The sequence below is a fragment of the Bufo gargarizans genome, chromosome 5 (assembly GCF_014858855.1).
Source record: "Bufo gargarizans isolate SCDJY-AF-19 chromosome 5, ASM1485885v1, whole genome shotgun sequence".
Lineage (NCBI taxonomy): Eukaryota > Metazoa > Chordata > Amphibia > Anura > Bufonidae > Bufo > Bufo gargarizans.
In genome coordinates, this window is record NC_058084.1 from 24,442,595 (window position 1) to 24,514,683 (window position 72,089).

The window sequence follows — 72,089 nt, forward strand, 5'->3', positions numbered from 1 at the left end:
CCAATCTCTTACAGGGGGCTGTGATCCGCACAATTAACCCCTCAGGTGCCGCCCTCCCTCCCTCTACTGTATTAATTTCATTGGTGGACAGTGCGGCCCCCCCGGCCCCCCTCCTTCCCTCTATTGTATTCATTTCATTGGTGGCCAGTGCGGCCTCCCCTCTCCCCCCCTTTCCCCCCGATTATTGGTGGCAGCGGAGAGTTCCGATCGGAGTCCCAGTTTATTCACTGGGGCTCTGATCGGTAACCATGGCAACCAGGACGCTACTGCAGTCCTGGTTGCCATGGTTACTTAGCAATATTAGAAGCATCATACTTACCTGCGAGCTGCGATGTCTGTGACCTGCCGGGAGCTCCTCCTACTGGTAAGTGACAGATCATTAGGCAATGCACCGCACAGACCTGTCACTTACCAGTAGGAGGAGCTCCCGGCCGGTCACAGACAGCGCAGCAGGTAAGTATGATGCTTCTATTATTGCTAAGTAACCATGGCAACCAGGACTGCAGTAGCATCCTGGTTGCCATGGTTACCGATCGGAGCCCCAGCGATTAAACTGGGACTCTGATCGGAACTCTCTGCTGCCACCCATGATGGGGGGGAGGGGGGCCGCACACTGGCCACCAATGATATAAATACAATAGAGGGAGGGAGGGGGGCCGCACACTGGCCACCAATGATATAAATACAATAGAGGGAGGGAGGGGGGCCGCACACTGGCCATCAATGAAATTAATACAATAGAGGGAGGGAGGGGGGCCGCACTGGCCAACAATGAAATTAAAACTGGGGAGGGGGGTCTGCCCCCTGCTGCCTGGCAGCCCCTGATCTGCCTGGCAGCCCCTGAGGGGTTAATTGTGCGGATCACAGCCCACTGTAAGAGATCGGGTGCTGCCAGGCAGCAGGGGGCAGTCATGTACACAGTTCGTAGTATATTCTAACTTGAAGCGTCCCCATCACTATGGGAACGCCTCTGTGTTAGAATATACTGTCGGATCTGAGTGATGGGGACGCTTCAAGTTAAAATATACAATCGGATTGGAGAAAACTCCGATCCGATGGCATAATAGGGACTCCTGACTTTACATTGAAAGTCAATGGGGGACGGATCCGTTTGCAATTGCACCATATTGTGTCAACGTCAAACGGATCCGTCCCCATTGACTTGCATTGTAAGTCAGGACGGATCCGTTTGGCTCCGCACGGCCAGGCGGACACCAAAACGACTTTTTCCTTCATGTCCGTGGATCCTCCAAAAATCAAGGAAGACCCACGGAAGAAAAAACGGACACGGATCACGGAACTACGGAACCCGTTTTTGCGGACCGCAAAAAAAACGTCCGTGTCAATGAGGCCTAAGACTGTGATATTTATTCGTAAGCTCCTTGACCCCCTCCTGATTTCCTGCTCTGTGTTCACTGCCCTTACCACCACCACTGTGGAAATAAATGCCATGAATAATACCACCAACACAACTATGCATGAGGTACCTGCCTCCTCCTGAACCTCATCCTCATGGTAGTCCAAACGCTGACTGATCTCACACAAGTCATCAACAGGGAGCCTCAGTTGCTTAATTATTTGCCTTACAACGTGGTGGGGGATTTGTTGCCTCTTAGCAAAAAAAAGAGGCCCCACTAGGAGGGGGCAGTGAAAGCAGAGAGGATGCAACTGAAATTCTTCTGTGGGGCTGCCAGAAGGAGGAGCAGGAGGAATGCTGTGATCCCTGGCTCCAAGGCACAGTGTCAGACTCAGAAATCACCTCCATGTCATCCTGCTGTGACTGAGAGGAGGGGTGAGGCATCCAGTGCACAGTCTCATCCTCTTTGTCCTAATAATGTTGCACCTTTTGGAAAAGCTTTGGAGAACTGCGGCCTGCTACTCCTACTATCTTGATGGCTGGTAGTGGTTACTACCCACATTCTGGCTCTGGGAGAACAAGGTCTGGGTCTTTTGTTTTAATCTCTTCCATATTCCAGACATGTTACCGTGAGGCTTGATGAAAACTTTCTTAAATGAAAAGTTACAAATCTGGTATACAGGTATTGTTTTTCTTGCAGGTGGCTGGTTTTGTAGCACAGAACAGCAAGAACGAGGTTCTGCAGCAGCTGTATTATTAAGCACTGTGCCCAAGCCCCTTACTTCCTCAAAGCTTTCCCTGATCAACGACTCTCAATCATTTCTTTCTATATTGTCCCTACACTGTCCCTGTTACTCTAGAAGAGCTGCTTGCTTGTCCTCTGTACACTGCATAGACTCATCCACATCTGATCATTCTGCACAGGCCTCTCCCTACCTCCTGCCACCTCTGATGATTGATGATGCTGTTTTTTTGCCTCTGAACTAATCAGGGCAACCCCCCCACCCCCCCCCCCCCACACTTCCTCCCAGGGTCATGTGGGCATCCTTCTTCTTGAGGTTTTGCCTGCCAACATGCGTAGTAAAATGACGATGCACACCCTTTTACACACCCGCTTCGTCTGAAGCAAAGCTGAAAAACTTTGGGTTTGTTTGACGGGGTAATTTCTATAAAATTCATAACAAATCTAGTTCTTTATTAATTGATTCACTCGCCCTTAATATAAATGTATTAATGGTACAATTTTTTTGCACTCAACCCTTTTATTCTCCCAAGATATAGCCAGAATTGTATGCCAGCAGCTTTCTTCTCTCTCCCCATTTAAAATACTGTACCTACAATACTCTCATCGAACCAAGCATGCATGGACAGTCAAAAGCATCCGGTCACCTTGATTAGGAGCAGTAAACATGTGTTTTGTTTTTTTCACACCACAATATACTGTACAGAACAGCTGGGTGAAGTCTCTCTTGGACACAGTCAGGGTGGAGGTTGTAGTCCTATGTCCTAACAAAGATGATGAGGATTCCGGTCACAATGTTGTCTGTACCAACCTATTCTGGACAAATGTAGGAGAGCATTGAGTCCACCATGTTCTTGATTATGATTTCCTTAGGGTGAAGGTCTTTGGGCAGGTAATGGCAGGAGGTCATCTGCCAGGCATCTAATAATGCGACTGGAAGTCCTGAGAAGACGGCCCTCATTAGGGTGTCCAGCTGGAAGGACAGCCAGTCACTGGCGATTTCATATCGGAAGCCGGTGTTCCCTGATTTGATAATGACCTTGGTCTGGGGGCTTCGCTTCAATAACCGGACAACAGCATTACGGATATTTCTTATCCTCTGCAGATAAAATGTTACTGGGAATGAGACAAAGTGCGCGTTGCAGTTTATGACAATCACCAGGCCATCGTCCCCCCCTCCAATGTTATCCAGCTCATTGGCGATGTAGGCCAGTTTCTGCTCACTGGTGTGAATCATGCTGAGAGGCATCTGGTGTACCCGCCATTTTAGTAGATAGCCATGCTCAGCATCAGTGGCCAGCAGGGATCCAAGGGCATAGCTGACATTAGGGCTCGCCTTCTGTAGAGCTGCAAAGACAAAACACATTGTTTTATTAGCAGAGGTGACATCATCATTCATTACACAGTTAACATTTAAAAAAGTTGTCCTCTAAACACAACATGCAGTATCTACTTTGCACAGAGCCATCAAGTACAAACGTCCGCAGGGGCTGACAGTGGGCCGATGCCCAGGGGCTGTCCCAAGCTCCCCTCACGGCTGCCAGCTTGGTACAAAATAATTTGATGCTCTCAGCATTAATAAATGCATCAGGTACTTACAGTATGTACCTGGCCAGCTGCTGCAGGTGCAGTGCGTTCAACGTATCGCCTTTCTCAGAATAACTGCGCCAAGCCCTCGAGGAGCCAAAGCAGAGGATAACAGTGGTAGTGCCCCTGATGAGATGTTGCTGTTTTATGGTGTACTCCATCAGGATGTCCTTGTCATCATTGAAGAATCAGGTCAGCAGTGAATGTATAACTGTCTATCATTACCTAGTGCAAAATATAACTTGTGGCACATACAGCAGTACTTAGTACAAAGCACAGATTTTGGCACCAGATGAGGAGGTATGGTGGCTCGTTGTGTAGCGATTGATTGGCACTAGTATGCACTTGTGGATATAGGGGTTCCACTGTAATAATGGCTTGATGTTTGTCTTGTCTGGTGGTTGCTTAGGTACGTGATGATGTACCAGTGTCTGTAAAGCTGTAATTACACTGATCATTCTGCTGTCTTCTCACACTGATGGTTGCGTTCTGAATTCTGATGGTCTCTCTGGAGAGATCATCTCACAGGAGAACTGGATATGGTTCCTAAATATCCCTCTAGGAACCCTGCCATGTGCTTCTTCACTCCTTGCTGTCTGACCTGGAACTCCCCCTCCTGGTATGAATCAGGACTAGCCCACTCCTACCAAGAGGGGAGGAATGGAATGGTAAGTTCCATTCCTGTTACCAACCATTCCCAACCATTCCTGCTCTTGCTAGAATGAAGTCATAAACATATGTAGTGCCCTGGAGCAGTGATACTTGTAAGTCTGGACATTTGTGGACATTTGTCTGTTTCCTCTACGCAAAGTCATCTATTCCTTACTTCATTTCACTTTAAAGGGTTAATGTTTGTTGTGATATATATCCTGCTCAGTTGCACTGTATTTGCACAGTACTGTTAATGAAAGCTCAGAGACTTTTGGGACTTTCTAGATAATAATTAAAAGCTGGTAACTATAGTAATTAAAGAAGACCATGTTTTGGATGGAAAAAACAGACTTGTTTACTACCAAATCCAGACAGACTGAACTTTTGAATGCCAGGTGCTGCTATGTTATTACGCCTAAAAACCTGTTTTGGTCTGGAAAAACTGCTGTGTCATTGCCATTGAGTATCATTGAAGCTCTAATGTAAGTTTGTGAGAGACCAGAATTGTAACATTGTATTTGTTTTGGGTTGTGTTTCTCCACTCCACCCTTCCCACCAAAAGGTTCAAGTTCAGCTAGAAACTGTATATAAGGAGAGCAGTCAGAGCCCCTAGTGTGCTGCAGTTAGGGAACAGTGCTTAGAAAAGGAGACTCTGCCACACAATTGAGAAAACACTGAGATGGGGATACTCTGCCACAGATCCTGGGTGACCAGTCTCTGACCAGGTTATCAGCCTTCTAACAGAGAGAGGGACAACTAGCTGAGGACTTCACTCAGCATCAAACCCTTCTTCTGCCCAGGATGAGACTGGAAAAGCTACCCCTATGCCTTGCCTGTATTTTTTTGCTAGTCCTGACTGGCTCTAGCCCTTCTCCAACAATATCCTTGTCGGTACCATACTTTTTGGTACAACATGGTTACTGAAATATGGAGGAGAGCCTGCAGGCCTCAAAGACTTTAGAGATCAAATGAGTGCCATTTACAAGATGATTTCCCTCAATGATGAACAGAACGTCGCTATGTTTGGTCAATTGGAGGGAGCAGCCCTCAGGGAGGTTAAGTCATGGCCTAATTCTGAGAAGCGTACTGCTGACCAAAATTTAGACAGACTTGCCAGCATGTTTGACAGGCACACATTATCAAAGTTAAAAATGCATTTCTTTATCCACAAACAAAAGGTGGGTGAAAACCTTCAAGATGTTCCTCCAGGAAGCTCTGTGTGCCATCAGGCACATACTGTAGGTTCACATGAGGTACTTGACCCCATCCACACAAAAAAAAAAAAACAGTTTGTAGAGGGTGCCAGACTAGATACTGTAAATACCCAGCTGAGAGTTCTTGCATTACACCCTGATATGTTGTTCCTTGACTTCAACCCCTTCAGCCATTTTTCACCTTCCTGACAGAGCCATTTTTTGCATATCTGATATGTGTCACTTTGTGTGGTAATAACTTGGGAATGCTTTTACTTATCCAAGCCATTCTGAGTTTGGTTTCTTGTAACACAATGTACTTTATATTAAAGGTAAATTTGAAAGTCAATATATTTTACCTTTATTTATAAAACAAATATCCTTATTAGTGTAATATTTGGAAGAATCCACTATTTTGTAAATTTGAATTTCTCTGCTTTTAAGACAGATAGTGATATAACCTCATGAAGTAGTAATTAACATTCCCCATATGTCTACTTTAAATTATTCAATTTACCAAACAAACCTCAATATTTGTTACCTTGATTCTGCAGTTTACAGAAACACCCCATGTGTGGTTGTAAACTGATCTATGGGCACACGTCAAGGCTCAGAAGGGAAGGAGCGCCAAATGGTTTTTGAAGGGCAGATTTTTCTGGAATGGTTTTTGGACACCATGTTAAATTTGAAGGCACACTAGGGTGCCGATACAGTAGAATCCCCCAAAATGTTACCCCATTTTCGAAACGATACTGTCACGGTCTTTGTTGTGCGCCATGACAAATTAGCCGTACATGCTGGTTGCCAGGAGCAACGCGTTGTTGTCGCAGCATGTATGGGCTTTGCTCCACTTCTCCTGGAGTCAGTTGTACTCTGGCCTTTGTTGGTGTTGGAGCTTTGCTCCTTTGGCCACTGAAGAAGGGGTCGTAGCTCACTCCGAAACGCGTATGGTAATTAATCCCATGAAATAAAGTACAGAACCGGAGGATTAAAAGCGCTTAAAGAAAAGAAAGAGGAGAGGGATCGGTGAATTTTCGTCTTTAAAAGTAAAGAAAAGTCGGATACCTGCTTTTCTGGAGAGTATTTCCTGGTGAGGTTTAACCCTGCGAGATGCCAACTAAAAGCGCTGAAAGAATACACTACCAGCTGATCTCCAATACAGCACAGTTGTATACGATCACCGAGGATCCCGAATCCTTTATAAGTCCTGTGGAAATCAAATCACAATACATCGCAGCCTGTAAAGAACTCCATCACACGTGGGACGCCACCAGTGATGCAATAAAAACCAGCACTACTCCATCTAAAACAGTGAGTAAAACAGCTCCGGCTTATTCTTGCAAACAGGCAGTGACATTGTAGCGATATTATATGTGAAGTGGCGATCAAGCCGCAAAGATACAAGTGACTATTTAAAAGACTGTATCTGAATATCAGATCCACCTTCACTATCGAAGTATCATCTATTGGGATATTGATTGGGTTAATTAACCCTTTGGAGAGACACTACTGTACCATATAAAAGACCCTGAAGCTCTGGTTTAAATTCAGAGAACTACTGTAATCCATTATAATTTACTACTGTATTTAAGTGTTTTAATAATTTTATTAATTTTAGAGTGTTAAATTTTAGCATGTTTAATTAACCCATAGAGCAATTCAGCTAATATAGTGCTATAATCATTTTTTTTATAGTTGTAATTTTTTTCCAATCAGAACTTCAGATGAGAAAAAAATTACAACTATTAGACAAAGAAGATTATAGCACCATATTAGCTAAATTGCTCCATATTCATTTTTGTTTTCGAATATTCATTATATTGCTATAACTTTGTTTTTTCAAATATTCGTAATATTCTAAAACATGAATATATAGCAATATAGCGAATATTCGAAAAAAACAACGAATATAGAGCAATTTAGCTAATATAGTGCTATAATCTTCTTTGTCTAATAGTTGTAATTTTTTTCTCATCTGAAGTTCAGATTGGAAAAAAATTACAACTATAAAAAAAAAGATTATAGCACTATATTAGCTAAATTGCTCTATATTTGTTTTTTTCGAATATTCGCTATATTGCTATATATTCTTGTTTTAGAATATTACAAATATTTATATACAAATATTATAGCAATATAGCGAATATTCGAAAAAAATAGTTGTAAGTAGAAAAATTTGCAATAAAAATGTGAATCCAAAAATTCGAATTACAGAAATTTGCATATTACACAATCATTACCTTGCCGATTTTTCGAGTAAAAAAAATCGTAGAATATAACGAATATTCAAATTTGTGAATATTCGATGAATATTCTATAAAATATTCGCAAAATATCGCAAATTCGAATATGACCCCTGCCGCTCATCACTAGTTGTTACATGTCTGGTCTGTTGGTGTCTGTAGTCAAGCATGTTTTCTAGATATGTTCCCTGTGTGTTGTGCTTCCGGCAGGAGGTCTCAGGGTTCCTCGGAGGGGGAACCACAAGTCAGTGTGCAGCTATGTTGGGGGACGCCATGCATCCTGTCTGCATGGGGCTCTGGTTGTCCATGTTGCTGTGGCAGGTAAGGGTGTGTTGTTTCGGGACTCTTACCTTCCATTTCTGTAGCTGTGCACTGCCTGTCCCTTTCCTTGCAGGTTGGCCGGTGTACTGACCACTTTGATCTCACTGGCTTTTAATAGAATTTAGAGACACGTGGGTGTGAAAATGAACATTTAAATTTCTTCCAATAAAATGTTGCATAAGATTAGCATTTTTTTATTTTTACAAGGGGTAACAGGAGAAAACCACCACAAATTATGTTTAGCATGTTCTTCTGATGCCCAATATATGGTTGTGAATTGCTGTTTGGGTACACGGCAGGTATCAGAAGAGAAGGAGTGCCATGTGGTTATTGGAGGGAAAATTTAGGTGGAATGGTTTTAGTGTCGCCATGTTGTTATTGATCAGCCTCTGGACACCAGTGCAGCCATTTTCTGACAACCATACATTTTATTTTTCTTTCAACTGAGCTTTATAATTGGTTCTATTATGGAGTACACACAACTTTTTGATAGCTTTTTATTTACATAGTATCATAGTACATAAAGCCAAAAAAAGACATTTGTCCATCCAGTTCGGTCTGTCATCTTGCAAGTTGATCCAGAGGAAGGCAACAAAAAAAAACCTGTGAGGTAGAAGCCAATTTTCCCCACCTTAGGGGAATAAAAAATTCCTTCCCAACTCCAATCAGGCAATCAGAATAACTCCCTGGATCAACGACCCCTCTCTAGTAGCTATAGCCTGTAATATTATTACGCTCCAGAAATATATCCAGGCCCCTCCTGAATTCCTTTATTGTACTCACCATCACCACCTCCTCAGGCAGAGAGCTCCATAGTCTCACTGATCTTACCGTAAAGAGTCCATAGTCTCACTGCTCTTACCGTAAAGAATCCTCTTCTGTGTTTGTTTACAAACCTTCTTTCCTCCAGACGCAGAGGATGTCCCCTCGTCACAGTCCTGGGGATAAATAGATGATGGGAGAGATCTCTGTACTGACCCCTGATATATTTATACACAGTAATTAGATCTCCCCTCAGTCGTCTTTTTTCTAAAGTGAATAACCCTAATTTTGATAATCTTTCAGGGTACTGTAGTTGCCCCATTCCAGTTATTACTTTAGTTGCCCTCCTCTGGACCCTCTCCAGCTCTGCTATGTCTGCCTTGTTCACAGGAGCCCAGAACTGTACACAGTCCTCCATGTGTGGTCTGACTAGTGATTTGTAAAGTGGTAGGACTATGTTCTTATCACGGGAATCTATGCCCCTTTTGATGCAACCCATTATCTTATTGGCCTTGGCAGCAGCTGCCTGACACTGTTTTTTGCAGCTTAGTTTGCTGTTTATTAAAATTCCTAGATCCTTTTCCATGTCAGTGTTACCGAGTGTTTTACCATTTAGTATGTACGGGTGACTTGCATTATTCCTACCCATGTGCATAACTTTACATTTGTCAGTGTTAAACCTCATCTGCCACTTATCTGCCAAAGCCTCCAATCTATCCAGATCCCTCTGTAGTAGTATACTGTCCTCTGTAGTATATATACAGTATACTGTCCTCTGTAGTATATATACAGTATACTGTCCTCTGTAGTATATATACAGTATACTGTCCTCTGTAGTATATATACAGTATACTGTCCTCTGTAGTGTATATATATACAGTATACTGTCCTCTGTAGTATATATACAGTATACTGTCCTCTGTAGTATATATATACAGTATACTGTCCTCTATAGTGTATATATACAGTATATTGTCCTCTTTAGTGTTACTTTACACAGTTTAGTGTAATCTGCGAAAATTGATATTTTACTATGCAAGCCTTCTACAAGATCAATAATAAATATATTGAAGAGAATATGGCCCAGTACTGACCCCTGTGGTACCCCACTAGTGACAGTGACCCCTCCAGTACTGACCCCTGAGGTACCCCACTAGTGACAGTGACCCCTCCAATACTGACCCCTGAGGTACTCCACTAGTGACAGTGACTCCTCCAGTACTGACCCCTGAGGTACCCCACTAGTGACAGTGACCCCTCCAGTACTGACCCCTGAGGTACCCCACTAGTGACAGTGACCCAATCTGAGTGTGTACCATTAATAACCACCCTCTGTTTTCTATCCCTCAGCCAGTTACTTACCCACATACAGACGTTTTCTCCCAGTCCGAGCATTCTCATTTTATATACTAACCTTTTATGTGGTTCAGTGTCAGATGCTTTGGAGAAGTCCAGATACACGACATCCATTGATTTGCCGCTGTCAAGTCTAGAACCTCCTCATAGAAACTGATTAAATTAGTTTGACATGACCGATCCCTCACGAAGCCATGCTGATATGGCGGTATTTGCTTATTTCTGTTGAGATGCTCTAATATAGCATCTCTCAGAAAACCTTCAAACTGTTTACCCACAACAGATGTTAGACTTACCGGCCTGTAGTTTCCAGGCTCTGTTTTTGGACCCTTTTTGAATATTGGCACCACATTTGCTATGTGCTAGCTTTTTGGGAAGCATGATAAAGATAAGGCGGTGAACACTGTCCAGAAAAAATGACACATTATCTTTATTCTGCTGGTCAGTACGATTACAGAAATACTGATTTTATATATATTTTTGAAAAAACCCTTTTTTTGTGTCACCATTTTCTGAGAGCTATATATATATATATTTTAACTTTTCTACCGATCGTCTTGTGTGGGGGCTAATTTTTTGTGGGATCAGTTGACAATTTCATTGATAGCATTTTGGGGTGGATATTACTTTTGGACCACTTGCTATTATGCTTTAAGCAAGGCAAAGTGACAAAAAAGGCTGTTTTGACATTTTTTTTCTTTTATACAGCCTTCATCTGAAGAGGTAGACCATTAGATATTTTTATAGAGCAGATCATTACTGATGAACTTATGTGTCTATTTTTCATTTTTGTTTGCAGTCTTACACAAAAATAAAGCATTTTGAAAAAAAATGTTTTTGTGTTGCCACTTTCTGAGTCATATTTATATTTATTTTTTATGAAAATCATTATTTGAACAATGAGGGACGTTATTAGTGTTACCATTGTGTGGTACATTGTAGGTTTTTTGTAAGGCAAAGTGACCAGAAAATGGCTATTTTGGCACAGTTTTTATTTATTATTTTTTAAGACGTTCATCTGACAGGGTAGATCATGTGATATTGTAATAGAGCTGTTCATTACGGATGCCGTGATACCTGATGTCTGTTTTTCTTTTCTTTTTTTTCCCAATTTTTTTTACAATGTTATTTTTATTATGGGAAAGGGGCTTTTTTTTTTACTTTCTTTTTTAGGAAAAACACTTTCTTTTAAATTTTTTACTTTTCATTTATGTCCCACTGATATGACATTAACTTTTGGGGGTCTGATTTCCTCTACAATGCATTACAATACATGTATTGGCTGTCAGTGTATAACCAGTGTAATACAGGCTGCTGGGTCTCACAGGCTTCCATAGAAGGCAAGCCCTAATGCCTATAGAAGGAATCGGGCTGCCTTCCCAGCCATCAGGTCCCCATCACCGCAGCGTGTCTCCTTACACACAGCCCGTACATGCCGCAGTCATCGCTGACTGCAGTATACAGAGGGCTAAAGCAACAGCATGACGATGCCAGCGTATACAACAGGGGCATGGCTGTCAGGAACAGCTGAACCCCTGCCGCTGATCGGGCAGGCACAAATCCTGCACCCCGATCAGAACCCTGTACCTGTACGGCGGCTGTCAGGAAGACACCTCCTTAAGCGCCGTACATGTACGGCAGATGGAGCTTGCAGCAAAGGTACTGGTACTGATCCAGACAAAAGTAGACTTGAAGGAGTTGGTGTTACAGCTTGCTAAATCTGTTGAGGTGTTACAAAAAGAGGTCCAGGGCATGAAACAAAGCCACCCGTCTTTGTACCCTAGAGATAGACCGAGATATGGTTCTAATGGTAATCCTAGGAATTATGGTTGATTACCCACTGACCAGTTTGATGCCAGTGGCCGACCGATATGTTGTAAGTGTCAAAGAGTTGGTCATGTGGAGCAGGAATGCAAGAAGTTAAACTAGCGTCTCCTGGGGCAGTGGACCCACCCTCAGGCGGTGTCACGGAAGGTGTGCAGGAAACTAGAAAACACAAAATGAATATACGACTGACTGGATCCAAAACTAAGGAACAAAAAGGGAGAGCCCTGCATTAGACCTGGCACTCTCCCTGACTGCTCAGCCTATGCGAAAATCACAATGGTAGATGATCGCATATCCTCGTACCTCGACTGTATAACATCTGAACACCCTATAATAGTGAGGGGACACGACCACCGGCTCCCTACACTAGACACGGAGGGAGTCAGGGTCACCTGGGATCCAGCAAACAGAAAAACACAAATGAATGAACAAAGCTTATCTTGTAGAAGACTCAGAAGTAGGAACAGCATGCACACACTCCAGGAAGTTGTATAAACTGCAAAGTGATGCACTATGGGAAAGGATTTAAAGGGATGCAATCAGTGCAACTACATGACAGCTGAGAGAGGCTAACGAGATGAGAAAATGAAAGCAAAACAAAGGAACCTCAAGGAGGAGGTTCTAGACGTCTGTCAGAGCTTCTCAGGTGTCTGGTGGTGACAGGGGGAGACTGCTTGGGTCCAAACTTTTCTGCAGACATTAATGAATGTCCTACCATTGCTGTCAGAATTAATGGTGTGTCCTGCCTTGCTTTAGTGGACACTGGGTCACAAGTCACTACGATGCAACTGGCAATCTATCAGCGGCATTATGCGAGACGAGCTTATCTGTCCTACTTAGAGGAAGATGAATGTAATCGACAGCAATGGCCAGCCCATAGTGTTCCAGGGATACTGGGAGCCTACTGGTAACACTGAATTACAGAGGCAAGGGTTTATAGTTGTGCATGTGCGCAGAGTCAGACTGGGGTGCCTAGGGTCCACCGTACGGATACATTCATATATTACCTTCTCACACAGCAGCAAGATGCTACCAGATGATTGAATATGGAGGTCCCTGCAGCAACTTTGAGAAGGTAGGTCCTGGGGAGAAGAGGACACTGGTGGCTTTCCTCTCTACCTAGAAGTCGTCTCAACTCTGGCCGTGTCTATAATAATAAACTGGGGAGTTTATTTAATAATTTATCAAGTTGAACATAGATATGAACATGTAGTGCAGTAAGTGTTATGTGTCACTAGTGCAGGGGGTGGGAGACTAGGGGCCCACCTTGTTCAGGGGCCCACCGGGGGATTCACCTGTACCCCTGTGGGCCAGTCCAAGCCTGCATGTGCATGATAAGGGTTTCCCCCCTTGTGATATTGGGGATGACTATTCAGCAGAATTGTGTGGAGCAATTGATGTGTATACTCCAGAAGAGTTCATTGCAGCCCCTTTGCCGGTCCGCAGAGTGTTACAGCAGACACTGGGGCGCTCCGAGGGCATAAACATTTCAGGGACCACAAGGGTGAGACTGGAAATGTAAGGGTTACTGATGCTAAACCCATATTGTTACAACCTGCCTCTGAGACATTACATTGGTGTAAAGCACGTATAGGACCACATGGACAAGCTTACCAGGCCATTGTGGAACCAATACTGGATGGGGGCAAGGAATACTTGCTGGCTAGTTACTGTGAAGCGTGGCAGGGTGCCAGTCCACATGCTGAACATTAGTGGCCGGCCTGTTCAGCTGAACAAATACCAGACTGGTGGTAAATGAATAAATATTGGGAATGATGATATTGTCCAGTTTGCCTGTCCAGCAACGCAGTCTACCAGCCAGGTAGAAGTCTATTGAGAGGGTCTCTGGTGGGAACAACTGCACATTGGGGATCAGAAGATCCCCACTGAGCAGAAGAAGGGGGTCCTGAAGGCTATTTCAGTAAACACCCCTAGATTTAGGAAAAGTAGAGGTGATCCAACACACCATCCCTACTGGAGAGCAGTAACATGTGGTGACACCTCAACAGTGTCCGGGAACCCAGTGTAGCGTTGGGGCCACCCCAAACCTAGCTACTGCACATGAAAAGAAATTACAATAAAAATACATAATAAACATTTGCAGATATCCCTTGGTCTAGGGTGTTACACAATGACACAGTTGAATACTGTGGTAACAATATTGTGTGCTTCACTGTGGTATTTGTTTCTGCTGATGCAGAATGTATTCCTGCATGTGGTACTTGGTTCTGCTGATGTGATATTTTGTGCTGCATTATGGAATTGCTGGCTCTGCCTACTTGGCCTTCAAACTTGTCTTCTCCGCCTTCTATCAATGTGTACCTACGTAGCGGCAATATGGTGCCCATTTTATTTTATTTTTCCAGGACCACTTTAAGGTTCCAGCCTGCCCCTCTTCTATCTTAATTAGTTACATACCTTGAAGAGGTCACAACCCCATGGGTGACTGCTAGTTATTCTCTTCACTGCCAGATGCAGACATTTCTCCGCCGTGTTAGGACACGTCTCAGCTGCATTGTGTACTGGAGTATAAAGTCGTTTTTCAAGTTTGCCTCAGATGAATCGAGTGAATGGCAAGCAGCATAATTTTACTGCACGTCGGTGGAAAAAAGCATAAAGGAGGAATAAGAAGGACGCTCACATGTCCCTGAGAGGAAGTGCTTGCCCTATTGGCTCATAGGCCGACAGACAGCCTGGATGAGCCAAACAGTGCTGCAGCAGACAGGCAGGTTCTCTAGGAGAACGAGCAGAACGCCATTCTATGCTGGGATGTGAATGAGCATAGTTGGGTCTTAAGTATCTGACAGAAGAACAGTCTTAAGGAATCGGGGACAGTCAGAAATCATTCAAGCTTGTATTCTACAGTCTGTTAGTGATGAGCGGGAGGTGCCATATTCGATTTTGCGATATTTTGTGAATATTCGATTGAATATTTGTCTTATATTCATCTAAATTTAATATTCGTCATTATTCTATTTATCGCAAATAATATGCGATTTAATTATTCGCATATTGCGATTTTTCTTTTAACTGTATAAAGCAACTTTCCTATTGGTTGGCTATGGCTATTGGCTAATATGTGTATTTTACGAATATTCACTATATTGCTATAACTTCGTTTTTTTAGAATATTACGAATATTCTAAAAAACAAAGTTATAGCAATTGTAAGAGAGTGTCTGGAGTGGTAGTGGATGGAAGATACGTGCCACCGGGGCTCGTGGCCCCGGTGGAGTAAGAGCCGAGTCTTTTGTGTTTTGTCAGCAGTGAGTGCGGTCACACAGTGGTCCGGGCCGGCTCTTTTTTTTTTCCCTTTAACAACTTTTTATTGTTTTATGGTAGTATAGGATACAAGCATGACAGTAGATCACCATCAAATGACACAAAAAGGTATACAGTATGATAACAGGTAATCTTGCATAAAATGTTACAATTGGAACATTAAAGTAAACATTAAACTCAAGAAGAGTAAAGAAAGGAAGGGAAAAAGGGGAGAGAGAGGGAAAAGGGAGGGAAGGGAAAAGGGGTATGGGTAGTCAGTCATGTCTACTTAGAGACATTTATACTATGAGTATAGTATCATATAAAGTGTCTATATTCTCTCCAATGGGACCAAATAGATAGAAAAGTGGACCTGGAATTTAATTCCCAGTGGGATAACTCTTCAAGTCAATAAATTTGGTCAACTTTGTTAAGCCAATGTTCAACCTTTGGGGTTTCGGTGGAACGCCACAGAATAGGGATCAGGAGACGCGCTGCTGATATCAGGGAGGAGAATAGGGCCAACGTATATGTATCCCTGCCGCGGATGCCAAATGAAAGTAAAGCAATTTCAGAGGTACATGGGAAAGTAGACTTGCAGACCTTGTTACTGATTTGAAAAATGGTTTTCCACCATTCAGAGATCTTGGGACATTCCCACCAAATGTGGAGAAATGTGCCCTTCATGTCCTTGCACCTCAAACAGCGGTCTGAAACACTGGGGAAGAATTTTGAGATTTTATCTGGGGTTTTATACCATCATGACAGTACTTTGTATCCATTTTCCTGGACTCGTACACAGCGGGAGAGTTTATGAGGAATAGTGCAGAGTTTAATTACTTCCTTTTGTGTGAAGTTTTTCTTCAAGTCTCTTCCCCATAGGCCAATGAAAGAGGGTTTGACATCCGCGGGAGGGAGGTTTATTCGTTTGTACATAGTAGATATACGCTTAGGAGGATATTTGGGAGTATTAAGCAGATTTTCAAACCAGTCTGGAGTTTTTTGAGTATCAAGTGCTTTTGCCCATGTGTGAAGGTCTTTCTTAATTTTTTTCCATATGAAAACATGATTCCTTCCTAAGTATGTGGCTGGAGGTAGATTACACAGTCATCAGATATCAATTTTACAGCAGGACACTGGACTACAGGCCCCAAAATGTATGCATTCAGCATACAGAAAAGAACAAGTAAGTATGTTGCTGGAGGTAGATTACACAGTCATTGGATATCAATTTTACAGCAGGCCAGTGAAGTACAGGCCCCAAAAATTATGCATTCACCGTACAGAAAAGATCAAGTGATTATGTGGCCTGAGATATATTAGACGGTCAATGGCTATCAATTTTACTGAAGTCAAATACATATGTTTAAAAGAACTAAAAATAAAAATTGGATTAAAAACATTGCTGACGAAATCCCACCTCTTGAAAAAAACAAAAAAAAACTAATGATCGTAGTTGAAACACGTGGTTGTCACAGGTGTTGAATTCCTCCAAGGCCCAAAACATTAGGCATTTACATAAGACAGGGACCATTCTTTGTTCTTGGTGTTGTAGGATATTTGTGGGCTGGCATGAGGAAATTCAACTAAACTTGGTCGTAAAAGGTGTTGAATTCCTGGGAGATCCATGCCTCATTCATTTTTAGAAATGTGAGGTAGTCCACACTGTCTTGAGCTAGGCGAGTGCGCTTATCGGTCACAATTCCCCCCTGCTGCGCTGAACGTCCTTTCAAACAGGACACTGGACAAGGGTCAAGCCAAGAGTTCCATGGCAAATTGTGCCAGGTCTGGCCACAGGTCAAGCCTGCACACCCAGTAGTCCAGGGGTTCTTCGCTTCTCATAACGTGCACATCGGCCGTTAACCCGATGTAGTCGGACAATTGTCAGTCTAGGCATTCCCTGAGGCTGGATCCAGAGGGCGGCTGTCGATGGGTTGGCTGCAAGAATGATCTCATATCCGAAGTGACTAACACATCTTCAAACCGCCCTCTTTTTGCATGTGCTGTTAGATTGGTACCTGCAACTGTTTCTCTGTGAGTGGAAATTCCTCTGTCAGCGGCCGTAAAAGCAGAATGCAGCATTTCTTGAAGCAAGGCCTGGAATTGCTGCATTCTGACAGCCCTCTGTGATGTTGGTAACATGTCCGCCATTTTGTGTTTGTACCGGGGGTCAAAATACATTGCCACCCAGTATTGGTCCTTGCCCTTTATGCTTTTTATACGGGGGTCCCTCTTCAAACACTGGAGCATGAAGGCCCCCATTTGCACTAAACTGGAAGTGGTGGAGTGGCCTGGCTCCTGCTCATCATCTAGGATAATATCGTCCTCAGTTTCCCCCCCCCCCCTCAGCCACGGACAACACCAGGGATCCCCAAAAAGTTTAAAGCATGCTCTTCTTGCTCCTCCTCCTCCGCACTGGCACCATCCTCCTCTGACTCCTCTTCAGACTCCTGTTGACTTTTCTCTTATGGAGTAGCCCCCTTGTGAATTCATCCAGCATTTCGACTTCCTTCGTCTTCCTGCCCCTGCTCCTTAACGGCTTGATCAATGACACAACGCAATGCACGTTCCAGAAAGAAGGCGTAAGGTACAATGTCACTGATGGCACCCTGGCTGCGACTGACCAGTTTGGTGATCTCATCAAATGGTCGCAGAAGTCTGCATGCGTCGCGGTGAAAAAAAAAACAAGCTCCCCAGAACCTGTCCTGCAACAGAGTTAGTACCGGTAGTCGTTAACTGCACTTTTCTGCTGGAGCAACCTATCAAGCATATACAAGGTGGGGTTCCAGTGCGTCGAGCAGTCACAAATCAGACATCTGACGGGCATCTGGTGTCACCGCTGAACATCAGCAAGGCGACCCATGACCGTTTAAGATCTTCTAAAATGGCCAGAGATTTTTCTGGCCTGCTGCAAGACGTCCTGGACCCCGGGGTATTTGGCAACAAATCGCTGCACGACTAAGTTGTGTGCCATGAATGGCACATGTGTAATTTTTCCCTGTTTCAGTGTGCTCAGCATATTGGCACCGTTGTCGCACACCACTTTACCAACTGTCAAATTGAGCGGGGTTAGCCACTGATCGGCCTGTGACCGCAGAGCTGAGAGAAGTGCAGGACTGGTGTGGCTCTTGGCTTTCAGGCACAACAGCCGCAGCACAGCATGGCAACGTCTCACCTGGCACGTTGAATATGTTCTGGGGAGATTGGGGGTTGCAGCGGAAGAGGCGGTAGCAGTGGTACAGGAGGAGTCAGCCAAGAAGGGGACGGAGGATGTAGTAGGAGTAGGAGAAGACGAGGCAGGCCTGCATGCAATCCGTGGCGGTAGCATCAAATTCACACGGGTGCCACGGGTTACATGCTTGACGGCTGTCACAAGGTTAACCCAGTGGGCAGTAAAAGTTATTTTCCTCCCCTGCCCGTGTTATGCGTTGACAGCACAGGCTGCAGATGGCAACACTATTGTCAGCAGCGGACACGTTAAAAATAGCCAACACTGCAGATCCATGTGCCAGCGTCCTGGGAGCGCCAGATGTGACCGTGCATGGTGGATGGCTCATTCCAGATACATTAACAGTCTGCTTTTTCCCTCCGGTGCACTGTAAGTTCTGCCTGCTTCTCCTTCCTATCTGCTGTTCTGTCTCTCCCTCTGAACTCCCCTCCTCTTTCTCTTGTGGGAACCCACGTGACGTCCATAAACATGTCATCATCATCACCTTTACCACCACTGACATAAGAGATTTCAGAGTAGGCAGCAACAGCGTGGACTGTCGTGAGACTGCTGAGTAACGACCGTTGATACCTCCTCTTCCTGATCTGATGCAAAGAATGGCTGCGCATCAGAAATGTCTTGTAATGGATGGAAAGATAATTCCTCTGACTCGAGCGGAGGGGATATGGTGGTGGTAGTGTCTTTGGGGGTGCACACAGCAGAGTGAAGAGGGTGCAGATAGAGAGTATGAGGAGAGAGCAGAAGCGGAAGGCTCATTGAGCCACTCAACCTACTCTGGTGTGTTATTTGACGCAATCACACGCACCTTCTGCAACTTCCCTCTTAGGCACTGGCCTGGTGCACCTGCCCGACCCCTACCACTGCTGCGGAACTGCCTGCCTCTTCCTCTGCCTGTCATTTTCAAAATGACCCTGTGAAAAAGTCCCTATAGAAGAGCAGTATGTGTGGAAGAAGGTATATCACACCCCTGCCTCAATTAGTTTTTTGGGGTGCAACTTTTATATCACACCAGTTGAAATGATTTGTTTCAATACCGTTTGTCACTCTGTGTAGATGCGGTAACCCAGCAAAACCACAAACAAATGCTGCACTGCGCAAATGCACTATATAGAAAGTATATTATAGGTATATAACACCCCTACTTCAATCAGTTTTTTTGGGGGGCAACAGGTATATCACACCAGTAGAAATTATTTGTTCCAATAGCGTTTGTCCCTCTGTATAGCTGCAGTATCGCAGCAGAACCGCACACAACTGCTGCACAATACAAATGCACTGTAATATATTTTCTATGTTAGAAAGTATATTATAAGTATATTACACCCCTCAGTAAGTCACACCTATCGATAGCACACCTATACCAGTCCTTAAAAGGACTTTTGTGGCCCTATTAGCTAGTGTTTGGTGTCCCTAACAGTCTGTCCCTGCTCCACACAACGACCTCTCCCTACACTGGCAAAAGACTAAATGTAAAATGGCGGCCAGATCGGGTTTATTTATAAGGTGGGGGGGGGGGGTGTCCATGTGCTGAAACGTCTCAATTGGCTGTTCTGTCCCACCTGATGGATGTGTCATGGGTCAAAGTTCTTCACAATGTAAAAGAATATGGTGCCAGCGGACATCGCCATATGTTCGTCCATTCGGCAAACCGTGAATGAGCCAATTTTGCCGCGAAATGACTGCCCAGCAAACCGCAAGGCCATCTCTATGATCAACTAAGTGTATGGTTTTGTCAGGGGCATAGCTATAGGGGGTGCAGAGTTAGCAGTTGCTACCGGGCCCAGGAGCCTCAGGGGGCCCAAAGACCCTTGTGGTGTATAAGAAGACCCTGGTATTATAGAAAGTGAACACTGGGAGGGCTCTCTTATAGATTTTTTACTGGGACCCATTATGTTCAAGTTATACCTCTGGCCGGAGGGAAAGGGTTAGGTCAAGAAGTTGGCATGGGGGGGTGCCATTTCAATTTTTGCCTCAGGCAGCAGGAAGGCTATGTGCTTCCCTACCACTGACCACAAAGAACTGAGGGAAGGGGGACCCAAGTTGAACTATTACACCTGGGCCCATGAGCCTTTAGCTATGCTCCTGTTGTCTTATCCACAAGTCTAGCACACAAAACCACAGCCGTTTGCATGATCTGCAGGATTAAAATAAGCTGTGGACATTCAAATACAACCAGAAGTCTATTGCAGCACATGAGACGGCATCACTGGATCCTTAGGGAAAACACAACTGACTCAAATTCCTAATAAGAACCAGTCTGCCCTTCTTCTTCTGGTCCTCTTTGTGGCAGCCAACAAGCATCCACAAGCAATACATTGTCTTTGTCATTATCATCAGCTTCTTTTTCTCCTGCTAAGACTCCTCCTTCTGTTTGTCCTCCGCTTCATCGTGAGACATCCATAATGGATTGTGTGGTGATGAAAAAAGTATTCTGGACTGGCAATTAGCTTGTCTACAAACTGAACCCTCACCTGGCCAAGTTGCTGGCAGTGCCGCTGCTACCATTGAGTAGAGTCTGCTCTCATGTGGCGGAGAACGTGGGCTTCTCCATGAGATTCTTGCTGTGTGGCAAGGTGCTGTTATGGGCAGGAACAGTACATGTCTTTCATGACCCACTGGGTCAATGTTTTTTGAGGCAGCCATGAGATAGTACCCCAGCAACAAGTCCAGGTCCTTTTGACCCCTCGCCCACCATTGTGTTGGCCTTGCTCCCACACCAGGCACCTATTTGCCTCCTCTACCTCCTCTGCCCTGCCAAGGGCACAGATGCTACCATACCCGCCCACCCCCCATTCTTCCTATCACATGTGTCAAGTCAAGCTTTGCCATGTGGTTTTGGACTGATCAGCCTGGGTGAAAGTGGCCACAGAGGCAAGCAGTTACTAAAGTACAGCAAACATCCCGCTGACTGTCACCCCACCGACTCCAACTGAGCAAGGTGGTCAGCGACAATGCCCGCAACATTGTGGCTGGGTTGAACCTGTGGGAAATAACCTATGCTTCCTGCATGGCACACGTCATTAACCTAGTCATGCAACTCCTTTTAAGAAAGTACACTGGCTTGTGCAAGGGGCTGGCAATGTCCAGGAGACTGTCCTCCTATTTCAGTCATTCTCATGTGGTGAGGAATGCTGGACTTGCAGGGTCAGAATGGTCTGCTGCTACACTGCTTAATTCATGACATTTCGACTCACATTTAACATTGCACATGTTCGAGCGTCAGTGGGAAGCCATAAATGATTTGGTCATGCACCAGACCACCTTAGCAAGAAGCATGTGTTGTTTTTAGGTCAGGCAGTGGTAGTTCATGCCACAGTTGTCCATCATCCCCCTCATATGTATTTTTGAAGAGACGCTGACACTCATGCACCAGGGAGTGACGGAGGAAGAATAACAGCTAATATATCTTGCTGCTCGCCCTGTAGCAGTTGGGGACCCACAAGGAGAAACTTCCATGGAGTAGGAGCTGGAGGACGATGATGAGCTGCCACTGGAGGAGGAGTCGAAGTTGGAGGATAATAATGCTGACTGATACTGGCAATGGCACCCAATCATCCCAGTGGTGGGCAGAGTCGGAAAGAACTAGATCCTTGGGCCAGAATGGCGAACTGTATGTTTGCTTCCTTACTTCAATGACAGGAGTATCATTGACATCAAGGAGCCTGATCATTACTGGTTGGCCATGCTTTTAGACCCTCGCTATGAAAGCTAAATGGGGGGATGTTTTCTTCCCTCCAAAAGGGAGGACAAATTACGTTACCAGAGGATTCTCTTTTGGGCTGAAACTCTGACAATAATGGACCCATACAAAACAGGGCCCTTAAGGTCCTATATACATGGAATGTGGACCCTCAGAAGTGACTTCAGTCCGATACTGTCTGCCTGCCTTCCTGCCTATCATTATGTTGCTTGCTTAGGTTCCATATGACTGCTGCTGTCTGCATCATGCCACTGCTTCCATCATGCCACTAGTGCTGCCTGCCTACCACCATGTTTCATATGGCTGCTGTTTCTGCCTCCTTCATGCCACTGTTGGTGTCTGCCTGCCAACATGTACCATATGGCTGCTGCTGCCACTGCCTCAGCTGCTATTCCTCGTTGCTAATCCCCTACCACCACTGATATTAATGCTACAAATCTGCCACTACTACCATTATCACCACTACTGCCCCCCATAGACAGCGGATCTATTGCTTGGTATGTTTCACACTATGCTACTTCTGCTACCACTACTATTGCGGCCATGTGCCTCTAATACCCTACCCCTTCCACATTCACACTGCACCGCTGCTGCTCCCAATTAAAAGAGAGAATTTTTATAGGTTTGTTCACAACAAACCACTTTTTTTCTGACAATAAAAAGGGTTGTCCAGGTTGAACCCGGATATAACCTCCTTACTCATTTACCATGCACGAGTGGAGCATTGGAGCATGCTTGTTTACTGTCGGTGATGTACTTGGCTTCTCCTTACTATGCTTGTCTGAGAGTCCCTTGAGGTCACCGACAGGCTGTTTTAGAGGAGAGTATTATTGCTTGTCCTATGGGAAGGCATTCTGACCCCATCGATGCCTGGTCTTCAACAATCCACAATTTTTTTTCCCCATAACACCATGTATGTTTAAACACTATTTGCCCCCAATAAGAGACAATTTTTTAAAGCTTTTGAATATAAAAAAGCATAACCCATGTGCCGGGGCAGTGTGTTTTCAAACACGCTGTTTGTTAATGCCATCAAACCCGTGTTTTCCCTATAGTTATGTATGTCACTTAGACATTATTTACTATTGTTGTCATCATGTTCAAGATCTTAGGGATGGGGAGGGAAAAGTAAAAATTCATAAAAATGTATAATATTAACAATTTTTTTTTTCTTAAAACTAGAGTCCTAGAGGGTGTTCTATACCAATTTCCAGGAGAATCGGAGCCAGTATAGTTTGATCCAAATTAATTTGGGTTCAAACTAAAAAATTGTTTTTTTAAATTGGACGAATCGGAACAGATTCACTCATATGGATAAGTACCAACACACACATACACTAAAAGATTGATGCTCCATGGATCACAGGTACAGAAGTGATACTTTTCCACCCATGACCCTGTGACTGGTCAACCACTTGTCCTTCCTTAGACCACTTTTCGAAGGGTACTCACCACTGCATACCAGAAGCACCCCACATGACCAATTGATTTAGAGATGCTGTGACACAACTATTTACCAATCACAATTTGGCCTTCGTGAAAATCGTTTAGATCCTTACATGTCACCATTTTTTCAAACATCAGCTTCAAGAATTGACTGTTCACTTGCTGCCTAATGCATCCCACCAGGTGCTACTGTGACCAGATAATCTGTGTTATTCCATTCCTCTCTCAGTTCTTTTAATGTTATGGCTGATGGGTGTATTATATAGACACACACATGCACACTCAGTAAATACATGGTAAACATGTTCCATTGTTTTTTTTGGGGGTACACAGGCATCTCATAAATAATAATGAGACATAGTGATCTACATATTGCAGCAACTCACATGGGACGAACTTCACAAGGTAGAGCCACCACTGACGAAGAGTTGAATCTCCAAACAGGTAGACAACCTTTCCCTTCAGACAGGCGGTGACATCGGATGGAGAAGTGAAGTGTTTGTTCCTGCAGACACGAGACTGCCACTCATCCTGATAATAATACCCCGAGGGCTCTGGAATGGAGAGTCCAGGTCTACAAAGACTTCTTTCATCTGCAACGACATTGTGCAATGACTTCTCATGTTACCAAAAGTAATACATCAATGAGTGCCCCACCTCCCGAATGTTCTCACCTGTGCCGGATGTCTGGGGAAGGATAATGATTTTTCTCAGAGTTGATGAAATCATTTGGTCAGTGACCGGCCTGTGAGGACACAACATATAGATTTGGATCTAGTGGTTCTTCATTTCAGACATTATGTTTCTTGCATACAATGGTCGTCCCATGTTGGATGACCATTGGGCACAGCACATAGAAACATCTTAGTCGTACTCACCTTTGTAGAAATTGCTGCTCGGTGGCATTGAGTGTTGGGTGGTTGACACCTGTTAAATGCTTCTGGTAGGCACTGCAGGGAAAGCCCTTTGGCCGGTTGCAGAACCACTCCTCTCTGGATTGTACGTTACGGTATGTACAGACGTCAGGTCCTGGAGGTTGCACATTACACTTCACCGTAGCGCTGCTTCCATTGTGGATGAAATGTCCGTTTAAGTAAAACTGTTCAACCAAAACAGCCAGAGTGAGCGGCACATTGTTAATACAGTTGTAGGAATTTTGGAGGAATCATAGCAGCGAATCCTACATCTCCCTGATTGGAGACTTAAGGGGTGCACCTAATTTTGTGCTGTCGCTCTACTGTGCTAATGGCTCAAGGTCCCTGTACATGGTGTTCCTGTCACAACCAGACAGCTGAGAAGCTCTGACAGAGGCCTTTCAGAACCTCCTCCTTGAGTTTCTTTGTTGTGATGTTCAGTTCCTCATCTCGTTAGCCTCTCTCAGCTGTCATGTGTTGGACTAATTGCTTCCCTTTAAATTCCTCCCCAGAATGCTTTTCTGGGCGGCTTATACTTCTTCCTGGAGTGTGTGTGCATGCTGATCGATAGGCAGATAGGAATAGTGGAAAAAAACTGGCCCTGTATGCTCTCTCAGTAGTGTCTTGTCCAATGTCATCTCAGAGAGGGTTTTCAGCGCTTCAGGTGGTGTTGACACACCCAAAGTTGTCCAAAATATCACATTTGTCAAAACAAATGAAGCATTGATCTGTGAGGATAGATTTGCCATAATTGACTGTGGATATTTATCAATGACCCAATCTTGCCATTGCTACTGTCTGCCAGCCATCATGTTCCATACTGCATTGCTGCTGCTGTCGCCATCACAGCTGCTCCTCCATCTACTACCACTACTACCATACAGCTACTGCCTTGCCACTAACAATACCCCTGCACATCTTGGACTTGCCACACATCTATTGTCTTGTTTGTTAGGTTCCATGTTGTAATGCTACTGTTACCGCTATACAGCTTATGCTTTCCACATTCACACTGTACTGTTGCTGATCCCATAAAAAAGGAGAATTTTTGGATGCTTGGAGCCATTCAGCACATATAAACACAGGCATGCATCTGTTCCCGTTAAGGCAAAATTTTGGACTTTTGTTCAGAACAAGCCACTGTTTCTTCTGATAACATTATGTATGTATAAAGACTGGCACCTGCCCCTGTTAACACATAACTCTTGGAAGCTTGTTCCGAACAAGCCACTGCTTCTTCTGAAACTACTGTGTGTTTGTGTTTAACAGACAACTGCAACATTAAGGGATAATTTTCAGACTGCTTGTTAAGAACAACTCACTCTTTTTGCTGATAACACTGTATGTGTGTTTAAACAATATCTGCCCCAATAAGGTCAATTCTTGAAATTTTTTCTAATTAATAAAAATCTGATGGCGCAATTAGTTTTTAGACAAGCTGCTTGTTAGCACCATCAGCCAAGCGTTTACCCACAGCTATTTATGTCAGTGTCACTGTGACATTATTTACTGTTGCCATCTTCGCGTTAAAGAGCTTTAAAGGGACTCTGTCACCAGTTTCTAACCCCCCCTTTTAAAACTATTGTTCTCTCCATGGTGCCCTTGTCATTACAAAGCTGTTGTTATAAGATAAATCCGGCTTGTAGTTTTGATAAAAATCGTTTATCTAACCTGTCAATCCTCTGGATAAGGTGCCCAGGGCGTTTCTGAAGGTCTGAATCTGCCGCTTTTCGCCGCCGCCGTTGGTGCCCAGCTCCTCCCATGATCCTTTCAGCGCCACCTCGATGTAATGAAATCCGCCTCCGGCTCTCCTCAGTGCCCCCTCCTCCTTTTCAAAGATCCCGCGCTTGCGCACAGGCCTGTGCCTGATGTGCCCGTGCGGACTTTTAGATTCTGCCTCGTTGAGCGAAGTGCGCATGCACGCGCGCGAACATGCGCGAACGCGCGCGAACATGCGCGAACGCGCGCGAATATGCGCGAATGCGCACTTCGCTCCACGAGGCAGAATCTAAAAGTCCGCACGGGCGCATCAGGCACAGGCCTGTGCGCACGCGCGGGATCTTTGAAAAGGAGGAGGGGGCACTGAGGAGAGCCGGAGGCGGATTTCATTACATCGAGGTGGCGCTGAAAGGATCATGGGAGGAGCTGGGCACCAACGGCGGCGGCGAAAAGCGGCAGATTCAGACCTTCAGAAACGCCCTGGGCACCTTATCCAGAGGATTGACAGGTTAGATAAAAGCGATTTTTATCAAAACTACAAGCCGGATTTATCTTATAACAACAGCTTTGTAATGAGAAGGGCACCATGGAGAGAACAATAGTTTTAAAAGGGGGGGGGTTAGAAACTGGTGACAGAGTCCCTTTAAAGAAAGACAGAGAGAATTTTAAAAAATAATAATAAAAACGAGTCATAGGAGACCTCAGAGTGCCATATACTAATTTTCAGGCTAATTTGATCACTTTTGATTTGACTAGAATTGATTTGGACCAGAATGCAAAGGAATTAGCTCATCTCTAAATAAAATGCAAGCTGTATTATGTGTGGCAATAGATCACATTGGGTTTTCAACTTTAAAGGGCACCTAGAACAAAACCAAAGATATATGCACATTTATCTGCATTAACATAATATGCTGGCATCTGAATAATTTATGCAGCAGGTCATATTAGAATTTGCGATATTTTGCAAATATTTTGTTGAATATTCGTTGAATATTTGCAAATTCTAATATTCGTTATATTCAACTTTTTTTTTACTCGAAAAATTGGCAAGGTAATAATCGCGTAATATGCGAATATTACGCAATCAATACACGCATGGGTCAAAAACGAATATATAGCACTATAGAATATAGTGCTACATAGTATTAGTTTTTTAGAATATTCGTAATTTTTTTCTCCCCGACAAGTGTCCCCATCACCATGGGAACGCCTGGGGGTTAGAATATACCATCGGATTTGAGTTTTCACGATCTCATTGAGATCGTAAAAACTCAGATCAGATGGTATATTCTAACCCCCAGGCAAGCGTCCCCGTCACCATGAAAATGCCTGGGGGTTAGAATATACCATTAGATCTGAGTTTTCACAATCTCACTGAGATCGTGAAAACTCAGATCCGATGGCATATTCTAACCCCCAGGCATTCCCATGGTGACGGGGATGCTTGTCTGGGAGGAGTATGCCGAAGTGGAACAACTGTACTGAAAAAAAAAAAAAAAAAAGACGAATATTCTAAAAAACGAATATATTCGATATAGTGCTATATATTTGTTTTTTAGAATATTCTTAATTTTTCCCATCTAAAGTCATGATTCCTCCCTGCTTAAGTTGCTTGTGGGCCGATGACTCATTGACCCACAAGCAAGAAGCAGGGAGGAATCATGTGTTCAGAGGGGAAAAAAATTATGAATACTCGCTATAACGAATAAATAGCATTATATTCTAAATATTTGCGAATTCTCGAAGTTGCAATGTTCAAGATAAAAATTCGCTATTCGAATATTCACGCTCAACACTACTCAACAGACATCAAAACTAAGAAAAATAAATCTCTGCTTTCACCTTGTCTCTTTTCCTGCTCAGAATGGAAACGGCTTCACTGGAATGTATAAGAGAGATGTGAACCTCGGCATCTCCAGGCCAGAGCAGAAGGAACGTGACTGAATATCTGCCATTTCTGTGGTCGGTGACGGCACCTGTCACTCCAGCTTTCAGCTTTGGAGAATGCAACTTGGCCAGAAAATAATCTCCTCCACAGGTTTTTGGGCGACTATAATGATCCCGAGCAAATATGACAACAGTTATACGATCTCCTACGTTGTAGACTTCTTGTGGATGCAGCAAAACATAAAATGTGGTTTTTGGACTTGTAGAAGACATGAAGTCCACTCCACTGGGGACCTTAGGCCATTGGATCAGCTGGATTAGTCCCTGAATCTCTTCTTGGTCTAAATTGGATGAGGTTTTTAGGACTCGTGATGCATTGGAAGACAGAAAACTGACAGGTGGTGGATACCATTTACCTGGAGATCTTATTGTAAGCAACTGGAATATAATCTGTAGATAGAGATAAGAAGAAGTCAAAGAAAACATTATTTTGTATATGTATTGTTTTACAAAAATGCCAAGAGGTCAAACAGAAAAAGAACTATTTTTTGCCTTAGATCCCTCAGAATTCTGTTAAGATATGTTAAGGAGCAAAGGGCTTTAAGGAAGGCATTAAAAGTGGACAAGACTATGTATGTTGTGTTGCTTTGCACTTATCTGGTGGGTCAGACCCTTGTCTAGCTGTTCTTCCCTGTACACTGTAGCCTGTTTCCCAGGTAGGCCTCTCTTCCTGCACCCATAGGACATGTTCACCTCCACCCTCTGGCTCTTAGAGGGCTAATGCACGCATACCCTAATCTTTATTCAGACACCTTTCCCAGGGGGATGTTGTCTGAGCAATAGCTCTGTTAGTTTGCCAAGTTCCTGCTATGTGTGCTGTACTTTGTCTGCCCGTGTACTTAACTTTGCCTGTTTACCTGTATTTTACTCTTTGCTCTCTGACCTGTGCCTGTTACCCATATTGATTATATGATGCCTGCCATGACCTCTGTCCTGTTACTGTATTTGACATACTCTGCCAGTCTTGACCTTGACTTTCCCTGTCTATAAGTCCATCAGACCCTTTGGTACCCTGCACCTGTGTCTCTGACCCCTGTGCCTCAGCTGTTAACCACACAGAGAATACTCCAAGAAGTAGTGGCCTGGTACCTCCCCCACAGCAAAGTCCAGGTCTCTTTATAAGGGTTAAAAAGAAAATACAAGGGGATTGCCAGGATAAGGCTTTATCTTTAGCCCAAAGCCAAATCTGTTGGTTAATACAGTGGTCCCACACTCATTGCTCTAACGTGGTGGCAGTGCTCAGTAACAAGCAGCTGCTGTAAAAGCAACTAAGATTATAGAGGGTTCCAGTTTTATTTATTTATTTTTTGGGGGTTTGGGAAAATAGTAAACGTAGGCAACGTGTGTTTTACAATACAGAGGGTATATACTAGACCAAAATCTGTGTTAGGGCATCTCCACACATATCAAGGCCCCATTTTATTTGAAAAATAGCAATACAAGAGTGAAACATGTGTTTTACAATACAGAAAGTAGTGTTTTAAATGTCTAAATGAAAATATGTGCAATACTAGACCGCAGTCTGTGACAGGGAATCTCCACACAGTTCAAATTATATTTTTTTTTGGCAAAATATCACAATACAAGTGTGCAATCTATGTCTTAAAATACAGAGGTTAGAGTTTTAAAATCTGAGTGAAAACACGTTAAATATTAGTCTAAAATCTGTCTCACGGCATCTCCAGACAGTTAAAGGACTTTTTGTTGCGACAAAAGCTATACTAGTATGGAACATGCGTTTTAAAATACAGATGGTAGCATTTGAAATCTCTTAATGAAAACATGTGAAATTGTTGTTTGAAATATGTGTCAGGATTAGGGATGAGCGAACCCGAACTGTATAGTTCGGGTTTGTACCGAATTTTGGGGTGTCCGTGACACGGACCCGAACCCGGACATTTTCGCAAAAGTCCGGGTTCGGGTTCGGTGTTCGTCGCTTTCTTGGCGCTTTTTGAAAGGCTGCAAAGCAGCCAATCAACAAGCGTCATACTACTTGCCCCAAGAGGCCGTCACAGCCATGCCTACTATTGGCATGGCTGTGATTGGCCAGAGCACCATGTGACCCAGCCTCTATTTAAGCTGGAGTCACATAGCGCCGCCCGTCACTCTGCTCTGATCAGCATAGGGAGAGGTTGCAGCCGCGACGTTAGGGCGAGATTAGGCTGATTAACTCCTCCAAAGGACTTCATTCAGAGATCGATCTGCAGCTGTGGATGATTGAACTGCTGATATTCAATTGCTCACTGTTTTTAGGCTGCCCAGAGCGTTTTTCAGTCACTTTTTTCTGGGGTGATCGGCGGCCATTTTGTGTCTTGTGGTGTGCCAGCACAAGCTGCGACCAAGTCCATTTAACCCTCAATGGTGTGGTTGTTTTTTGGCTAAATCCTACATCAGGGTGAAGCTGTCACACCAAGTGCATTTAACCAGCAATAGTCTGTTTATTTTTTGGCCATATACTACATCAGGGGCAAGCTGCGCCTCTCACCAAGTGCATTTAACCCTCAGTAGTGTGGTTGGTCAAGCTGTCACACCAAGTGCATTTAACCATCAATAGTGTGGTTATTTTTTGGCCATATCCCAGTGTAATTCTGTCAGTAAAACTATACCTGTCACCCAGCGCCTAAATACTAGGCCTCAAATTTATATCCAGCTAAATCTGTCGTTACCGCTGTACTGTTGTGGCTGGGCAAGTTATTTAGTGTCCGTCAAAGCACAGTTTTTGTTCTGGGTTGAAATACAATACCCAATTTAGCAATTTCCTAATTTAGTGGTTTCTGCTGTATCAGGCCTACTTTAAATTTATCCCTAAAAGGGTATATCAGATTCAAGGTGCACATAGGGTCATTCTGAATAACTTCACACACCCGCTACTGTGCATTTCCAAGTCTAATTCTGTCAGTAAACCTATACCTGTCACCCAGCGCCTAAATACTAGGCCTCAAATTTATAGTCAGCTAAATCGGTGGTTACTGCTGTGCCTGTATTAGTGTAATACGGTATCTAAATAGATAGCCAGAGAGTGTTAGGTGTCTGTAAAAAAAGGCCTGAATTTGAATTCAATACATTGGGTCAAATAATATTTTTGTTGTTGTGGTGAACGATAACAATGAGGAAAACATCTAGTAAGGGACGCGGATGCGGACATGGTCGTGGTGGTGTTAGTGGACCCTCTGGTGCTGGGAGAGGACGTGGCCGTTCTGCCACATCCACACGTCCTAGTGTACCAACTACCTCAGGTCCCAGTAGCCGCCAGAATTTACAGCGATATTTGGTGGGGCCCAATGCCGTTCTAAGGATGGTAAGGCCTGAGCAGGTACAGGCATTAGTCAATTGGGTGGCCGACAGTGGATCCAGCACGTTCACATTATCTCCCACCCAGTCTTCTGCAGAAAGCGCACAGATGGCGCCTGAAAACCAAGCCCATCAGTCTGTCACATCACCCCCATGCATACCAGGGAAACTGTCTCAGCCTCAAGTTATGCAGCAGTCTCTTATGCTGTTTGAAGACTCCGCTGGCAGGGTTTCCCAAGGGCATCCACCTAGCCCTTCCCCAGCGGTGGAAGACATAGAATGCACTGACGCACAACCACTTATGTTTCCTGATGATGAGGACATGGGAATACCACCTCAGCATGTCTCTGATGATGACGAAACACAGGTGCCAACTTCTGCGTCTTTCTGCAGTGTGCAGACTGAACAGGAGGTCAGGGATCAAGACTGGGTGGAAGACGATGCAGGGGACGATGAGGTCCTAGACCCCACATGGAATGAAGGTCGTGCCACTGACTTTCAGAGTTCGGAGGAAGAGGCAGTGGTGAGACCGAGCCAGCAGCGTAGCAAAAGAGGGAGCAGTGGGCAAAAGCAGAACACCCGCCGCCAAGAGACTCCGCCTGCTACTGACTGCCGCCATCTGGGACCGAGCACCCCAAAGGCAGCTTCAAGGAGTTCCCTGGCATGGCACTTCTTCAAACAATGTGCTGACGACAAGACCCGAGTGGTTTGCACGCTGTGCCATCAGAGCCTGAAGCGAGGCATTAACGTTCTGAACCTTAGCACAACCTGCATGACCAGGCACCTGCATGCAAAGCATGAACTGTAGTGGAGTAAACACCTTAAAAACAAGGAAGTCACTCAGGCTCCCCCTGCTACCTCTTCTGCTGCTGCCGCCTCGGCCTCTTCTGCTGCTGCCGCCGCCTCGGCCTCTTCTGCTGCTGCCGCCTCGGCCTCTTCCTCCGCCTCTGGAGGAACGTTGGCACCTGCCGCCCAGCAAACAGGGGATGTACCACCAACACCACCACCTCCGTCACCAAGCATCTCAACCATGTCACACGGCAGCGTTCAGCTCTCCATCTCACAAACATTTGAGAGAAAGCGTAAATTCTCACCTAGCCACCCTCGATCCCTGGCCCTGAATGCCAGCATTTCTAAACTACTGGCCTATGAAATGCTGTCATTTAGGCTGGTGGACACAGACAGCTTCAAACAGCTCATGTCGCTTGCTGTCCCACAGTATGTTGTTCCTAGCCGCCACTACTTCTCCAAGAGAGCCGTGCCTTCCCTGCACAACCAAGTATCCGATAAAATCAAGTATGCACTGCGCAACACCATCTGTAGCAAGGTCCACCTAACCACAGATACGTGGACCAGTAAGCACGGTCAGGGACGCTATATCTCCCTAACTGCACACTGGGTAAATGTAGTGGCAGCTGGGCCCCAGGCGGAGAGCTGTTTGGCGCATGTCCTTCCGCCGCCAAGGATCGCAGGGCAATATTATTTGCCTCCTGTTGCCACCTCCTTCTTCTCGGCTTCCTCCTCCTCTTCTTCCACTTGCTCATCCAGTCAGCCACACACCTTCACCACCAACTTCAGCACAGCCCGGGGTAAACGTCAGCAGGCCATTCTGAAACTCATATGTTTGGGGGACAGGCCCCACACCGCACAGGAGTTGTGGCGGGGTATAGAACAACAGACCGACGAGTGGTTGCTGGTGAGCCTCAAGCTCGGCCTGGTGGTGTGCGATAATGGGCGAAATCTCGTTGCAGCTCTGGGACTAGCCGGTTTGACGCACATCCCTTGCTTGGCGCATGTGCTGAATTTGGTGGCGCAGAAGTTCATTCACAACTACCCCGACATGTCAGAGCTGCTGCATAAAGTGCGGGCCGTCTGTTCGCGCTTCCGGCGTTCACATCCTGCCGCTGCTCGTCTGTCTGCGCTACAGCGTAACTTCGGCCTTCCCGCTCACCGCCTCATATGCGACGTGCCCACCAGGTGGAACTCCACCTTGCACATGCTGGACAGACTGTGCGAGCAGCAGCAGGCCATAGTGGAGTTTCAGCTGCAGCACGCACGGGTCAGTCGCACTACGGAACAGCACCACTTCACCACCAATGACTGGGCCTCCATGCGAGACCTGTGTGCCCTTTTGCGCTGTTTCGAGTACTCCACCAACATGGCCAGTGGCGATGACGCCGTTATCAGCGTTACAATACCACTTCTATGTCTCCTTGAGAAAACACTTAGGGTGATGATGGAAGAGGAGGTGGCCCAGGAGGAGGAGGAGGAGGAAGAGGAAGAGGGGTCATTTTTAGCACTTTCAGGCCAGTCTCTTCGAAGTGACTCAGAGGGAGGTTTATTTCAACAGCAGAGGCCAGGTACAAATGTGGCCAGCCAGGGCCCACTACTGGAGGACGAGGAGGATGAGGATGAGGAGGAGATGGAGGAGGATGAGGATGAAGCATGGTCACAGCGGGGTGGCACCCAACGCAGCTCGGGCCCATCATTGGTGCGTGGCTGGGGGGAAAGGCAGGACGATGACGATACGCCTCCCACAGAGGACAGCTTGTCCTTACCCCTGGGCAGCCTGGCACACATGAGCGACTACATGCTGCAGTGCCTTCGCAACGACAGCAAAGTTGCCCACATTTTAACGTGTGCGGACTACTGGGTTGCCACCCTGCTGGATCCACGGTACAAAGACAATGTGCCCACCTTACTTCCTGCACTGGAGCATGATAAGAAGATGCGCGAGTACAAGCGCACGTTGGTAGACGCGCTACTGAGAGCATTCCCAAATGTGACAGGGGAACAAGTGGAAGCCCAAGGCCAAGGCAGAGGAGGAGCAAGAGGTCGCCAAGGCAGCTGTGTCACGGCCAGCTCCTCTGAGGGCAGGGTTAGCATGGCAGAGATGTGGAAAAGTTTTGTCAACACGCCACAGCTAACTGCACCACCACCTGATACGCAACGTGTTAGCAGGAGGCAACATTTCACTAACATGGTGGAACAGTACGTGTGCACACCCCTCCACGTACTGACTGATGGTTAGGCCCCATTCAACTTCTGGGTCTCTAAATTGTCTACGTGGCCAGAGCTAGCCTTTTATGCCTTGGAGGTGCTGGCCTGCCCGGCGGCCAGCGTTTTGTCTGAACGTGTATTCAGCACGGCAGGGGGCGTCATTACAGACAAACGCAGCCGCCTGTCTACAGCCAATGTGGACAAGCTGACGTTCATAAAAATGAACCAGGAATGGATCCCACAGGACCTGTCCATCCCTTGTGCAGATTAGACATTAACTACCTCCCCTTAACCATATATTATTGGACTCCAGGGCACTTCCTCATTCAATCCTATTTTTATTTTCATTTTGCCATTATATTGCAAGGCTACCCAAAGTTGAATGAACCTCTCCTCTGTCTGGGTGCTGGGGCCTAAATATATGCCAATGGACTGTTCCAATGTTGGGTGACATGAAGACTGATTCTCTGGTGACATGAAGCCAGATTCTGTGTTATGGAACCTCCCTCCTCTGCCTGGGTGCTGGGCCTAAATATATGACAATGGACTGTTACAGTGGTGGGTGACGTGAAGCCTGATTCTCTGCTATGATATGAAGACAGATTCTCTGCTGACATGAAGCCAGATTGTCTGTTACGGGACCTCTCTCCTCTGCCTGGGTGCCAGGGCCTAAATTTATGACAATGGACTGTTACAGTGGTGGCTGACGTGAAGCCTGATTCTCTGCTATGACATGCAGACTGATTCTCTGCTGACATGAAGCCAGATTCTGTGTTACGGAACCTCTCTCCTCTGCCTGGGTGCTGGGCCTAAATTTATGACAATGGACTGTTACAGTGGTGGGTGACGTGAAGCCTGATTCTCTGCTATGACATGCAGACTGATTCTCTGCTGACATGAAGACAGATTCTCTGTTACGGGACCTCTCTCCTCTGCCTGGGTGCTGGGCCTAAATTTATGAAAATGGACTGTTACAGTGGTGGGTGACGTGAAGCCTGATTCTCTGCTATGGGACCTCTCTCCAATTGATTTTGGTTAATTTTTATTTATTTAATTTTTATTTTAATTCATTTCCCTATCCACATTTGTTTGCAGGGGATTTACCTACATTTTGCTGCCTTTTGCAGCCCTCTAGCTCTTTCCTGGGCTGTTTTACAGCCGTTTTAGTGCCGAAAAGTTCGGGTCCCCATTGACTTCAATGGGGTTCGGGTTCGGGACGAAGTTCGGATCGGGTTCGGATCCCGAACCCGAACATTTTCAGGAAGCTCGGCCGAAGTTCTCGAACCCGAACATCCAGGTGTCCGCTCAACTCTATTCAGGATATCTCCAGACAGTTAAGGACTTTTATAAAAATTTGGGGCGAAGAAAGCTATACAAGTGTACAACGTATGTTTTTCAATACATACTGGGTAGCGTTTTAAATCTCTATGTGAAAACATGTGAAATACAAGAATGAAATCTGTGTCAGGGCATCCCCAGACAAATCAAATTTAGTTTTTTTGCGACAAATAGCAATACCAGTGTGTAACGTGTTTTACAATACAGAGGGAGCATTTGAAATCTCTGAGTGAAAACATGGGAAATATGGTGGAATATCTCATAGTAGGTTAACAACTTGTGTTTTACAGAAAGAGAAGAGAGACATGTTCATGTGAGTATCTTCCAGCGGGCTTGCTGCACATTCCGGTCTGTTTCCAGAGAGGCATACTCACAGCTAGATGCACAGAGAAGAAGAAAAAAGGTCTGCACGTTGCTCATTGTGGAAAGTTAAGTATGACAAGGATGCACTAAGGCCTCTTTCACACTTGCGTTGTCCGGATCCGGCGTGTACTCCACTTGCCGGAATTACACGCCGGATCCGGAAAAACGCAAGTGTACTGAAAGCATTTGAAGACAGATCCGTCTTCAAAATGCGTTCAGTGTTACTATGGCATCCAGGACGCTATTAAAGACCTGGTTGCCATAGTAGGAGCGGGGAGCGGGGGAGCAGTATACTTACCGTCCGTGCGGCTCCAGGGGCGCTCCAGAGTGACGTCAGAGCGCCCCATGCGCATGGATGACGCGCCATGCGATCACGTGATCCATGTGCGTGGGGCGCCCTGACGTCACTCTGGAGCGCCCCGGGAGCCGCACGGACGGTAAGTATGCTGCTCCCCCGCTCCCCGCTACACTTTACCATGGCTGCCAGGACTTTAGCGTCTTGGCAGCCATGGTAACCATTCAGAAAAAGCTAAACGTCGGATCCGGCAATGCGTCGAAACAACGTTTAGCTTAAGGCCGGATCCGGATCAATGCCTTTCAATGGGCATTCATTCCGGATCTGGCCTTGCAGCAAGTCTTCAGGATTTTTGACCGGAGCAAAAAGCGCAGCATGATGCGGTATTTTCTCCGGCCAAAAAACGTTCCGGTCCGGAACTGAAGACATCCTGATGCATCCTGAACGGATTTCTCTCCATTCAGAATGCATGGGGATAATCCTGATCAGGATTCTTCCGGCATAGAGCCCCGACGACGGAACTCTATGCCGGAAGACAAGGACACAAGTGTGAAAGAGCCCTAAAACCAGTAATTTATTAGGATGTCAGATAACGTATTTCGGAGCCAGACAGGGTCCTTCTTCAGATCCATCCATAGTAAACAATACAGAGGTATTACAATTAAAAAGAAAAACACCGCCAACAGACAGGAAAAAGTCACAATAATAATAAATAAATTTTGAAGAATTAGTACTAGTCGTCCTTGGCTTCAGAAAGATGCAACATTATCATTGAGGAGAATGAAGATGAGATTGTGGATTGGATGGCTCACTTCTCCTCTCAGTCATAGCAGGATAGCAAATGTGATATTTTGTACAATGGCGAAGGACAAGTTTGTCTGTTGAAGTCTCATAGCGCCCCCCTGTTGCACTGAAAAACCCTCTCTGATATGACAGTAAAGAGAAAGTATACAGGGCACGTTCTTTCCACTGTTCCACTCTGCCTACCCAGAGGTCCATGAGGTCATAGATTAGGTTATGCTCCAGGGAAAGGCCAGAGTTCAGGTAGGAGACTGAACCTAGTTGTTCAGGCAGTGTGTATCTTTTTGCTGATTAACTGTTCCATTATGTTCATCAAATTGAATTGGCTGCTATTGGTGTTGCTGTGGCTTCTGCTACTTGTTGTAGCAGAAATGGCGGGAGGTTAGACATGAGGGGGCAGCTGTCTATTGTCCAAATGCTGTGGCAAGATGTGTACAGAAGGTTCCCTGAAAATCATCAAGATGTGGAAGCTGTTGTATCAGTGGGAACGTTTGCTCTAATATAAATATCAAGAGGATGACATCATTCATGCAGTTGTTGTTGTAGATATCGGGCGGCACTGTGTAGGTTGTGGGTGCATGGTCCGCGTAGGTTGTGTAATGCCGGTTCTTCTTTTCATTGAATCATTCATGCAGTTGTCTCTACTCACAAATATGATGGCCTCTTCAAGTGGCAAGAATTTGTGACATGCGCCCCTGGTGAACTGCCACTGACTGACTTCAAAATAACACATGCTCCCTGCTGAGGGTCAGGATGTAATCAATTACCCACTTTACGCTGCTTGTACAGACACTTCAGCTTATGCAAAGTAGAACTCCAGCGAGTTGCTGTCCGCATCCATACATCATACCCATATCATGGACAAGAATAGGACTGGTCTATTAAGGGCTGGACATTCCGTTCCGCAAAATGCGGAATCCACATGGCCAGTATCCGTGTTTTGCGGGTCTGTGATTTGTGGACCATGGTATAGCCATGTGCATGAGGCCTTATTAAACATGTTGCATATTGCTGAAGGATAACGGGTAGTTACAGCAAAAGATTCGATTTTACTACACAAATTGCATCATTATACATGTGATATTGAATGCATAGTTCAGACACTTTACCGCAACATTGCATTGTTATATCCATTTTACCAAACACATTATTGCATCGTGTAGTTCAAAGACATTTTGCTACAAACATTTCATTATTATATCCATGCTACTACATGAATTGCAAATTTTGCATTATTACTTAAGTACATTGTCAATACCAGTGTGTAGTGTGGGAGATATTTAGTTGCACCTCTGTCTTTAAATTTCAGAAAATCACTTGCAATTTTGCTAGTACCATTTAATAATCTGTGTGCAGTGATGGCCAGTTCGCCAACGAACACATGCGGGCTGCTATCTTAACTCACAAGTCTGGCGATGCACAGGTAAGCCCTTACCTGTGCCTGCACCGTGAGCCGGTCTGAAACAAATCCGGTCATCGGGAGCAGGCAGTTCCGAGAACAGCTGCCGGGGGCCTTCATTGGGCTGTTCTCGGAACTGCCTGCTCTCGGTGACCGCATTTGTTTCAGACCGGCCTGCGGCGCAGGCCCAGGTAAGGGCTTACCTGTGCATTGCCGGACTTGTGAGTTAAGATGGCAGCCCACATGTGTTCGTTGGTGAACACGGCGAACTGGCCATCACTGTCCGTGTGTACCAAACCTTTTTATTTACCGGAAACCTGTGACTTTTAATGTATAGGCCTCATAATAAAATCTCTAGAAAATGGAAGGGGGCAGAATGTCTGTAATAGCAGCATGGGCAGCACCGGTCATCCAGTCAGTAGTAGTAGTAGTAGCAGTAGAAGTAGGCCACAGTTTTCCATGGCTTCCGAAAGGAGCAACATTATTATTGAGGTCAAAGAGGATGAGATTGTGGATTGGATGACTCACTCCTCCTCTCAGTTACAACAGGGTGATGTGGAGGTCACCTCTGAGTCTGACATTGTGCCTTGGAACCAGGGCTCAGTGCATTCTTCTTGCTGCTCCTCTTCCTTGCAACCCCAGTGAAGCCTTTCAGTTTCAGTGGCATCCTCTCTGTCTTCACTGCACTATGTAAGATAGTCAGGAGAGTCTCCCTGTTTATGATTTGTGCAAGAACAGTCAATGTTTGGACTACCATGAGGAGGAGGTTAAGGGGAAGGAGGGGGACCCCATGCACAACTGTGTTGGTGGTGGTGGTAGTAGCACCAGTAGCCAGGGTAGGGGCAGCATTAGGGGCAGTGGTAACAAAAGTGGCATTCAGGCAAATACAGAGCAATGAATCGGGAGGGGGCCAAGGAGCCCATGATGACATATCACAGTCTGGTGAAAGTGGTGTGGGGCATGAGGATGATGTTTGTATGTTGGACAAGACTTGGAAGCCGAATCAGATGGTTGCAATATCAGGTAACATTAGAGGAGAAAGGTGGTGGAAGTGGCGACAATACAGAGCAGAAGCAATGTATGGCCAGAACCTCCGAAAAACTTCCAGAGCCCAAGCTACTTCCATTATAGTCAGCTAGGGAAATGGTGAGGCTGCTGATACTTTGGGCACAGGCTCAAAAGATGCCAGACCAAGGCCAAGCTCGGCTCTGTGAGAAGTATGCAAATATCTCTGGCAGTTTTTCTTCACGGTGCCAGAAGACAAAAGCCATGCCGAGTGCAAGATCTACAGGATTAAAATAAGCTGTGGGTATTCCAACACAAACGAAGGTACCATGGCACTATTGCAGCACATGAAGTGTCATCAACCTGACTTTGAGAGCGTTGTCCTGCACCACCCTGCAAACTGGGACATGAAGCTAGGTATTGTGGATGATTGTTTTTCTTGTGCTCTGGCAGCAGGCACAGTTTCAACGCACCCAGGGCCTTGGCCTCTGCGTGCACCATCAGCATCACGGCCACTTTCCCGTCCCTTACTGCTCGCCTTCGTCATATTGTTATATATGCTTGAAAGTAGGTCACACGTACAGTAGTGTAGGATTTGTAAGTGTATGCGCCAAAAAATGTAAAAAGGTATTTGGGATGTGGAAACGTCACACAGGAGATAGACCGCAGATAATGTCGCTGATGTCACCAGTGGCTAATATAAAATAACAGGGAATGTCACAGGTATCTGGGATTTGGAAACGTTACACAGGAGATGTACCCAGGTAATGTCTCTGTCCGCAGCGTACAGAAAAAGTACACTGGATGTCACTGATATTTGGGATGCGCACACGTAACACGGGAGATGTAGCGCAGATAATGTCACTGTCTGCAGCGGCCTAATTATTGCACGCTATTTAGCGCAGGATACGCTAAAAATCGATATTGTTGCCACACACAATAGTCCTTAAAAGACTTTTTGGTCTGTAAAGTTTTAGCAATTTAGCGCAGGTTGCTCTAAAAATACATATTGCTGCTACACACAACAATAGTCCTTAAAAGGACTTTTAGGACTCTGACAAGTTTTTCTACTTAAAAAAAAAAATTCCTGTCCCTACACCATCTTTCCCTTCTTCAGCACAGCTCTCCCTGACTAATACTGAGCCGAACACGTGTCATCGGGTGCTATATAGCACCCTATGACGCGTTCCGGCCAGCCAATCACTGTAATTCCAGTAGCTAACATGGCTACGGCATTACCATGAGTGGCAGTACTTACTTGCACTTTTATCGGCCGAATACCGCCATGTGCCGACCATCGAGATGCTCTAGCCGAACTGGTGTTCAGCCAAGCATGCTTGATCAACACTACACAGCGGCCATTACAGAAGATGGTGCAGAGAAATACATGCCAGTGAAAGGTAACACATGTTTGTGCCTGTTTTGGACTTCACTGCATTGTGGTCGGGGGGTCTCAGACCAAGACAATGAAAAAGACAGACTGGCCATCTGTTATAATCTGCCCCTATAGTGGTGCCATATTTGCACACAGAGATAAGTGTTAAGGCCGATTCATTGGCCTGTATTTGTGGGAGGGGCACGGTTGCCTATATCATGGCACCTCTGCCCCTCCTTCAATGAACATGTGTCAAACGCTGGCCTCGTTCCGTGTGTGAAGTTTGCATCTGGTCCTAGAAAGTTCGTTTCTGCGCAAGCAAGCTGCTAGATCAGGTAAGTGACTGCCACGCTTTGCAGTCTCGGTTCACAAGTCCGGCCGGCAGTGCCGGCTCCCTAGGTAAGAGGGGGCCACACTGCACCGGAGCGTCTGCCAGGCAGCTCCGGCTCCCACGTGGCATGAATTGTAGGGTGCAGAGATCAGCGCGATCCCGATTCGAATTTCTCTCCCCCCTTGAATGTCTGGCACAGGCCGCTGTGCCATTAGTTAGGCAGGGTCCCTGGCAGCAGATTGGGTTGTCCCCCTCATGCCCCCCAATGCCCGTTCTGGCCCTGGTCATGTTGCGGCGCTCTCACCTCAGCGTTCTGCTTGCGGTCTCCTCCGCTGTCTGCCCGCGCTGCAGGTGGCCGGCTACTGTGTGGGCTCCCCCTGGTGGCTGCTGGAGTCAATGCAGTCCATGGAACAGTGTTGGACGATGCAGGTTCCCTGCAGTCCATGGCCCTGAGCTCCGTGTTGGCTCCATCTAGTGGCCACCAGGAGTTATGACCACAAAAAAAAAAACAAAAAAAAAAAAAAGGGGGGAAATATTTTAAAAAAATAATTAAAAAAAATAAAAAATAATAATAAATATTAAAAAAAAAAAAGTGGATGTGTATTGTTGGTCGCACGCCTCTACGCTGGCGCTATGACGTACGCTAGGATCTTACATGTGATATTTTTTTCAGGATTCGTCTCGTTCTTCTTCACACACATTCTGCTCATTGTTCAACCGTCAGGGTACAGTATGACAATAGCTCTGTCATGGTACTATTCCACTCTTTATTCTGGTAGTACATCCTGGCGTTTATAGGGGTCAGTCGTGCCGCGGTTAGACTCACCATTCACAGGGGTGTTCCAGGTTCAGCTATCGCTTCTCCTTGGCTCAGGTTCTCTCGTCCTCTTTCACTCGTATTTTTTCACAGTTGCATGGGTCTCGGCCTACTCACAGCCACGTCACATCATTCCGGTATCGGTTGACAGTCAGGAGTTGATTTATGCATACTGTATCCACAGGGTATGTCACGTGCATCAGACATAGTGGAGGCTTCGGTCGACGAGAACCCTGCCAGGATGTCAGAAGGGGGCAGTGTGTCGTCTCTTCGCACTTGGACCGTCCTTAGGCTGATGTCGGAGTTGTCCAGATGGGGTATTTCATATCCCTCTTCTGCTAGGAAGGCTGAGTTATACCGGTTATTGGTCGTTAACTCAGGCCCTCAGCAGCAGGAAGAAGTCTCCGCGGTCACTGTTCAGTACTCGCTGACACAGATCCATCTGTTGTTAAAAAACTTGACTTCGTCTGTCACGGATGTGCAAACCAGGTTGCAAGCGGTTGAGTCTCGTTGTTTTTCCACTACCCCGCATACCATCGATGTCGCTGTTCCCTCCACGTCTACGGCGACAGGGGCAGGTGTCCCTGTGACAGCGCCCAGTATTATGCCGGCACATTTTGTTCCTGCCAATTTAAAGAAGGACATCCTGGAAGGTAGAGATGTCAATTTAGCGTCCTTACTGGTCGCTACCCGGGATTTGTCTGATAGTAGGGTAATTGCTTGTGGGGAGGTGTCAGTGATCCTGAAAGGCCGTGACCACAGACTGAACAGCAAGCTCACGGTACCTGAATTTGTGCTCGCATTTACAGTGGAGGAAATAATTATTTGACCCCTCACTGATTTTGTAAGTTTGTCCAATGACAAAGAAATGAAAAGTCTCAGAACAGTATCATTTCAATGGTAGGTTTATTGTAACAGTGGCAGATAGCACATCAAAAGGAAAATCGAATAAATAACTTTAAATAAAAGATAGCAACTGATTTGCATTTCATTGAGTGAAATAAGTATTTGAACCCTCTAACAAAAAAAGACTTAATACTTGGTGGAAAAACCCTTGTTTGCAAGCACAGAGGTCAAACGTTTCTTGTAATTGATGACCAAGTTTGCGCACATTTTAGGAGGAATGTTGGTCCACTCCTCTTTGCAGATCATCTCTAAATCCCTAAGGTTTCGAGGCTGTCTCTGTGCAACTCTGAGCTTGAGCTCCCTCCATAGGTTTTCGATTGGATTAAGGTCCGGAGACTGACTAGGCCACTCCATGACCTTAATGTGCTTCTTCTTGAGCCACTCCTTTGTTGCCTTTGCTGTATGTTTTGGGTCATTGTCGTGCTGGAACACCCATCCACGACCCATTTTCAGTTTCCTGGCAGAGGGAAGGAGGTTGTCGCTCAGGATTTCACGATACATGGCTCCGTCCATTTTCCCGTTTATGCGAATAAGTTGTCCTGTGCCCTTAGCAGAAAAACACCCCCAAAGCAAAATGTTTCCACCCCCATGCTTGACGGTGGGGACGGTGTTTTGGGGGTCATAGGCAGCATTTTTCTTCCTCCAAACACAGCGAGTTGAGTTAATGCCAAAGAGCTCTATTTTGGTCTCATCAGACCACAGCACCTTCTCCCAGTCACTCTCTGAATCATTCAGGTGTTCATTGGCAAACTTCAGACGGGCCTGCACATGTGCCTTCCTGAGCAGGGGGACCTTGCGAGCCCTGCAGGATTTTAATCCATTGCGGTGTAATGTGTTTCCAATGGTTTTCTTGGTGACTGTGGTCCCTGCTAATTTGAGGTCATTAACTAACTCCTCCCGTGTAGTTCTAGGATGCTTTTTCACCTTTCTCAGAACCATTGACACCCCACGAGGTGAGATCTTGCGTGGAGCCCCAGAGCGAGGTCGATTGATGGTCATTTTGTGCTCCTTCCATTTTCGAACAATCGCACCAACAGTTGTCACCTTCTCTCCCAGCTTCTTGCTAATGGTTTTGTAGCCCATTCCAGCCTTGTGCAGGTCTACAATTTTGTCTCTGACATCCTTGGACAGCTCTTTGGTCTTTCCCATGTTGGAGAGTTTGGAGTCTGCTTGATTGATTGATTCTGTGGACAGGTGTCTTTTATACAGGTGACTAGTTAAGACAGGTGTCCTTAATGAGGGTGACTAATTGAGTAGAAGTGTCTAACCACTCTGTGGGAGCCAGAACTCTTAATGGTTGGTAGGGGTTCAAATACTTATTTCACTCAATGAAATGCAAATCAGTTGCTATCTTTTATTTAAAGTTATTTATTCGATTTTCCTTTTGATGTGCTATCTGCCACTGTTACAATAAACCTACCATTGAAATGATACTGTTCTGAGACTTTTCATTTCTTTGTCATTGGACAAACTTACAAAATCAGTGAGGGGTCAAATAATTATTTCCGCCACTGTAGTTTGTACAGAGACGTAATCTGTTCAGTTCGTCCCGAGAGAAGGGAAGAACTTGATCTGTACTTGTTTAGGATAACGGAGTTGGGGTACAAGTATGGTGGTAGTTCCTTCTACGACTACAATTGTTCTTTCTCTGCCCAGGGAGATGCCACCTTATGTCAGTTCCAGTTTCTTACTAACTGGGCCAACATTGATCCGGAGATTTTTTGTAGGCATTTCGCCGGGCTTAAGGCACCATCATGCTCCCTATGTCAATCAATTGACCATTCCACGGCGTGGTGTCATAAGGCTGCTCAGAGCGAAGGGTCTAGTTCCACAGGTCTTGTTCCCGGCCCGTCCGATACACACAGAAGCTCCGGTTTAGTTGACAAGCTGGGTAGACCAATCAAACTACTCGGCAGGTCTCAGATTTGTAATAATTTTAATTATGCATCCTGTAATTTCAGTCAGTGCCGCCTGCTACACATATGTACTAACTGCTTCAGAGCCCACCCTAAAGTAGTCTGTTCATTAAAAGCAGACAATAATTACATGTGTGTTGTTAATATAGTTCGATTGCAGCAGTTCCTATGCAGGTACCCTGACCCAGGCTTTGTGGAGTTCCTCAGTACAGGATTCACGTTCGGTTTCCACACTGGGATGGTGGCCCTTCCAGACTCCACACACGAGTTCAGGAACTTACAGTCCGCCGACCATCACCCCGATGTCTCCGATAGATTAATTGCATCATCACCCTTCGACAGGTGGAGAATCAGCCCGATAGGAGTCATGTTTGGCAAATTTAGTAACAAAGAGAGGTTGATTATCGACCTGTCCGCCCCGCATGGTACCCCTATACTTAGCATCAACTCTCTCATTCCATCAGAAGAGGTTAGCATGAGATATGCCACCATAGATCAGGCCATCGCTCCTATCTTACAGTTAGGTCCCAGCACCATCCTTTCTAAAGCCGATATTGCAGACGCCTTCAAATCACTACCGGTCAAACAGTCCCTCTGGCAGTGGTATGGCATCAAATGGAGGGGCCTTTATTATTTTGCTTCCAATCTCACATTCGGGTCTAAGAGTAGCCCGTGGTTGTTCGACCAATTAGCCAAGGCTCTCCACTGGATTTTAGTCCATGAATTCCACTGTAGCAATGTTATTCACTACCTGGATGATTTTTTAATTATTGAGCGTCCCGACACTCCCCCCAAAGACCTTCATTTGGTTCTGGAGTGTTTCAGACAATTGGGGGTTCCGGTCTCTCCCAAGAAAGTGGAAGGTCCCTCCGCAGTCATCACGTTCCTTGGTATAGTCTTGGACACCCAGAACATGGTTGCCAGGTTGCCAAGGGACAAATTACAGAGAATTAGGAAAGCCGTTCATAATTTCACATCCACTAGAGTGATTAAAAAAGTTCAGCTACAGTCCCTGTTAGGTATGCTGAACTTTGCGATGCGCATAATTCCACAAGGTAGGGCATTTGTATCTCGTTTACTTTCTCTCCTTCCCACAGCCCCTTCCCAGGATAGCAGCATAGGTCTGGACGACATGGTCATGGCTGACTTGAACATGTGGGATCAATTTCTCACGCAATCGAATGGCATCTCGCTCTTTGCTCCCACAATATCCAGCAACTCCCCCGTAATTTTTTCTGACGCTGCTGCCAATACAGGTTTCGCAGCTATTTTTGGCAATCATTGGTTAGCAGACAGATGGCCAATCGAAGTTAGTTTCATTCCTGGGTTTTTCCGTACCTCAGCAGTTTTTGAACTCTACCCCTTAGTGGCAGCATCCTATACCTGGGGCCAAAGTTGGTCAGGTCAGACTGTGTCCTTCGTGTCCGATAATACAGCCGTCATCGAGATTCTCAATAGTGGTTCTTCTAAGTCTCCATATGTCATGTTGTTTCTTAGGCGCCTGGTCCTTCTGTCATTACAACACCAGTTTTGTTACATAGCTTTACATATAGCCGGTAACCACAACGCAGCAGCTGACGCGTTATCTCGTTTTAATTCTACCCTCTTTTCACAGATCTGTCCAGAAGCACACACCGTCGGGAGCCCAGTCCCTCCATACGCTGCTCTAATCCTGCCATAGACACTCATCTCGCCACTGCTCGGTCACTGCTACTCAAGTCCCTCTCACCCAATACAGCCAGAGCCTACCAGACAGGTTGGAGAGCCTTCCTCAGATTTCAGGACTCTTATCCGCAAGGTGACACCGAGTTCGTTCCATACATCCTGGCGTTTATAGGTTACTGTCACACCAATCTGAAACTATCCCACGCCACGGTCAAGTCCTACCTCGCAGGGGTGCAACATTTTAGAGCCATGAGTTTCACTCAGCCAGGTTCATTGTTTTCTGTCCATGCCATTAAAGCCACTCTGAGGGGTCTCGAGAAAAGCGACCGCGAGTCACGCACTCGCCGGCTACCCGTCACCGGCCAGCTTTTCCGCGACCTTTCCGACTTATTAGACAAAAAAACATTCGGAGCCCTGCATAGTTTGATAATAAAAGCTGCCATGTACCTGGCCTTTTACGGGTTTTTGAGACCGGCCGAGTTTACTTCCCCAGCTAACAATAGCAGATACATCACCCTCGGTCAGCTCTCAGCTTCCAGAAATAGTTTCATACTCTCGCTTCTCACCTCCAAGACCTCTCAGGTTGGCCCCCCGACCCAGGTGTTTTTCTTCCCGACTTCTCATCAGTGGTGTCCCATGCGCGTGCTACAACAACTTCTGTCCTCTCTGCCGAACAAACCGCCCTGCAGTCCTTTGCTACCATTCAATAATACTCACCTTACCTGTCCCCAATTCATATCTCATATTCGTGTTTTACTGACTAATCTGGCAGTAGATCCGTCCTCAATATCCGGGCATTCGTTTCGCATAGGGGCGGCATCCGCCACGTCAAGGAATCGGGTTCCCTCCCGCTCCGTGGTCACAAAAAGTTGCATCAATGATTTTTTTTGTGTCTAATTACTCGATTCAATTGAGTAATCATTTCAGGCCTAATCTCAAGACCACCTGAGTCCTATGGGGCAGAACTGGAGAAGGAGGAGAAGGACATTCACGCACGAGAAATGTATACAGAAATGGGTGGTTCTTCTGCACAAGTGACAGTAGAGAAGCAGGAGGCGTTAGAGGGTAATAAAGAGGGCCAGGCAGATAACCCCAAGACACCATGGCAGTATGCAGTGGAGATGGAGGTAGGGAGTCCCTCTGAGTCCCTTGCGCAAATGGCCAGATGAATGCTTGTGTAGTGACAGCCGTATTATCACCACTTGGCAGTGGGATGACTACTGGCTCTCCACCAAGTTAGATCCACGCTACTGCTCCAAAATGGGGCCCTATTTTTCATCCACTGAGAGAGAGGATAAACTTAACTACTATCCATACATCCTATGTAGTCAGTTGGCCACTGCCTATGTGCTCCATCGCCCATCCTCATGAAGGTCTGAGCAGGGGAGCACTCTGTTCTCACACTCCACTGCCATGACTGCTGGAGGGGAATGGGGGGGGTAGGAGCAGCAGGTAATGGCATACTTGGACTGCACCCTGCCACCCCACATCCAAGATCCCCTGGACTACTGGGCAGCCAAACAGGATTTGTATCCGCAACTGGCCGACAAGCTTTCCTGCACGGCCAGTAGTGTGGCATCAGAGCTTGTGTTTAGTTCAGCTGGGGACATAGTTACCCCAACGAGAACTCTCCTTTTCATGCAAAATGTTGCGAGACTGACCTTTGTGAAGATGAATCAGGCATGAATCAGCCAGGATTTCCACAAGGCAGTGCCTGATGCATCAGATTTGATCATTCTGTGTGCCACACCAAAACTTTGTGAAAAATGACACATTTCTTCTGGCCACCTGCTTCAGCCACTATTCTGATGTTGCCACCTGCCTAATGCCACATACCTGCTGCCTTTGCTGCCGTCTTCTCCTGATTGAACCCACCATCGTGTGCTGTTACTGCGGTTGCATTTGCCTCCACACCTAAACACTCTGTGACTGGGCCACTATGTTGACTCCTCATGCGGTTGCCACCCTCCCAACTCTGTGACTGTTCCACTATGTTGACTCCTCATGCAGTTTCCACCCTCATCACTCTGTGACTGTGCTACTATGTTGACTTCTAATGTGGTTGCCACCCTCCCTACTCTATGACTGGGCCACTGTGTTGACTCCTCATGCGGTTGCCACCCTCACCACTCGTGCTTTGTCACAAATAAATTCAGATCAAATAACATTATTTTAGAAAATTCTGTGAAGCGTCCAAATCGAGTTTCTGAAAACTTCGCTCATGTCTAGTTGTGACACCAAAATAGACAAAGCATCATTCTCATACAAAATGAACGGGCATGAATCTGTGAGGATTTTCACTCTCCTCTGGCTGTGGTCAATGAGTCCATCTGCAGTATTCTGAAACACACTGCTAGACATTGCAATTGTGTTTCATGGAAATGTGCTAACTGTAATGTAAAGTAATGTAAAGTCTCCAATGCAATATGTAAAGTTCTACTAACAGGCTGGTAACCACCACTTCACATTAGTCACCACTAGATGGTGCTGGTATGTTCCCCTATAAAAGGGTCAGGCTAGAAACAGGAATGGAGGAAGTGTGTAGTGAGAATCAGAGGGAAGTCCATCATGTAGGTACCACTTTAGCTCCCTTGGCAGTGGCCAGGTGCAAAGTTGTGTGTTACCACATTCCTTTATGGACCATGTGGATCTGTTTCTATTAGCAAACAGTACAAAATGGAGCAGAAGATGGATGCCTGCTGCTAAGGTGAACCGCCCTGTAGGTTGCAAAAAACAAAGTAAGAAATACAGTACAGACCAAAAGTTTGGACACACCTTCTCATTCAAATAGTTTTCTTTATTTTCAGGACTATGAAAATTGTAGATTCACACTGAAGGCATCAAAACTATGAATTAATGTGGAATTATATACATACCAAAAAAGTGTGAAACAACTGAAAATAGGTCATATTCTAGGTTCTTCAAAGTAGCCACCTTTTGCTTTGATTACTGCTTTGCACACTCTTGGCATTCTCTTGATGAGCTTCAAGAGGTAGTCACCTGAAATGATCTTTCAACAGTCTTGAAGGAGTTCTCAGAGATGCTTAGCACTTGTTGGCCCTTTTGCCTTCACGCTGCGGTCCAGCTCACCCTGAGGCTGTGGAGGCCAGGTCATCTGGCGCAGCACCCCATCACTCTCCTTCATGGTCAAATAGCCCTTACACAGCCTGGAGGTGTTTGGGGTCATTGTTCTGTTGAAAAATAAATGATGGTCCAACTAAACGCAAACCGGATGGAATAGCATGCCGCTGCAAGATGCTGTGGTAGCCATGCTGGCTCAGTATGCTTTCAATTTTGAATAAATCCCTAACAGTGTCACCAGCAAAGCACCCCCACACCATCACACCTCCTCCTCCATGCTTCACGGTGGGAACCAGGCATGTACGTAGAGTCCATCCGTTCACCTTTTCTGCATCGCACAAAGACACAGTGGTTGGAACCAAAGATCTCAAATTTGGACTCATCAGACCAAAACACTGATTTCCACTGGTCTAATGTCCATTCCTTGTGTTCTTTAGCCCAAACAAGTCTCTTCTGCTTGTTGCCTGTCCTTAACAGTGGTTTCCTAGCAGATATTCTACCATGAAGGCCTGATTCACACAGTCTCCTCTTAACAGTTGTTCTAGAGATGTGTCTGCTGCTAGAACTCTGTGTGGCATTGACCTGGTCTCTAATCTGAGCTGCTGTTAACCTGCGATTTCTGAGGCTGGTGACTCGGATGAACTTATCCTCCGCAGCAGAGGTGACTCTTGGTCTTCCTTTCCTGGGGCGGTCCGCATGTGAGCCAATTTCTTTGTAGCGCCTGATGGTTTTTGTGACTGCACTTGGAGACGCTTTCAAAGTTTTCACAATTTTTCGGGCTGACTGACCTTCATTTCTTAAAGTAAGGATGGCCACTCGTTTTTAGAATTCGTTTTTAGACTGTTAGAATTTGTATTATGGCAAGAAAAAAGCAGCTAAGTAAATAGCTGTTTTTTTCTTGCCATAATACAAATTCTAACAGTCTATTCAGTAGGACTATCAGCTGTGCGTCCACCTGACTTCTCCACAAAGCAACTGATGGTCCCAACCCCATTTATAAGGCAATAAATCCCACTTATTAGACCTGACAGGGCACACCTGTGAAGTGAAAACCATTTTTGGTGACTACCTCTTGAAGCTCATCCAGAGAATGCCAAGAGTGTGCAAAGCAGTAATCAAAGCAAAAGGTGGCTACTTTGAAGAACCTAGAATATGACATATTTTCAGTTGTTTCACACTTTTTTGTTATGTATATAATTCCACGTGTGTTAATTCATAGTTTTGATGCCTTCAGTGTGAATCTACAATTTTCATAGTCATGAAAATAAAGAAAACTCTTTGAATGAGAAGGCGTGTCCAAACTTTTGGTCTGTACTGTATATTATATCCAGTACCTGGCTGTTAGAAAGTAGCCCAGTGAGCACAGATAAAGGCTCTCATACTAGCACATGGAAGCCTGTTAATGCCTCACCTAAACCTGTTAGGACCTCCCCTGAGCCTGTTACCTGGAATTACATAAGTGTTTGTGATACCTCCATGATAACTGAACCTGGAACTGTCACCTCAAAGCAAGTGATTCTGAGGAAATATTCCAGTTATTTATCTTAAGGGACTTCTTATTATTTCTGTCACCTCCTTTGCACCCAAGGGTGCTGGCGTCACAACATCAGGGACCCTGCCTTCCCTGTATCGAAAACCCTGTACAGCCAATGGCAGGAGATCCCTCAACGTCAGAGTGTGCCCTGAAGAAATCCCGTGCCTTTCTTCCTATCACTGCACACCAGCCCAGGGAGCTGCAGAAACGTGAGTACCAACAGCTACACCCATGAAGCCACCACACTCACACATTGCCACTGTACTCCTGGTCGCTGCACATCTGCTGCTGCTTACTGTCTGCCTACCATCATAATCTGTACCATATGGCTGCTGGTGCTACAGTACAATGGGTATCTGCAAATGGATTGTTCACTATGTAATGTTATTCTGTGATTTACTATATTGTACCCAGCATAGCTATGCATGATGTAGGCCCAGCCAGGGTTAACTCATCTGGGCCCAGCCCTCTTAGGCGCTTAGGGTGTGGGCTGGCTCCACTCCTAGATCCAGAGTTTACTAGTCAGGTTAAGCTGGGAGATGGCAAGGGAGAAGGGGCAGACACTATCATTTAGGAAGATAGCGTATAAAGAGGGCCATGACTTCCAGCATTGCCATTAGCCATATAAAGCTATCTATGTACAGATCAGGCTGTGTTTCCTTGTTGTTGGATGTACTACAACTCCCATTTTTCACTACAGTAATGACACTAACACTTGGGGTACAGGATAATGACGCTGTCACTTGGGGTACAGGATGATGACCCTGACACTTGGGGTACAGGATAATGACATTGACACTTGGGGTACAGGATAATGACACTGACACTTGGGGTACAGGATAATGACACGGACACTTGGGGTACAGGATAATGACGCTGACACTTGGGGTACAGGATAATGACATTGACACTTGGGGTACAGGATAATGACACTGACACTTGGGGTACAGGATAATGACACGGACACTTGGGGTACAGGATAATGACCCTGACACTTGGGGTACAGAATAATTACACTGACACTTGGGGTACAGGATAATTACACTGACACTTGGGGTACAGGATAATGACACTGACACTCGGGGTACAGGATGATGACAGTGACACTTGGGGTACAGGATAATGACACTGACACTCGGGGAACAGGATAATGACACTGACACTTGGTGTACAGGATAATGACACTGACACTTGGGGTACAGGATAATGACCCTGACACTTGGGGTACAGCATAATGACGCTGACATTCGGGGTACAGGATAATGACACGGACAATTGGGGTACAGGATAATGACCCTGACACTTGGGGTACAGGATAATGACACTGACACTCGGGGTACAGGATAATGACACGGACAATTGGGGTACAGGATAATGACACTGACACTTGGGGTACAGGACAATTAGGCTGACACTTGGGGTACAGGATAATGACCCTGACACTTGGGGTACAGGATAATGACCCTGACACTTGGGGTACAGGATAATGACACTGACACTCAGGGTACAGGATAATAACACTGACACTCGGGGTACAGGATAATAACACTGACACTTGGGGTACAGGATAATGACACTGACACTTGGGGAACAGGATAATGACACTGACACTTGGGTACGGGATAAAGACAGTGCCACTTGGGGTACAGGATAATGGCACTGACACTTGGGGTACAGGATAATGAAACTGACACTTGGGGTACAGGATAATTACACTGACACTTGGGGTACAGGATAATGACACTGACACTCGGGGTACAGGGTAATGACACTGACACTTGGGGTACAAGATAATGATACTGACACTTGGGGTACAGGATAATGACACTGACACTTGGGGTACAGGATAATGGCACTGACACTTGGGGTACAGTATAATGAAACTGACACTTGGGGTACAGGATAATGACACTGACACTTGGGGTACAGGATAATTACACTGACACTTGGGGTACAGGATAATGACACTGACACTCGGGGTAGAGGGTAATGACACTGACACTTGGGGTACAAGATAATGATACTGACACTTGGGGTACAGGATAATGGCACTGACACTTGGGGTACAGGATAATGAAACTGACACTTGGGGAACAGGATAATGACACTGACACTTGGGGTACAGGATAATTAGGCTGACACGTGGGGTACAGGATAATGACCCTGACACTTGGGGTACAGGATAATGACACTGACACTTGGGGAACAGGATAATGACAGTGACACTTGGGGTACAGGATAATGACACTGAGACTTGGGGTACAGGATAATGACACTGACACTTGGGGTACAAGATAATGACACTGACACTTGGGGTACAGGATAATGACACGGACAATTGGGGTACAGGATAATGACCCTGACACTTGGGGTACAGGATAATGACACTGACACTCGGGGTACAGGATAATAACACGGACAATTGGGGTACAGGATAATGACGCTGACACTTGGGGTATATGATAAATACACTGACACTTGGGGTACAGGACAATTAGGCTGACACTTGGGGTACAGGATAATGACCCTGACACTTGGGGTACAGGATAATGACCCTGACACTTGGGGTACAGGATAATGACACTGACACTCAGGGTACAGGATAATAACACTGACACTCGGGGTACAGGATAATAACACTGACACTTGGGGTACAGGATAATGACACTGACACTTGGAGAACAGGATAATGACACTAACACTCGGGGTACAGGATAATGACCCTGACACTTGGGGTACAGGATAATGACACTGACACTCAGGGTACAGGATAATAACACTGACACTCGGGGTACAGGATAATAACACTGACACTTGGGGTACAGGATAATGACACTGACACTTGGGGTACAGGGTAATGACACTGACACTTGGGGTACAAGATAATGATACTGGCACTGGGGTACAGGATAATGACACTGACACTTGGGGTACAGGATATTGACACTGAAACTTGGGGTACAGGGTAATGACACTGACACTTGGGGTACAAGATAATGATACTGACACTTGGGGTACAAGATAATGATACTGACACTTGGGGTACAGGATAATGACACTGACACTTGGGGTACAGGATAAAGGCACTGACACTTTGGGTACAGGATATTGACACTAACACTTGGGGTACGGGATATTGACACTGACACTTGGGGTATGGGATATTGACACTGACACTTGGGGTACGGGATATTGACACTGACACTTGGGGTACGGGATAATGACACTAACACTTAGGGTACAGGATATTGACACTGACACTTGGGGTACAGGATAATGACACTGACAATTGGGGTACAGGATAATGACACCGACACTCGGGGTACAGGATAATGACACTGACACTTGGGGAACAGGATAATGACACTGAAACTTGGGGTACAGGGTAATGACACTGACACTCGGGGTACAGGATAATGACAGTGACACTTGGGGTACAGGGTAATGACACTGACACTTGGGGTACAGGGTAATGACACTGAAACTTGGGGTACAAGATAATGATACTGACACTTGGGGTACAGAATAATGACACTGACACTTGGGGTACAGGATAATGACACTGACACTTGGGGTACAGGATAATGGCACTGACACTTTGGGTACAGGATAGTGACACTGACACTTGGGGTACAGGATAATGACACTGACACTTGGGGTGCAGGATAATGACAGTGACACTTGGGGTACAGGATAATGACACTGACACTTGGGGTACAGGATAATGACACTGACACTTGGGGTGCAGGATAATGACACTGACACTTGGGGTACAGGATAATGACACTGACACTTGGGGTACAGGATATTGACACTGACACTTGGGGTACAGGATATTGACACTGATACTTGGGGTACGGGATAATGACACTGACACTTGGGGTACAGGATATTGACACTGACACTTGGGGTACAGGATAATGACACTAACACTTGGGGTACAGGATAATGACGCTGACACTTGGGGTACAGGATAATGACACTGACACTTGGGGTACAGGATAATGACACTGACACTTGGGGTACAGGATATTGACACTGACACTTGGGGTACAGGATAATGACACTGACACTTGGGGTACAGAATAATGACACTGACACTTGGGGTACAGGATATTGACACTGAAACTTGGGGTACAGGACAATGACACTGACACTTGGGGTACAGGATAATGACACTGGGGGTACAGGATAATGACACTGACACTTGGGGTACAGGATAATGACACTGACACTTTGGGTACAGGAGAATGACACTGACACTTGGGGTACAGGATATTGACAGTGACACTTGGGGTACAGGATAATGACACTGATACTTGGGGTACAGGTTAATGACACTGACACTTGGGGTACAGGATAATGACACTGACACTTGGGGTACAGGATAATGGCACTGACACTTGGGGTACAGGATAATGAAACTGACACTTGGGGTACAGGATAATTACACTGACACTTGGGGTACAGGATAATGACACTGACACTTGGGGTACAGGATAATGAAACTGACACTTCGGGTACAAGATAATGATACTGACACTTGGGGTACAGGATAATGACACTGACACTTGGGGTACAGGATAATGGCACTGACACTTGGGGTACAGGATAATGAAACTGACACTTGGGGGTACAGGATAATTACACTGAACCTTGGGGTACAGGATAATGGCACTGGACACTTGGGGTACAGGATAATGAAACTGACACTTGGGTACAGGATAATTACACTGACACTTGGGGTACGGGATATTGACACTGACACTTGGGGTACGGGATATTGACACTGACACTTGGGAAACAGGATAATGACACTGAAACTTAGGGTACAGGGTAATGACACTGACACTGCGGGGTACAGGATAATGACAGTGACACTTGGGGTACAGGGTAATGACACTGACACTTGGGGACAGGGTAATGACACGGACACTCTGGTGTCCAAGATAATGATACGGACACTTTGGGGTACAGAATAATGACACTGACACTTGGGGTACAGGATAATGACAGTGACACTTGGGGTACAGGATAATGGCACTGACACTTTGGGTACAGGATAGTGACACTGACACTTGGGGTACAGGATAATGACACTGACACTTGGGGTACAGGATAATGACACTGACACTTGGGGTACAGGATAATGACACTGACACTTGGGGTACAGGATAATGACACTGACACTTGGGGTACAGGATATTGACACTGACACTTGGGGTACAGGATATTGACACTGATACTTGGGGTACGGGATAATGACACTAACAATTGGGGTACAGGATATTGACACTGACACTTGGGGTACAGGATAATGACACTAACACTTGGGGTACAGGATAATGACACTGACACTTGGGGTGCAGGATAATGACACTGACACTTGGGGTACAGGGTAATGACACTGACACTTGGGGTACAGGATAATGACACTGACACTTGGGGTACAGGATAATGACACTGATACTTGGGGTACAGGATAATGACACTGACACTTGGGGAACAGGATAATGACACTGAAACTTGGGGTACAGGGTAATGACACTGACACTCGGGGTACAGGATAATGACAGTGACACATGGGGTACAGGGTAATGACACTGACACTTGGGGTACAGGGTAATGACACTGACACTTGGGGTACAAGATAATGATACTGACACTTGGGGTACAAAATAATGACACTGACACTTGGGGTACAGGATAATGACACTGACACTTGGGGTACAGGATAATGGCACTGACACTTTGGGTACAGGATAGTGACACTGACACTCGGGGTACAGGATAATGACACTGACACTTGGGGTGCAGGATAATGACACTGACACTTTGGGTACAGGATATTGACACTGACACTTGGGGTACAGGACAATGACACTGACACTTGGGGTACAGGATAATGACACTGACACTTGGGGTACAGGATAATGACACTGACACTTTGGGTACAGGAGAATGACACTGACACTTGGGGTACAGGATAATGACACTGACACTTGGGGTACAGGATAATGGCACTGACACTTTGGGTACAGGATAGTGACACTGACACTTGGGGTACAGGATAATGACACTGACACTTGGGGTGCAGGATAATGACACTGACACTTGGGGTACAGGATAATGACACTGACACTTGGGGTACAGGATAATGACACTGACAATTGGGGGTACAGGATAATGACACTGACACTTGGGGTACAGGATAATGACACTGACACTTGGGGTGCAGGATATGACACTGACACTTGGGGTACAGGATAATTGACACTGACACTTGGGGTAGGATAATGACACTGACACTTGGGGTACAGGATATGACACTGACACTTGGGGTACAGGATAATGACAACACTTGGGGTACAGGATAATGACGACACTTGGGGTACAGGATAATGACACTGACACTTGGGGTACAGGATAATGACACTGACACTTGGGGTACAGGATAATGACACTGACACTTGGGGTACAGGATAATGACACTGACACTTGGGGTACAGGATAATGACACTGACACTTGGGTACAGGATATGACACCACTTGGGGTACAGGACAATGACACTGACACTTGGGGTACAGGATAATGACACTGGGGGTACAGGATAATGACACTGACACTTGGGGTACAGGATAATGACACTGACACTTTGGGTACAGGAGAATGACACTGACACTTGGGGTACAGGATATTGACACTGATACTTGGGGTACAGGATATTGACACTGATACTTGGGGTACGGGATAATGACACTAACACTTGGGGTACAGGATATGACACTGACACTTGGGGTACAGGATAATGACACTAACACTTGGGGTACAGGATAATGACGCTGACACTTGGGGTACAGGATAATGACACTGACACTTGGGGTACAGGATATTGACACTGACACTTGGGGTACAGGATAATGACACTGATACTTGGGGTACAGGTAATGACACTGACACTCGGGGTACAGGATAATGACACTGACACTTTGGGTACAGGATAAGGACACTGACACTTGGGGTACAGGATAATGACACTGACACTTGGGTACAGAAAATGACAATGACACTTGGGTACAGGATAATGACACTGACATTGGGGTACAGGATACGACGCTGCACTTGGGGTACAGGATAATGACACTGACACTTGGGGTACCAGTATAATGACACTGACACTGGGGGTACAGGGACAATGACACTGACACTTGGGTTACAGGATAATGACACTGGGGGTACAGGATAATGACACTGACACTTGGGGTACAGGATAATGACACTGACACTTGGGGTAACAGGATATTGACACTTGACACTTGGGTACAGGACAATGACACTGACACTTGGGGTGCAGTGATAATGACACTGACACTTGGGGTTACCGGATAATGACACTGACACTTGGGGTACGAAGGATATTGGACCCTGACACTTGGTGGTACAGGATATTGACCACTGATTACTTGGGGTACGGGATAATGACACTAACACCTTGGGGTACAGGATATTGACACTTGACACTTGGGGTACGGGATATTGACACTGACATTGGGGTGCAGGATAATGACACTGACACTTGGGGTACAGGATAATGACACTGACACTTGGGGTACAGGATAATGACACTGACACTTGGGGTGCAGGATAATGACACTGACACTTGGGGTACAGGATAATGACACTGACACTTGGGGTACAGGATATTGACACTGACACTTGGGGTACAGGATATTGACACTGATACTTGGGGTACGGGATAATGACACTAACACTTGGGGTACAGGATATTGACACTGACACTTGGGGTACGGATAATGACACTAACACTTGGGGTACAGGATAATGACGCTGACACTTGGGGTACAGGATAATGACACTGACACTTGGGGTACAGGATAATGACACTGACACTTGGGGTACAGGATATTGACACTGACACTTGGGGTACAGGATAATGACACTGACACTTGGGGTACAGGATAATGACACTGACACTTGGGGTACAGAAAAATGACACTGACACTTGGGGTACAGGATAATGACACTGACACTTGGGTACAGGATGACACTGACCCACTTGATAATGACGCTGACACTTGGGGTACAGGATAATGACACTGACACTTGGGGTACAGTATAATGACACTGACACTGGGGGTACAGGACAATGACACTGACACTTGGGGTACAGGATAATGACACTGGGGGTACAGGATAATGACACTGACACTTGGGGTACAGGATAATGACACTGACACTTGGGGTACAGGATATTGACACTGACACTTGGGGTACAGGACAATGACACTGACACTTGGGGTACAGGATAATGACACTGGGGGTACAGGATAATGACACTGACACTTGGGGTACAGGATAATGACACTGACACTTTGGGTACAGGAGAATGACACTGACACTTGGGGTACAGGATATTGACAGTGACACTTGGGGTACAGGATAATGACACTGACACTCGGGGTACAGGATAATGACACTGACACTTTGGGTACAGGATAATGACACTGACACTTGGGGTACAGGATAATGACGCTGACACTTGGGGTACAGAAAAATGACACTGACACTTGGGGTACAGGATAATGACACTGACACTTGGGGTACAGGATAATGACGCTGACACTTGGGGTACAGGATAATGACACTGACACTTGGGGTACAGTATAATGACACTGACACTGGGGGTACAGGATAATGACACTGACACTTGGGGTACAGGATAATGACACTGACACTTGGGGTACAGGATAATGACACTGACACTTGGGGTACAGGATAATGACACTGACACTTGGGGTACAGGATAGTGACACTGACACTTGGGGTACAGGATAATGACACTGACACTTGGGGTACAGGATAATGACACTGACACTTGGGGTACAGGATAATGACACTGACACTTGGGGTACAGGATAATGGCACTGACACTTTGGGTACAGGATAGTGACACTGACACTCGGGGTACAGAAAAATGACACTGACACTTGGGGTACAGGATAATGACACTGACACTTGGGGTACAGGATAATGACGCTGACACTTGGGGTACAGGATAATGACACTGACACTTGGGGTACAGTATAATGACACTGACACTGGGGGTACAGGACAATGACACTGACACTTGGGGTACAGGATAATGACACTGGGGGTACAGGATAATGACACTGACACTTGGGGTACAGGATAATGACACTGACACTTGGGGTACAGGATATTGACACTGACACTTGGGGTACAGGACAATGACACTGACACTTGGGGTACAGGATAATGACACTGGGGGTACAGGATAATGACACTGACACTTGGGGTACAGGATAATGACACTGACACTTTGGGTACAGGAGAATGACACTGACACTTGGGGTACAGGATATTGACAGTGACACTTGGGGTACAGGATAATGACACTGATACTTGGGGTACAGGTTAATGACACTGACACTCGGGGTACAGGATAATGACACTGACACTTTGGGTACAGGATAATGACACTGACACTTGGGGTACAGGATAATGACACTGACACTTGGGGTACAGAAAAATGACACTGACACTTGGGGTACAGGATAATGACACTGACACTTGGGGTACAGGATAATGACGCTGACACTTGGGGTACAGGATAATGACACTGACACTTGGGGTACAGTATAATGACACTGACACTGGGGGTACAGGATAATGACACTGACACTTGGGGTACAGGATAATGACACTGACACTTGGGGTACAGGATAATGACACTGACACTTGGGGTACAGGATAATGACACTGACACTTGGGGTACAGGATAGTGACACTGACACTTGGGGTACAGGATAATGACACTGACACTTGGGGTACAGGATAATGACACTGACACTTGGGGTACAGGATAATGACACTGACACTTGGGGTACAGGATAATGACGCTGACACTTGGGGTACAGGATAATGACACTGACACTTGGGGTACAGTATAATGACACTGACACTGGGGGTACAGGATAATGACACTGACACTTGGGGTACAGGATAATGACACTGACACTTGGGGTACAGGATAATGACGCTGACACTTGGGGTACAGGATAATGACACTTGGGGTACAGGATAATGACACTGACACTTGGGGTACAGGATAATGACACTGACACTTGGGGTACAGGATAATGACACTGACACTTGGGGTACTGGATAATGACACTGACACTTGGGGTACAGGGTAATGACACTGACACTTGGGGTACAGGGTAATGACACTGACACTTGGGGTACAGGGTAATGACACTGACACTTGGGGTACAGGGTAGTGATGTTGCTCTCAGTCTGGTTATACTAGTTGAGGAGCTCAGTGATTTCCAGGTCATGCATTTGGTGTTCCTTCTTTCTTTGCATCTCCTGGTTTTGGGGTCCCCCCGGTCAGCTCACAGATAATATAATAATCAGCCCTCTTACCCCAGTGATGATGAGTATGATGAGGAGCCAGAGGCACAGGGCTCGGTGGAAGGTCTTTCTCCTGGTCATGATGGTTTCATTGGTCTTCAGTCGGCTTCTTGAGGTTGTGGCTCCCCCTTCGGTCAGAATCCTGAGAAGTGCATCCGATCACCTCACTGTGTATTCTGGCAGAGAGTCACTTCTCCTCTGCTATCCAGACCTACCCTTCTTCTCCACCGTCCTGCCCGGCATCTCATCATAGTTATCTCCACCTTTCTGTACCAACAGGTTTACGGTATTTCTCGTTAAACAGAGCGTCCTAGTTCTTCTTGTGTAAATCTATTTATATCCGGGTGTCACCCTTCTGCTCTCCGGGGTCGGTGCCTGTGTGCTCCCTGCTGTCAGCCATCATGCCCTGGGGTGGTCTGTGATGGAGAATATACTCTGTTCTGTGTCGTCTATGGTGATGGTTACCTTGTGAGGCATCTGCAGTTTTCACACTGGGCAGGTCATGTGTTAACCCTGTAATTACTGTCAGCCCCATTATAACAGTATAATGTGTCATGTCTGTACAGCACACAGACACTCGTAGAGGTGAATCATTACTTACGGGGCTGTATGTTCAGAAATTATAATTCCTCAGCCCCTCCACCCTACAGTCCCATGTAAATAACATTATTTCCCGCTCTCTATCATAGAGTCCCATGTAAATAACAGCACACATCATAAATAACATTACCCTGCCCCAGCCACCACCAACATGCAGTCCCATGTAAATAACCTCACCCCCTCAACATTCTGTCTCATGTAAATAACATTTCTCTCTGCCTGAGGAGGTGGTGATGGTGAGTTCACTATAAGAGTTCAGGAGGGGTCTGGATGTATTTCTGGAGTGTAATAATATTACAGGCTATAGCTACTAGAGAGGGGTCGCTGATCCAGGGAGTTATTCTGATGCCTGATTGGAGTCGGGAAGGAATTTTTCCCCTTAAGTGAGGAAAATTGTCTTCAACCTCACAAGGGTTTTTTGCCTTCCTCTGGATAAACTTGCAGGCAGAACTGGATGGACAGAGGGCTTTTTTTGGCCTTATAAACTATGTTACTCTTCCCCACTCCAACATACAGTCCCATGTAAATAACATCCCTCCATTCAGCCCTGAAATACAGTCCCAGTTAAATAACTACAACTCCCAACATTGCTCTGCCTCTCCCTTCATTTACCTCTCCTCATGTAGCAGACTTCACTACGGCTTCTTCTCCTTTTACTGCCGTCCTCTACTGCACTGGTCACATGATGGTGACATCATCGCAGGTCCTTCTCAAACACTGCCTTTAGCACTGATCACATGACCTGTGATGTCATCACAGGTACTTCAGATCTTCCAGTGCATTTGTTTCAATTGTATTGTCATACTAAGTATTTACAGTTGTATTTAGCTGGCAGGCAGGACATCTGGGGCCCGGGACAAAACATCAGGGGCCCAGGCCCCGAATGTTTTAACCTAGAAACACCCCTGCTTCAGGGAATAGAAGCTGAACACTTCAGAGGAATTGGGGCTGGAGCTGAGGGGTAAAGGGAAGCCACCTAGTCTGTTCATCCTGAAAGGATCCGAGGCCTGTAAGAGACCATCCAGCCTGTAGCACTATTGTGTGAGAGACTGGTTGCCATATTGTATACTGTCAGGCAGAAATACCACTACAGATAAGTGTCCATTCACACATCCGTAGTGCATTGCGGATCCGCAATACACCCAGCCGGCACCCCCTTAGAAATGCCTATTCTTGTCCGCCATTGCGGACAAGATTGGACATGTTCTTTTTTTTCCGGAGCCCCGAACCGGCAGATTGGCGGCGCGCTCCGGATATGCGAATACTGATAGCACACTGTGTGCTGTCCGCATCCATTCCTGCCCCATAGAGAATGAATGGGTCCGCACCCATTCCGCAATTTGCAGAACAAATGCGTACCCATTACTACAGACATGTGAATGGAGCCTAACTGTATATGCAGTGGTATTGAAGAAGATATCTCAACCTGCGAGCACCTGTTAGAGTCCGTCCAGATGGTGGGATACTGTGCCACGTGGAAGCAGTTGTCACATGAAGAATTCACCTTCACACACAGGGTTTCAGCTGGGACTGACCAGAACACTAGTGGTGAGTGGAGTTGGAAGCTCGCCCATTTCTCACCTCCCTGTGACAATCCAGGATGTTCTCCATGGTTTACAGTTATCTCTAGTGTTCAATCCCAGAGCTAGGCAGGAGATGTACGTCCACTTCTCAGCATTCCCAGCAGCTACGGTGCATTCAGAAAGTCTTCAGACCCTTTCATTTTTTTCACATTTTGGTAAAACAATCAGCAGCAGATATCAGGGGACGTCTTCACCATCAATCCGTCCCTCACTGGCTCTGAATTTGTCTGTTATGTTCTGGTCTTTTAGTAACGTCTAATGACCAGACCTCTAGGAACATCCAGAACAGTTTCCAGCATTTATAAAACTTGGAAATGTTCTGGATGTATAACTTACTGTAGATCCATTAAACCCTCGAGGACTGAATGAAGCATCTGAAACCATTTTAAAGTTTTTCACCCCCCCCCCCCCCCTCGAGAATATATTTCAGTATGGATATATACACTCCGATTCCTTCCAGTCACTTCACTACAACCCGCTACAGAGGTCTCGCCCATCACCAGCTCATATATACAACTGCGGAGGAGGGGAATGGTCTATATATCTGGATGGATACTGATCAGGCTCTGCTACATCACAGACGTTCCTTGCTAATATACGACTTGTCTCAGGGTTGGGATTCTTTTATCCTCTGACATTTTCACTAATATATCATTTTTCCAATCAGTGTAAACCTTTTATCCTCCCGAATGTTTCACCCTTTCATCATGTTAGTTCAGTCTTCTTATTAAGCACTGAACTCGTTTTCTCCCGGCTGACACGGACCGCACTTTTTCCTTTGATCGCGTTATTTATACCTCACGTCCCGGCTCGATGAGTTTAAGAAATAAATATAAAATCATCAATCACAGTTTTATTGCCTAAAAGGTGTAAATCTCGCCTTGATTCATTCGTGTCATTTATTGTCATTCATTTGGCCACAAGATGACACTAAACTGCTCGATATATTTTATGAAGCGTTTGCTGTACAATCAGTCAGCATTAGATACTTTGTATTGTTCTCTTCACACAATGGGGTGTAATAGGAGGCCCCATCCCATGGATGACATATAGGTTTTCTACTAATTGCAATCACCATTGACTGTTTCAGTTATCTAACCCTCTGGTCCTGCACCTACTTGGGGTCTCGGCATCCAGCCCTGATCATGTGACCACAAATGGTACCCACAAGTGGGCCTACACATTGGCCTTTGCATTTATGGGCATATATATATATATATATATATATACTGTATATTGCTGACAGGTTACGTCACCCATCATCTACTCTATATTCAATTCATAGACTTATCTCTTGTCCTGGTCTTCATCACATCTCTTCCCAAAGCGTCTTGGTTTCTTTGTTACTTACAACTATGTCTGATCACATGACCACAAGTCTGCCAGGTTACGGTTATGATCAGAATTAGACTCGCTGGCAGTGGTGTACATAGAGAAGTAAGGGCCCCATAGCAAGTATCAAACCAGGCCCCCCACATAGGACAGAAGGGTTTCTGCATAAACCGCTTTCAGTGGCCCTTGGGCCATTTTTCCACTGCTTAATTTGCTAAAAGTTGTTCCTTTAGAGGGTAGAGTCCTGACCAAGTTTACACCTCAAGTAGAAGAGGAGATAATCCCAACTAGGACCGGGCCCCCTCTTGCCCTGGGTCCCATAACAGTCACATGGTCTGCCGCTATGGTAGTTACGCCCATGCTCGACGGTTAGCAATTTCCCTAGCCACCGCAGTGACCATTATATTTGCTCAGACAGTAATACGTTTTTCAGTATCTTCTTGTTCAGTAGCGCACCGGGTGCCATAGCCGTAGGGTGCCTGCTCTTAATCAGTGTATCCCATAGCTGGATTCGACAGTACGTTGTCCTGAATTTTGCAGGCCAAAAGCCCAGGAGCGGTAAGACTGTTATTGCAGGCCCTGTCTGATAGAAGCCACCTTGTCACTGGTAGATGGGCCCTACATGTTCTTCAACAAATATATGCTTGTAATTTTCATATAATTGAAGCAGCAGCACTGACTGGCCAAACCTTCTAGGACATGTATTAACCACAGCCTGACATATAGACCTACCTATTGTGTCCAAACTTTTTTCTACTTTTTCTTCTTTCTTTTAACCCAGAGAATTTTTCGGGAGAGGAAAAAAGATTTTTACCATGAAGGCAAACCATGTTCCTTAGCCACCAAGACGTGTAGATAAAGGATAGTGGGACGTGATTTAACCCTAACTTTAAGTGAAGATAAGGCTCATTGGGAATAGAGGTTAGAACAGATACTGGGAGTGGTGAGAGAAGACGTGAGTCAAACGCATTTAGGACGCATGTTCTGTATAATTCACTTCAAGTCCTAGCTTTTATATTTCAGTTGTTTTTACCCTTCATCACAGGAATGTGACGTGGACGTGTATTTGTAACACTACCAAACCACAGGGGAAAACACGTGAGGCCAGCACCGTTGGGTGCAAATGAAGAAATGGAGCAGAAGAATGAGGAATGAGGCAGTAGTTAAACCAAGCAGGAACTTTACTTGTCAGATGTAGTTAGGCATCCAGTAAAATCACTTTGTCTTTCATAAAGATGGTAAAAAAAAAGGATAAAGCTGCAAAATCCAAATTAGCAGGCTGCTTATGGTGAAGTGCATAGTTTACCTCCAGCCCACTTGGGTGAAGCTGATGTTCTTACATGTGCTTGGTTCCTGGTGTTTCTCTGATCCCTCAACCTTTCACTATTAGTTTAGATCCTCTGTAAATGAGTATTCTGATAGATGGCCTTTCTGTCCTTGATTATGGTGGAGCTGTCGGAAGCTTAGAATCTCTCCACCTGATGGAAAGGAGTCTGGAGTCTGATAAATGACAGTTACCTTCCTTTGTCAATATAGTCTTTAGTTCAATGATCCAACAACCCAAGGGCGATCTCCCTCATGGCAGGCAAACACTCTGCTTCCTTATTTGAAAAGGTTGTGGTCTTCAGAGTAATAATCCACTTGATACCCTTGAATAGGAACTCTACAGCGTAGTATCCTATAGTCCTGATCTTTGGACTCAATGGTTCAAACCAGTTAGTTCCCCTGGGTTAGGCCCAGAGGACAGAGACAAGACTGTCTCCTCTCCTGCCTCCTAACTCCTCCACTCCTGTTCTCTACTTCCCTCTCACTTCCTGCATCTGCACTATATAATTACAAAAAACAAAATGGCTGCACACCATTATATATATAAACAATAGAGCTAAGAAATGGGGGTCATTCTAGATAAAAGTGGTACAATACCGACTATAAATGACTATAAATGAGTAATGGAAGCTCTTAGCGCACATACGTTTCGGGCCCATCTACCAGGTGTCAAGGTGGCTTCTGCAAATGGGTCCCTATCGCTAAAGAAACTGCCTCACTTTGGACTTACTTAAGCCTACAATATTCAGGGCAGTGTAAGAACCAGCTACAAACGTGCTCTGCTCAGAAGTCCCAGGCAGATGGGTGTGTCCAGTCTAAAAGAGGTGCTACCCCCAATATATTGCAAGAAAATTTTGACTAAAACCTTCAGAATCACAGGTGCATATCCATGAAGCAAACATAATTACAAAAAACAAAATGGCTGCACACCGTTATATATATAAACAATAGAGCTAAGAAATGGGGGTCATTCTAGATAAAAGTGGTACAATACCGACTATAAATGAGTATAAATGAATAATGGAAGCACTATATAAGTAATGTGTTAGAGAGCTCTAGTGGTGAAAATTATGTAGTGCAGGTTACCGGCCTGAAATATGGATTTAGCAGCATAGACAAATAAATAGGGTAAAATAACATTATATTAAACAACATACACACAGGAGTGGGACACTACATTGCCCACTTCTTTAAATAAAGTCGGCCTAGACTTTTTGGGTTGCCAGTTGCTGTGGATATCCTCGCCGTCACCAGGAAAACACCAAATCATGTGCCACACCCATATATACTACAAAGCTCAGCATTATATAATAGAGTATTTTTCAAGTTAATCCAGTACATTCAAGTGCATAAAAGAGGTTGCATATAAATACACATTATCAATATATCACATGTTAATACTTTGGCACAAAAGGGCAAATGGGCATCTTTTCTTTGCTTGACAGTGACAAAACTGGGCGTAGGTACAAAAACAAGTAATACAGTCCCTAGCAAAAGTCCATAGTGTGCAAAGTCCAACATTGAGGTAAAGCATTTATAGTATGAAGGGTTAAAGTGCAAAAAGTTCTGGTGTTGTAAACATGAATATTGCATAAAACAAGCACAGAAAATGTCCTTCTGGGTACTGTAGGAAAGCGGTCTGTCATTGACGGAAGATATGTGTCACCGAGGTTCCTGGCCTCGGTGAGGTAAGAGCCAGTAATTTTAAGTGTCAGCGGCAACTAGTGCTGACTGACACTATTGATTACTTAGTGTGGCTGTAAAGCCAATCCAAGACGGCTCTTACTGGGAGCAGCCAAAGTGCAGGGTGGGTGGCTGTTCCCCACGTTCCAGGCCGGGTTTTGGTTTGGGATAAAAAAAACAGCCAGCAGTCTCAGCTGTGTGGATTATCATCCATCTGATAGTGGAGCTTTGTCAGTCGGGGTATTGGAGCCTGAGAGTTTGGGCCGGGACTAAGGCCTGCTATATTGTTTGGGGGAAAAGCATGTGGACTTCTGCTTCACCCAAGGACTTATGTGCTGCAGCCTGGTGTGAACAAACACCAGACTCAGGGTGACTGTTTTTCCTTGAAACTGCTTTTTTTTGTCACTGTACATATGTGTGAATAAAACACTGCACTGTTTAAGTTAAGGACGTTGTCATTGCCTCTGTATTGCATCCGCAATCCTGTCTACCAGAGCAAATCCCCACATTTGGTGTCGGATGCGGGCAAATGCAGAGAGGCAGGCCTGAAGGCCGAAATTTTTTTGTTTTTCCCCGGCACAAGTGCATGGCCTATATTAAGCTGGCAAGGTTACGAACCGTGTCCCCTTACAAATTGGAGGCAGTCATGAAGGCCCTCGTGGAGGCTAACTTTCAGCAGCAGGAGGCTAACAAGCAGCAACAAGAAGCTAACCAGCTGTTATTGCCTCATGTAATGGCGTTGCAGGCGGCGGGAGCGTCCTAGAATGTCCACGATGCCCGGAAAGCTGTCCGTGTGGCGATTCCGAAGATGACCCCCTCGGATGACATCGAGACCTATCTGACGGTCTTCAAAAAAATGGCCATGAGGGAAAAGTTACCCCGAGACCAGTGGTCTGAGGTCGTTGCTCCATTCCTGGCGTCTGGTCCCCAGCAAGTATTCTTTGATCTCCCCGACTTGGGGTGAATGTATTGGTCCAGGCCCAGAGGGTGCATCAGTGGGAATTTAACCCGGCTGAACATGCCAAACCATAATATTATGATCTGCTGCACCGACTGCAAAAATGGCTGCAGCCTGACATATTGACCCCCACTGCTAAGTTGGATTGGCTGTTGGCAGATGTGTTTTCCGAGAGCTTTGCTTTACCCTCTCCAGCACTGGACCGACCAGGTGTCTCTGAATAATGCCTTGGAGATGGTCGACCTGGTGGGGCGCTGTGAGGACATCAGAAATCTGCAGGGGGGTTCTTTTGGGAGGGAGCCAGATAAACCCTGGGAATCTCCACTGCAAACCCAGCGGGTTGTGCCAGCCAAACCTGCCTGGGATGTACCCCCTGCAGACCCAGCCCCGGTGGTCTGCTGGCGGTGTCACGAACCTGGACATATAAGAGCCGACTGTCCCCATTGGGGTGAACCCATGGATACCAACTATGGCTACCCCCACTCATTGTATGCCAGGAAGCTATGTGCCACAGGTACCTCTGAGACTGTATACAATAGTCACCTGTGCCAGGTGGAAGTGGGGGACACTCTAGTGGTGGCACTGCTGGATTCAGGGAGCCTGCTGACCCTGGTAAGAGCTGCCCTGGTGCGGCCCACCGACTATACTGGCCGAAAATTCAGCGTGGTCTGCATTCATTGGGACTTAAAGGAGTATCCCACCGCCCTGGTCTCTCTGTCAACGGTGGCCGGCAGGTGGATGCATGAGGTGGCCGTCGCCACAAAGATACCGTTGGTTGGTAATTCCCTGGTTTCCCGGCACTCTGGCCGGATACGAAAGTTACCAATACTCGGGAGACAGATGTAACTCTAGCAGAGTGGCCTGAGTCAGAAGGGCCAGACCGCCACTTCAGTAGAAGAGGGGGAGAGAACACCGCTAAGTGTGATGGTGGGAGACATGGAGGACTTGCCGCCGGGTCCTGAGCTGGCAGACCTCAATGTCTTTGGGGATAATTTTGGTACAGCACAGCACCAGGACCTGACTTTATCCCAAGCCTGGGAGAATGTGGTAGTAGTTCAGGGTGAGCCGCAACAACCATGGGCCAAGTCTATGTTACCCCGTTTTGTGGTTCAACAGGAGATGCTGTACCGGGTAAATAAACTATGGGGTGAGCATATTGAACAGCTGGTGGTGCCCAAGGTGTATCACAAGCTCGTGTTGGAGTTAGCCCACCAAAATGTTATTGGGGGACACCTGGGCCAGCAGAAAACGCAGGACCGGATTTTACAGCGGTTCTACTCTTTAGTCTGTTGTTCAAGACCCATCCACAGCTCCTGCGCGGTATGGGGTTTGTCCCCCAAACAGATACGTTTTAAAACTGCCTGCTGTAGTTTACCCCTGGCTATGCTGAAGTTGGTGGTGAAGGTGTTACGCTGACCGGATGAGGAGCTGGTAGAGGATAAGGAAGCAGAGTAGGAGGAGGAAGCAACAGGAGGCAAACTGAAGCGCCATGCAATCCTCAGTGGTGAAAGGACATGCGCCAAACTGCTATCCGCCTCAGGCCCAGCAGCCACTGCATTTACCCAGTGTGCTGTTATGGAGATATAACGTCCCTGCCCGTGCTTACTGGTCCACGTATCCGTAGTGAGGTGCACCTTGCCACAGATGGCATTGCGCAGTGCACACCTGATTTTGTCCCCTACTTGGTTGTGCAGGGAAGGGATGGCTCACCTGGAAAAGTAGTGGTGGCTGGGCATGATGTACTGTGGGACAACCACCTCCATAAGGCCATTAAAACTATTCGTCTGCACCAGACGGAATTATATCATTTCAAAGGCCAGTAATTTTGAAATGCTGGCATTCAGGGCTAGTGATCGCAGGTGGGTAGGGGGGTACTTCCTCTTCCTCTCCAGCATTTGGGAGATGGAGAGCTGAACGCTTCCGTGGGACATTGTGGAGATGCTTGGTGACCCAGGTGGTGGTGTTGCTGGGAGATCCTCTGTTTGCGGGGTGGCAGGTGGCACTGTCACTCCAGAGGTGGATGAAGAGGCTGAAAGTGCAGCAGAAAAGGGAGACAGGAGGAGCCAGAGACCTTTCTTGGTTTTTGAGGTGTCTACTCCACTGCAGCTTGTGCTTTGCACTTAAATGCCTGGTCATGCAGGTTGTGCTCAGGTTGAGAACATTTATGCCTCGCTTCAGGCTCTGATTTCACAGCGTGAAAACCACTCGTGTCTTGTCGTCAGCACATTGTCTGAAGAACTGCCACGCCAGGGAACTCCTTAGAGCTGGCTTTGATGTGCTCGGTCCCTTGCTGCGGTGGGCAGTAGCAGGCATACTGTCTAGAGGACGGCCCCTCCGCTTTTGCACCCTGCTCCCTCTTCTGCTGTGCTGGTGGCTCTGTGCGACCACCGCCTCTTTCTCCGAATTACATAGGTCCCTTGCATGACCTTAATTCCATGTGGTGTCGAGGACCTCATCGTCCTCCACATCATCTTCCACCCAGTCTTCATACCTGCCCTCTTTGTCAGTCTGCACACTTTTGAAAGCCCCAGCAGTTGGCACCTGTGTTTTGTCATCATCCGAGACGTGCTGCGGTGGTCCTCCCATGTACTCATCTTGAAAGATAAGTGGTTGGCCATCGGTGCACTCAATCTCTTCCACTTCTGGGGCAGGGCAAGGTGGGTGGCCCTGGGAAACCCTGCTAACAGAGTCATCAAAAAGCAGGAGAGACTGCTGCATGACTTGGGGCTCAGACTGCTTGGCTGATTTGCAAAGGGGTGAGGTGATAGACTGATGGA

At 45.9% G+C, this 72,089-nt stretch overlaps 1 protein-coding gene across 1 annotated transcript; it reads right to left on the reverse strand.

Annotated features, from left to right (window-relative positions):
* Positions 1–2,693: 2,693 nt before the first annotated feature.
* LOC122939284 (NXPE family member 3-like) lies at positions 2,694–41,900 on the reverse strand. The gene is made up of 6 exons (XM_044295357.1): positions 41,760–41,900; positions 28,153–28,647; positions 24,553–24,773; positions 24,349–24,419; positions 24,061–24,267; positions 2,694–3,446 (listed from the first exon to the last, which is right to left on the reverse strand). Exons 1-6 carry the CDS (start codon positions 41,898–41,900, stop codon positions 2,911–2,913), a joined length of 1,671 nt encoding a protein of 556 aa, XP_044151292.1. The 3' UTR covers positions 2,694–2,910.
* Positions 41,901–72,089: the final 30,189 nt, after the last annotated feature.

What these genes read in the sequence shown, in the direction of transcription:
- LOC122939284 (XM_044295357.1), bottom strand. Translation starts at nt 41,900, where the DNA reads ATGGACTGCAGGGAACCTGCATCGTCCAACACTGTTCCATGGACTGCA. An exon ending in TCCCCAGACATCCGGCACAG is followed by an intron (nt 24,268 to 24,348) that starts GTGAGAACATTC and finishes ATGTCGTTGCAG; the next exon opens with ATGAAAGAAGTCTTTGTAGA. An exon ending in CCTTGTGAAGTTCGTCCCAT is followed by an intron (nt 3,447 to 24,060) that starts GTGAGTTGCTGC and finishes TTGTCTTTGCAG; the next exon opens with CTCTACAGAAGGCGAGCCCT.